General features: G+C 51.2%; 2 protein-coding genes and 2 long non-coding RNA genes across 8 annotated transcripts in view; 2 read left to right on the top strand and 2 right to left on the bottom strand.

Annotated features, from left to right (window-relative positions):
• The first annotated feature begins 324 nt into the window (after nt 1–324).
• LOC121136177 lies at nt 325–14,542 on the top strand. Its single transcript, XR_005873294.1, has 4 exons — nt 325–404; nt 3,820–3,941; nt 10,171–10,253; nt 14,504–14,542. It is a non-coding gene; the product is annotated as an uncharacterized LOC121136177 (long non-coding RNA).
• A 20,165-nt stretch (nt 14,543–34,707) lies between these two features.
• Nucleotides 34,708–38,245, bottom strand: Znf503 (zinc finger protein 503). The gene is made up of 2 exons (XM_005083520.4): nt 37,921–38,245; nt 34,708–37,213 (listed from the first exon to the last, which is right to left on the bottom strand). The coding sequence occupies exons 1-2, from the start codon at nt 38,233–38,235 to the stop codon at nt 35,585–35,587; spliced, it is 1,944 nt and encodes a 647-aa protein (XP_005083577.1). The 5' UTR covers nt 38,236–38,245; the 3' UTR covers nt 34,708–35,584.
• A 5,718-nt stretch (nt 38,246–43,963) lies between these two features.
• Nucleotides 43,964–46,415, bottom strand: LOC121136168. Its single transcript, XR_005873289.1, has 2 exons — nt 46,189–46,415; nt 43,964–44,599 (listed from the first exon to the last, which is right to left on the bottom strand). It is a non-coding gene; the product is annotated as an uncharacterized LOC121136168 (long non-coding RNA).
• A 19,898-nt stretch (nt 46,416–66,313) lies between these two features.
• The window catches only part of Lrmda (leucine rich melanocyte differentiation associated), a 990,353-nt gene continuing 986,494 nt past the window's right edge, over nt 66,314–70,172 (top strand). The window contains exon 1 of one of the 5 annotated variants that reach the window (XM_021234947.2): nt 66,314–66,556. In XM_021234947.2, coding sequence (XP_021090606.1) covers nt 66,527–66,556 — 30 coding nt within the window. In that variant the 5' untranslated portion in view covers nt 66,314–66,526. The remainder of the gene's footprint in view (nt 66,557–70,172) is intronic. The other 4 variants (XM_021234945.2, XM_040735878.1, XM_021234948.2 and 1 more) reach the window with 4 other exon arrangements.

Raw genomic sequence — 70,172 nt, forward strand, 5'->3', positions numbered from 1 at the left:
CCAGTGTTCATGCCCGTGAGACTATCCCAACCGAGGAACAAGCCAGCACCTTTTAGAAGTCAGTCTGCAGCCGAGATGATGTCTAGACATGTAATTGGTAGGAGCTGCTGAGATTAGGGCACGGTTCTTCACCAGGCTTGAGGAGCCCTCACCTTTCACACCCACGAAGACGCAGGGGTTCAGAAGTGAGGCTTCCCACTCTGTACCAAGAGAAGTGCTCTGCGTCTTGCCTATACTCGTGGCTCAGCGCCTCCCGGAAGTCAGGTGCCTCCATTCTCCCTGCCGCTGCTCGGGGAGGGGGGGCGCACTTTGCGTCACTAACGGTGACGGTGGAATGCAGTAGAAAGATCCCGGCTTCGGGTGTGGACAATTTCTAGTTCCACCGTCTGGCCGTGTGGCCTTGAGTAAGTTGCTTTGCCTTTCTGGGCCTCTGACTCTTCATCTATGGACTAGGGAAACCATTATGCGCCCCCTGATTGTGAGCTCTCGGGAGGACTCACATAACAGGACATGTGCAGTGCTCTTGGGGCCACAAAGTGAGCACTGCGTAAGTCTTGACTTTTGTCCCCCGTCCCCTGTCTAAACTATCACTGAGTGTATGAGCGTCCACCTGTTGGTGTTCCTGAGAGAAAACATGATGTCGTTTTCTCCTTCGGCACTATCTCCATCCCTCCCAAGTCTTGGCAGAGAGTTGGTAAATTTTTTGGATCCCAAGAAGAAAGAGGAGGCTGTTTCAGGGGCAAGGCTCCATCTTTATCCAGGTCCTAGGGTGTTACCTAGCAACAGGCAGGGAGATGAAGTGGGAGTTCATGGTCCGACAGGAGCAAGAGTGCCTAAACCTGGGAGTCTTCCATTTTAGCCTCGGGGATTAAGTCTGTTCGAGGCATGTGGCCAGCGTCCTCTCAGTGTTCAGCCTGATAGGGGATACTCAGTATTCATTCCAAAGGAAGTTTCTAGACACACTCACATCTTGGAATGCTTCCTGTCCAGTAGTGAGGACGTCTGCTCAGCTCAGTGAGGGTTTCCTTTGGTGTGACCCTCATTTCCTTATATCTCTATGCACATGGTCTATCGGGCTCTGAGCCAGGTCAATGGGTACTCACTGGTGACACCTCATGTCCCAGCTTGTGGCTGCACATCTGGGTGGGTCCCATTCTTAAGGGCTTTACAGAAAAGGGCGGCGTCCTCTGCAGCTCAGAGGCTCAGGAAGGCTAGTCTAGGAAAGAGAGTGGAGGGTGTCCTCAGGGACCGGGAAGAGGAGGCTGGTGGTGCTGGTGATGGTGGTGATGGTAGTGGTGCTGGTGCTGGTGGTGATGGTAGTGGTGGTGGTGGTGGTGATGGTGGTGATAATGGTGATAGTGCTGATGGTGGTGATGCTGGTGGTGATGGTGCTGCTGCTGGTGGTGGTGGTGATGGTGGTGGTGATGGTGGTGGTGGTGATGGTGGTGGTGATGGTGGTGCTGGTGATGGTGGTGATGGTGGTGGTGGTGCTGCTGCTGGTGGTGGTGGTGATGGTGATGGTGATGGTGCTGCTGGTGGTGGTGGTGGTGATGGTGGTGGTGGTGGTGATGGTAGTGGTGGTGGTGATGGTGGTGATGGTGGTGATGGTGGTGGTGATGGTGGTGGTGGTGGTGATGGTGGTGGTGGTGGTGATGGTAGTGATGATGGTGATGGTGCTGGTGGTGGTGATGGTGGTGGTGGTGATGGTGGTGGTGGTGGTGGTGATGGTGGTGCTGGTGGTGGTGATGGTGGTGGTGGTGATGGTGATGGTGCTGCTGCTGCTGGTGGTGGTGGTGGTGATGGTGGTGGTGGTGGTGATGGTAGTGATGATGGTGATGGTGCTGGTGGTGATGGTGCTGGTGGTGGTGATGGTGGTGGTGGTGGTGATGGTGGTGATGGTGACGGTGATGGTGGTGATGGTTTGGTGGTGGTGGTGGTGGTGATGGTGGTGGTGGTGGTGATGGTGGTGGTGGTGGTGGTGATGGTGGTGATGTTGATGGTGGTGATGGTGGTGATGGTAGTGGTGGTGGTGGTGATGGTGGTGGTGATGGTGCTGCTGCTGGTGGTGGTGGTGATGGTGGTGGTGATGGTGGTGATAATGGTGATGGTGCTGATGGTGGTGATGCTGGTGGTGATGGTGCTGCTGCTGGTGGTGGTGGTGATGGTGGTGGTGATGTGGTGGTGGTGGTGGTGGTGGTTTGGTGGTGGTGGTGGTGATGGTGATGGTGGTGGTGGTGATGGTGGTGATGGTGATGGTGGTGATGGTAGTGGTGGTGGTGGTGGTGGTGATGGTGGTGATGGTGCTGCTGCTGGTGGTGGTGGTGGTGATGGTAGTGGTGGTGGTGATGCTGGTGGTGATGGTGCTGCTGCTGGTGGTGGTGGTGGTGGTGATGGTGGTGGTGATGGCGGTGATAATGGTGATGGTGCTGATGGTGGTGATGCTGGTGGTGATGGTGCTGCTGCTGGTGGTGGTGGTGATGGTGGTGGTGCTGATGGTGGTGATGCTGGTGGTGATGGTGCTGCTGCTGGTGGTGATGGTGCTGCTGGTGGTGGTGATGGTGGTGGTGGTGATGGTGGTAGTTGTGGTATTGGTGGTGGTGTGTGCGTTGTTCAGCCCCACGTTGAGGACCTGGCCCTACGTGCCCTCCACGCTGTTCTAGAAGGCTCAGAGGAGCACCTAACAAGTCTGCCCCTAGGGAGCTACGGGCTGAGGGTGTGAGAGAGGACACGTCTGACTCTGAGCTGACAGGCAAGTCAAAACTGCTGGTTAAATGGCTTTAAAGTGGTGGCCATTTATAAGTTAATGAAAGAGAAAATAGGCACATTATACACACAGATTTGTCCTTAATGAGGGGAAAAGGCATTGTTTACTGATGCTCTGTTCTAATTATCTGTGCATACGGCCAGCTTGTTCCTGAACTGCACGCACTCTCTTCTACCATATTTTCCTTCCTCCTTTTAACCCCTCTGTGTCCACATGGGCACCAGCTCCTCTCCCCTTAAGCCTCAGGTCCCAGGCGTGCCTGAAGATTCCCCTCCTGTCTCAAGTCTTCTGGGACCTTGATGCTCACACACAGTCTGGCCGGCACGTGCATCTTCTGCTGTCCCCCGTGTTTATGAGCTCTGTGGGTCAGGAGTCCAGATAGGACATTGCGGTCTGCTTCTCCCTATGCTCTGTGTGCTAGGAGCTAGAAGGCTCTAAAGCTGCGAGATAGCTGAAGTCATCTGAAGCTCATTCAGTTAAATGGCTGACATAATGTGCTGCTGGCTGAAGTTTTGGCTAAATATCTGAATGTGGGTCCCATATAGCTTTGTCCTCCTTACAATATGACATCTGAAAAAAAAAACCAAAAAAACAAAAACCAACCCACCAGGTGGTGGTGGCGCACGCCTGTAATCTCAGCACTCTGGAGGCAGAGGCAGGTGGATCTCTGTGAGTTTGAGGCCAGCCTGGTCTACAGAGTGAGTTCCAGGACAGCCTCCAAAACAATACAGAGAAACCCTGTCTTGAAAAAACAAAACAACACCCACAAAACAAAACAAAACAAGGAACAAACAAACAACCCTCCCCCCAAAATATGGCATCTGGCTTCTCAGGGGAAGGCTGGATTGCCTTGTGTGATTTGGCTGTGAAGGTTATATGGGATCATGTGATACACTGCACTCGTGAGGAAGCTACCAGACCCTGTCCAGTGTCACGGGGAGGCATAATAGATGTTGCTTCTTGATGGGGGAATGTCAAGGTTCTAGGAAAGTCGGAGGCGGGGCCTGGCAATGCTACAGGGCTACTTTTAGGGTGTGCTTCTTGTCCTTTCCCAGAGGGAGATTTCAACGAGGCAGCCTGAGAGGTGTCCAGGATGTCACAGCATTGCTGCTGCTGCAAGGGACTTCTAATTCTGGCCCAAGTTCTCTGCTTCCTGTCTGCCACCGTGCTATGACAGGTGTGTGCTTTCTGCCTGCCGACATGCTGTGACAGTTGTCTCTGCTTCCTGACCGCGGCTGTGATGTTGTCTCATGCTCCTCTCACATTGAAGGGAGAAACCCAGCCCCTCGGGGGTATTTCGTTGAGCTGAGGTTTTCTATTCTCACACGCATGCGTGTGTGTGCGTGTGTGTGCGTGTGTGTGTGTGCGTGTGTGTGTGTGTGTGTGTGTGTGTGTAGGCACACGAGTGAAGACCAGAGGTCAACTTCCAACGTCTTCCTTCCTTGCTTCTCTGCCTTATTTTATTGGGAAAGTCTCTCACTGGACCGAATCCACCACGTCAGTCAGGCTGGCTAGCCATTAAGTCCCAGGGATCCTGTCTTCCACCCTTCCCTAGAGTTGGGGTTATAGGCATGTACCACCTCCCCTTAATTTGCTTAAGGATTTGAACTCAGGGCCTTATGGTTGCATGTGAAACACTTTGTTGACTGATCTGTTGTCCCAACCCTTTGTATTTCCATTTCCTAAGGAGTGTGTACCGTGAACAGGGTCTTAGTTACATCTGAATTGCTGTGGCAAAACCCCACGACCAAGATGAGTTATAAAAGAAGGTGTTTAATTGGGTTTATAGATCCAGAGGGCTAGAGTCCAGATGGGAGAGCAAAGGCAGAAACAGCTGAGAGCTCATACCTTGATTCACAAGCAGGAAGCAGAGAGCATGCCAGCACTGGCGTGAGTCTTTTGCAACCTCAAAGCCCACCCCTAATAACACACCCTTTCCAACAAGGCCTCCTAATCCTTCCTAAACAGGTCCACCAACTAGGGACCAAACACTCAAGCACAGCAGCATATGGGGGCCGTTCTCATTCAAGCCTCCACAAACTGTCCTCTTAATAATAATGATGTTTGAGTAGGGCGGATGAAGGAAGGCACTTCTCTAAGGTTCAGAGAGGTTAAGCCATTTGCCTAAAGGCATCCAGCTGGGAAGTGGTGGCTGTGAGATTTGAGTCCTAGGTGCATGTTCTCTGGAGTCTGCTCTATCCACGGGGTGTGCAGATGGCAGCCTGGTAGCTTCAGAGGAGAGTCTAGAATCAGACAGGAGCCACGCAGACCTTAGGGCTCCATCTCCTTTGCATAAGCACCAAAGGTTCATTTTGTTTTCCCAGTCTTGTCACCTGCAAATGGGGACAATAGGTGTCTGAGTGAGCACGGTGCTCCAGACACTGTAGGTGCTCAGTGCTTTTGGAGAATCGTTTCCCCTTTGTTCCTCGTTGTCTTTTCCCCAGAGACCTCTTCCTAAAGGGCTCTCCTGGAGCCAGCAAGGAAGGTCCTGAGGTCTGCGGCCATGCTCCGACACCTAGGTCCTGGGGTTCCCCGCCCCGGGTTTCAGGGTCCCAAGCCTTCAGTGCTGTGCTTTTCACTGGAAGGGCTTTAAATGATTTTTATAAAAACTGCAAATGTACAAGGTAATTGAGTCTTCTGTTTTATTACCCTGAGCTGCCTGGACCTTGCCTGGCCCTGTCCTCCTCACTCACGGAGCCGCCAGAATAAAGTTGGAAGTGTTTGTGTGGGTAATATACAGGACTTAATTAACCTGGCCTTTTATAGCATTTCCAATGGGGGCTTGGAACCAACTTGGAGGAAGCTGGAGAACAGGGCAGGGGGGCCTGGCGTGGGGGTGTGTACAGCGTTGATGTTGTTTTCCCTCCCTGTTCTCTCCTCCGGTACTTTAATCAGCATTTAATGACCCAGTTGAAAATTCATCATTCAGACCCGAGTGCTGGTGGGAAGGCCGGGGGGTGGTGGTAGGCTGCCCACCTCCTCCTCTCCCTCCCTCCTCCTCATGCCCTGTAGTAGCTGGCGAGTCCCTGCTGCTGTAGCCACATTTCCAGGAACTTCCAGGAGAGGTTAGTTCCTCTTACATTAGATAGGAGCTAACAAATTGACATCCACAGATGGCCCCCACGCTGGCTAATGCCACGCTCCATGCAGTGCGAACCCACCTGAGAGGGTTCCGATGGGCCATGCCCCTGCTCTCTGGACTCAAGGCAGAGCCAATGACTTGTCCAGGCCATTCTTCACCCTCTATGCTCTGACATTCCTCTCCTTTCCTCTCTCAGCACCGGGCCGACCCTGAACGGGGTACCCGTCTCTTCTGGCCCAGGAAAAAGTGACTCAATCAGATCCACCCTGGGCGAAGCGGGATGGTTTGGCTGCCAAGTTGCCTTCATGTCTTACAAGCATTATTTTCAGGAGTTGTCCAAGAGAGGGCAGTTAGGGTAAGTGCCTCTCACCAGCTGCCTGCTCAGACCCTGCTCCACAGCCCCTGCCTCGTAAATCCTGGCCCAGCCCTGCCGAGTGGTTACGTCACCCCAAACCTCATGCGACAGTTCGATTTGGACATAAAAAGGCAGGTGTTAATGGACTCACTGCTCGTGCCTCTTTGCGGTGCCCATGACCCTTGATAGCTTTTAACCTCACAGTTAATAAAAATTTGGGGGCCAGCCCCAGCACAGGTCTGCATTCATTCTTTCCTAGCATCAGCAATTTCTTCCCGAGTGAGGATCAAGCGTGCGCCTTCTCAGAGGAGACTGGGGGACAAGGATGAGCAAAAAGAATCTTAGCAAGGCCTGCAGAAGATGCCCACAAATCAGGGAGACTCAGGGTAGATGCTTTAGGGCCTGTCCTAGTCAGGGTTCCTATTGCTGCCATGAAGCACCATGACCAAAGCAACCCGGGCAAGAAAAGGTTTGCTTGGCCTTCACAGTTCATCATCATCAGACAGGACAGGAACTCAAACAGGATCTGAGGCAGAGCCCATGAGGAGTACTACACACTGCCATGCTCCTCATGGCTTGCTCAGCCTGCTTCCTTACAGAACCCAGGATCATCTGTCCAGGGGTGGTCCCACCACAGTGGGCAGGACCATCTCCCATCAATCACTAATTAGGAAAATGCCCTACAGGCTTGCCTATAGCCCAATCTTACAAAGGCATTTTCTCAATTGCGGTTCTCTCCTCTCCAGTGATTCTAGCTATTTTCAAGTTGACTTAAACTAGCCAGCTGCAGGCTATAGGGAAGGCTGAGTACAGCCTCTCTAGGGACCTCTGTTGTCCAGATGGCTCACCCAGCAAACATCACTCCTCCAAGAATACCCAGAGTCTCCTTTGAGGACCTCAGACCTCTCATTAAATCTGCTTCATTCTAAACGGGGCTGAGCTGGGATCCCCAGGGTCAGCAATCACGGGACAGGGCTAGTTCTGGTAGCAGGGAGTGGCCCAGCCATGGGCTTAGAGCTGGAGCTGATTCCATGACAGCTGCTACTATAAAAGTCCAGAAAAAGATGCTGTCTTCCTACTGGGTTTCCCAGAATGAGGGCTGCCCAGAAGGGGGCCCACTGCTCCCGGTGGCCTTCCTGTCCCCAGTTGAGTCATAGAATGATGCCACTTCTTCATTCTTTCCATGGTTTCAGGACCACAGTCTCCCACGTCACAGTGAGCAGCAGATTCCCGTTCTCTCTGTCTTCTGCTTTAAGCTAGTCTGTGCCCAGGAAGCACGTAGGGAAAACAGACCTTAGCAATAGAAAGAAAAAGAAATGGCTGAGCGTGTAGGTCACCCCTGAACTTTTTTTCAGAGGAATCCAGCCAACTACTGGGATTAATCTGTGGCTTGCATTTTGTATGGATCCATTTCTTTGAACTTCTGTAGCCTCTCTAGCTCTTGACTTACAAGTTTTCTAGATGCAAGGATCAGTTGAAAGTCATCTTGTCCCTCCCCAATTCAAGGTACTCAAAGAAGTTATGGGCTACTTCTTACTTCCCCATTTGTGACAGAGTCAGGGAGTTTTTAGTGTCAAGGCCTGGCCAAGAGAGGTGCCCAGCAACATATTAGTGGGTGGGCCATCTGGATAACAGATTGACAACCCGAGGAAGTTTTTTTTTGTCTCACAGTTTGAATCCATCATGACGTAGATGGCATGGTGCAGGAGCGTGAGGAGCTGGTCATAGTGTGTCAGCAGTCGGCCAGCAGAGAACGGTGAATGCCTGGGTTCAGTTTACCTTTTCCTTGCTTCCCATTTATACAGTCTGTTTCCTAGCTCACAGGATGGTTCTGTCTCTGTTCAGTGCAGATTTTCCTTCCTTAATTCTCTGGAAGCTTCTCTGGAAGCCCTAGGTGTATCTCCTAGGTGACTTCAAATCTAATGAAGTAGACAATGAAAATGAACCACCCCAAAGGGATGTTCCTTTTTAAGGCTACATCTGTAAGACTCTGAGAGCAAGTGCCCCCTTAAGTGTTGTACCTCAGGCTCCTCTTGCTTCTTCCTTGACTTGGCCAGTCCTGTCAGGTTGCTGGGGTCCAGCCCTGTCTGTCTCCAGGCCAGCCTGAAGAATACATAATTGATTGCTGGTATTTCCCCATTCTTCTTAATGTGCCATACTTTGGACTCTAGAAGACTATGTCTTACAGAGACCTCGTGGGGGTTTTAACAAGCCAATTAGAGTAGAGAGCCTGATGCAACTCATTCCAGCCAAAGTATGCTTCAAGGGCAGTGGGCTCAAATTCGAGACAGGATTTCTTTATGTGGCCATGGTTTTCCTGGAAATTGTTCTGTAGACCAGGTTGCCCTCAAATTCAGAGATCTGCCTGCTGCCTCTGCTAGGATTAAAGCAATGTACCACCACACTCGGCTTTCTGAAGACTCTTTTTGGTAAAACTGAGCATACAGAAACCAAACCAGCAGAGAAGCTTCACAGAGAAGTGGTACAGGATCCATCTGTACTGTAATCCGCTTGTATTCATCCATGATGGGACTCACCTTCGGATGCAAGTATATGCTTAGGCACGGGACTGGTACTTGGTTTTGGGGATGCCATTTCTAGGGTGTCTTAGTTTTGGTTTTTATATTGCTGTGAAGAGACACCATGACCATGGCAACTCTTGTAAAGAAAACATTTAATTGGGGCTGGCTTACAGTTTCAAAGGTTCAGCTCATTATCATCGTGATGGGGAGCATCGCAGCGTGCAGGCAGATGTGGTTCTGGGATAACAGCAGAGAGTCCTACATCCTCCAGGCAACAGGAAGTCAACTCTGAGGGAAGCTTGAGCAAAAGAGACCTCAAAGCCCACCCCCTCAATGATGCACTTCCTCCAACAAGGCCACACCTCCTAATGGTGCCACTGCCTTTGGGGGCCGTTTTCTTTCAAACCACCACTTAGGGTGATACATAAAGACCCAGTTCTGTTTGCTGGGGTGCAGGGTATAGTCAAGGCCTAAGTTCATGTCCTTCAAGTGTAACCTACTCTTCTCTTGTCAACTAGATCTGGAGAGGCAGACAGTAGGAAGGGCTCTATAGGCAGAGAGGCTCATTACGGTCCAGTCTCTAACTGCAAGGGTGAGTCCCACTTGGAGACATTTTTCCCAATAGGAATCATAAAATACTTCCTGGTAGGGCCCCTGAAGAGAGAAGGCAAGGTTCTCAGCACAGGGCTTGTCATAAATTCTCAATGAATAATTAGTGTAATTGTTTTCATTGTTCTGTCTGAAAAGAGGGTCTATCAGATCACAACTACTGTCAGGCAGTTAGAGATCCAGCCAGTCCTCTGAGAACCACTGTGGTCAGGACGTTAAAACAACAACAACAACAACAAGCCCAATGGTGTGAACACTTACTACAGGCTCTCTTGGGGAAGAGCCAAATCTTGTGTCTTTAGTTTTAAAGGGGTCTTCAAAACCCAGCCCACAACAACCTCTCCATCAAGATTCCTCTGCTGACATTTTCATCTCCTTCCTCTTCCTCAGTGAGTGCATTTCCCACAAATTCTGCAAAGAAACTTTTGCCCATTGGGTAACCCACTTGGGTGGCATCTACGCCTTGTTCACGCGTGTGTGTGTGTGTGTGTGTGTGTGTGTGTGTGTGTGGCAGATAGAGATTGATGGTGGATGTCTTCCTCAATCACCTTCCACCTTACTTATTATTACTATTATTATTATATGTGAGGTAAGGTCTCTCACTGAACCTGAAACTTCCTGAGATGGCTTCACTGCCTGGCCAGCGAGCCCCAGGGATCCCTCTGTCTCTATCCTCCCACCCCAGTGTTGAGACTACAGATAAATACCTCTGTGTAGCTTTGTATATGAACTCTTGGGATCGAACTTGGGTCCTCATGCTTGCAAGGAAAACACTTTACTGACTGAACAATCTTTAAGCCCCTAATTTCTAATTTCTTTTCCTTTAATTGGAACATAGGTCCCTTGAAGACAACGGTAGCTTGGGCTTGGTCCCCTCAATGTCCCCATTCATCTAACTGTGGAACATGTCTGAGCATCCAGGTTAGTTCCCAGAGGCTGATGGCCACACTCTCAGCTAGATACTATGTGCTTGGACTAAAGGGGGACATTCTTGGGGATGAAGAGGCCTGTGGCCACTGCAGGGAGCTCAGGCTTTCTGGATAATTAGAATCATCCACAAATTCTATCTGCAGCAGCTTTAACAGTCAGACAGACCTGGGGCATTTAGTTACCCTTTTCAGGGCAGTCACAGCCTGGGGCAACCAGTCCAGTCTCTCCCCTAGCCCCCAGGGCTGCAACTGAACTATGTTGGTTGCTTAATAAAAATAGCACCAATGCCAAGCCCTTACTCCAGTGGAGAAATAGCCCCATGCCCCTCAATCCCATTAACATCTCACACCTTAATGCAGCCATATTTTTGGAAAGCCAATATGTGCTGAATAGCTTATTGGTATGCAGCTCTGGCTGGGGGTGGGGGCTCTTGGGAGGGGACCACTCTGCAAAGGGGATGTAATTAAGTCTCAGAATGTTCGATGTATGTCCCAAAAGGCAGTCAGTCAGGGGTATGGGAACAAGAACGATGGATTATCTAGAAGCAGCTGTGTGCAGGGAAAGCTTGACCATGGGCCACCTTGGCCTTTGCCCACCCCAGGCCCCCAGACAAGAACAGGGCCACCCACCCATCCTTTGGGTCTCAAACATCACATTTCCCAAGCAGGCCCTATTGGCAGCTCCTCTCAGATAAAATACATCATCATTTGCTCCATTAGAAAATAAATGTATGGCTATATTATGGGATTTGCATTCCATTACCTTGGTTTGCATGCCATAAAACATTTATTACACCCTTGGGCTAAAGTCTTAATAATGACTGGGTGCACGGCACTAATGCGGCGCTGGTCTTGCTCGGGAACCAGAGATTAATGCTTTTTGATGTCACCCAGCTAATAGTTGCGCTCACCAATTTGTCCCATCAGAAGACATTAGAATCAGGCCTTGTGTGAAGGTGGGGGGATCACTCTTCAGCTTCAGCAAGGGAGTCAGGGCTCCCCCTTTCTGCTTCCCTACCTGATATTAATCAAAGTGAAATCTCAGAGTCAGCCTCTTCAATCCTGGTTAGCTGCTGCCCTCCACCCCTAGCCTTGGGCAAGTCTCCACTCTGGTGTGAAAGCTACAATCAGACCTTTAAACGCCTGTGTTGGGCTAGCCAGCAGTGGCAGCTGCTGTAACAGCAGTGTGTGTGTGTGTGTGTGTGTGCGTGCGTGCGTGCGCGCGCGTGTACACACATGCTCACAAGCAGAATGCAGATACAGACCCATTGCTCCACCAGACTCTCACTGAAGCCTATCAGCCCAGAATAGGAACAGGGAGACCACCTTCATCCACAGCCAGGTCTAAGGGCAGCGTCTGTGAGGAGACAGGGTTGGGATGAGAGCTGAACTGGACTATTGGGTGTTACATCACAGGTCCTTTGTGAGCCACTTTGGTTGAAACAGTCCCTGAGGGAATGCCTTGGGGAATGTTAGGGTATTGGGTGGTAATGATTCTCTGTAGGGTCCTGTCTTATAGCCCTTTTGTTCAAGGCTATGGCCAAAGTCACTTACACTTAACATCTATGGTGTGTGTGTGTGTGTGTGTGTGTGTGTGTCCCCTTACCCAGGTTCTCCACCTACCCTACAGTGGCACATTTGCTTTAGTGACGGAGTAGATAGCTGTGTGTGGGGCAGCTTGTGGAATGGTCAGAGGCTCTATGTAGTCTATACAGCTTGTGGAATGGTCAGAGGCTCTATACAGTCTATACAGCTTGTGGAATGGTCAGAGGCTCTATGTAGTCTATACAGCTTGTGGAATGGTCAGAGGCTCTATGTAGTCTATACAGCTTGTGGAATGGTCAGAGGCTCTATGTAGTCTATACAGCTTGTGGAATGGTCAGAGGCTTTATGTAGTCTTGGCAATGAGTCCAGTGGGAAAAAAAACTGTTTTTGGTGACCCTACCGTGAACCAAGCTCTATTTTGCATGCAGGCACAATGAATATTTGCATGACTGCAAGAGAGATCCTGAATTTCCCAGAGAAGGACCCCCTGGGAAGTGTGTGTGTGTGTGTATGTGTGTGTGTGTGTGTGTGTGTGTGGTGGGGGTAGGAGCATTGCCCTCTCTCAGGCCCAGAGCCTGACCTACATGCTATCTGCAGCATGTAGCCCTGTGGAAGGCCGTGTGTCACTGACAACTGTCCCCTGGAGTGGTCGTAGATGTATGTGTGGCACTCTACTGCCTCATCGTGTTTGAGCATTTACATATCAGAGTATATATTATCCCATTAGACCTCGCTTTCCTTTGATTTCTCCTTTATATTACAGTGGGGTCAATATATCGATTTTTAAAAAATTATGTGGATAAGTTGGTTATATTATCTCTGCTTTCCATTCTGAGATGGTAAATGGGGTGTGACAGGACCTGGCAGTAAAAGGAGCTGGGGACCACAGCTGGAATTCTACCAGCGTAGAAGTCTGGGCCTTGGCCGCGTCCTCTGTGTCAGCCTCTCCATCACTTGTAACTAAATATGTGACAGGAGCAACTTGAGGGAGGAGAGGCTGCTTGTGGCTCTCGGTGAAGGGATTTTGTGATGAGGGGGAGGCACACTGGGGCTCACGGTAGCAGCTTGCCTCTGAGACTCCATGGATCTCACGGGATAGGACATTGGGCTATGACCGTCAAGCCCCTGGAGAGCTGGAGAGAGGCTCAGCACTTGAGAACACGGGCTGCTCTTGCAGAGGACCTGTTTGGTTCTCAGCGCCCACAATGGTGGCTCTTAGCTTTTCTGGACTCCATGAATACTCACATATACATGGCTAGTACATACACCTCTCTCTCAAAATAATAGACGTGGGTGTTGGGGGCAGAGAGAAAGTCCAGGGGTTAAGAGCACGTTACTCTCTCGGAGAAGCTCAGTTCCCAGCATTTACCATATTGAGTGGCTCACAGTCACCTGTCACTCCAGCTCTGGAGGATCCCGCACCTCTCCGGACTGTGTGGTACTGGAGCCCACACGGGCCAATTTCAGTACATTCTAAAAACCTTTAAAAGACCCTCCCCAACATTTCCTTCAGCTAGACCCCACCTCACAAAACTCGACTTCCCCAAACAGCACCACCAGCGGGGGACCAGATGCTCAAACACATGATTTTATACAGGGGACTTTCACGTTTCCATGGCGATTTTACTCAGAAAGGTTCTTCCAGGGTCTTCAGCCCACACCCACCGGAGTCTGCCTCACTCCCTCACAGCAATGGAAGCACCCTGCCGTCTCAAGGGTAATCATGCCACTTGTGTCCCAATACACGGATAAGCTCCCTCAGGACGGCTCTCACAGTCCTGACCAGGCCCATTGGAAAGGACACCGATGACACAGCTGGCCGGCCCTAGACTTGTCCTGTGACACAGTCCCTGTGTGCAAACATGAGGGAAGGGCCTGGACTGCCGAGGAACCCTGCTGGAAGCCTCTGCCCTCAGCTTGAGGGAGTTGGGTCGCATGGGCACCCCAGACCAGAGGAGGATTTTCCTGACAGGCTCAGAAAAGCCAAGGCTGGTTAGAAACGATTAAAAATGTGTGTGTGTTTGTGTGTGTGTGTGTGTGTGTGTGTGTATCAACAGGAAAAATGAGCCTAGGGCTATTTTAAAATTTATTAGAAGTCCATTGCCTATAGAGATGGCTATGAAGTTAAGAGCACTGGCTACTCTTCCAGAAGACCCAGGTTCAAGCCCCAGCACCTATGTGGTGGCTCGCAACCAACTCTGACTAGATTGTAAGAGATGAGATGCCCCGTGGATGCCAGGTACACAGACATGCACACAGGCTAAACACTCATACACACAAGATAACAACTTTAAAGAGATGATGTGTTGAAGGAAACCACCTTGTGTAGTGAAATGGTGACTTTGGGCCTCCTTCCATAGCCAAGAAGCACTTTTATATAGAGGAAGTTTGATCCCAGAGAGCAGGGATTTGGCACATCCACGGAGGACAGCACTGCCAAAGGTGATTAAGGGGAAGTCAGCTCCTCTCAGGAGATGTGCCCGTGATACATGGTCATGAGTCACTCTCACCCAACCTGGGCTGGATAGCGGGAAGTGATGGTAGGCCTCTATATCTCTATGTTTTTTTCTTTTTCCAAATGGGGGAAGTTATCTATTCAAGCTTTTGTTTTTGAGGCAAGGTCTTAGGTAATGGTGGCTGGACTTAGAATCACTAGATAGCTGGCCTTGAACTCCTGATCTTTCTGTTTCAACCCAGGAGGAATGTGCCACCACACTTCTCTAAGTCAGGACCTGGAAAGATGGTTCAGTGATTAAATGTGAGTACTCCTCTTTCAGGGGACCAGAGATCAGTTAGTTCCCAGCACTCTGGTTTGGCAGCTCACAAGCTCACAAATACCTGGAACTCTGGCTCCTGGGGATCTACTGCCCTCTTCTGGTTTCCTCATGTAACTGCACACACACACACACACACACACACACACACACATACACACACACACAGAGAGACAGAGACAGAGAGAGAGAGACAAAGAGACACAGAGAGAGAAATAAATAATAATTTTTACCCCCGCCACCTGCGACAGGTGACGGAGCTGACTCTCCCCCTTATCATCTGCAGCCCTTGGGATAGCAGGCCCTGCACCTCGAGTGGGCAGCATAGTTGATGGGGCTGCGGGGAAAGGTGGGAGTGAGGGGTTATGGGTAGACTGGCCCCGAGAATGTGTGCTTGGAGACCTGGCTCTGCCCCTTATCTGCCGTGTGGTGGTGTGTGTAAAGGAGAGATGTCCTCCTCCCCGTCACCGCCTTCTGCAGCAGTTGGAAGACGGCCCTGAGGTCATAAGATCTGGAGAGCTGTCCCTGCCCATCACTGGCCGCAGCACTTGGGAATGTGGCCGCTGCACCTCACCTGGGCAACACAGTAGAGCTGGCCCTGATGGTGTAGGAGTGGGTGAGCAGACCCTGAGGGCCTGCAAGCAGGTGGACCGGCCCAGCCCCTTGCTCATTGTTTCAAGGGATGAATTTAGCCAGGGCAATGCTGGAGAGCTCACCCTGGTGGTGAGGCTAGGGAAGAACTGATGGGCTGACCAACCCAGCAACTACCCAGGCCTAGGAATCTACTACCCTCTACTGGTTTCTTCATGTAACTGCACACACACACACACACACACACACACACACGCACGCACGCACGCACACACGCACGCACACATGCACGTACGCAGGCACCCACGCACATGCTGTTGGCCCACCCCAGCATCTGCCCCATCTGTGATGTGCTGGAGCACCTGAAGGCGCACATCCTGTAGACCCAAAGCTGTAGGATCTCCAAAACACAGGGCGACAGCAGGGTATCCAAGAGGAGTCCCTGTGAGGGTCCCCCATTGAGAATGCAGCAGAAACTAGAGACTTTGAACAAGACAACGACTCTTTGCAATGAACACTTGCAAGTAAAGATGTATGGATAAAAGGGCTTACTGCGTGACTGTGTCATGCTACAGCTTCCACACGAGATTTTTCTTTTTTCCTTTCTCTTAAATTTTATTTTTTAAAAAATTTTTGGGGGGTTGCAAGGGCAGAGGACAGATACGATGGATAGACGGAGAGATGAATGGGATTGAGGCACGTGATGTCAAAGACAAAGAATAAATAAAGAGTTAAAAATAATTGTAAGTGTTTCGGGCAGATGGGGATGGGACAGGAGTGGGTCAGGTATTCTGGCACTCGGGAGCCACAGAATACTGAGTGTTACACAGCTCAGATGGAAAGGTATCCTGGAGGTCGGGAGCCAAGGACCACCACAGGTTGCAGTAAGCTTAGCAGCTTACAGCCCAGCCTCAGGGAAAGGCTTCCTCAGTGTGTCGGCTCTGCTCTGGCAGGACAGGGTCTTCCAGCTGGGGATGTTCGCCCAGTGTAGCAGTTTTGCTCCGGCAGGAGGTTTCTCAGGCGAAGTTGCAACAGTTTAGCTCTGCTCACCTCTGCTCTGCCAAGGGAAGGTTTCCTGGGCAAGTGTTACAGCGCTGCTCGCTCTCTGCTCCGCACTCATCGAAGGGGTTTATTGGAAGGCAGCTGGACCAGCCAAGCTGACCTTACACAGGGTTTATATAGGGATTCTTGGGGGCGGGGAAGCTTTTCCAGGGTAGGGATTGGTCCAATTTCAGTGCTGAGCTCAGATTGGCTAGAGCTCTGTTGGAGGATTGGTTAGTTTTCTGCACAGGATTAGGGTCAGATTTGGCTCTGGTTTCAGGGCCAAAGTGTGTTTCTTTCTCTGGTCCTTTTTAGCCTTTTGACTCCAATTTTAGGGCCAGCGTGCATTTCTTTCACTGACTCAAATTCCAGGGACAAAGTGTGTTCCTTTGGCACTGGTTTCAGGGTCAGGGTACATTTCTTTAGTTCTGGTTGCAGGGCCAAAGTGTGTTTCTTTGGCTCTGCTCAGGGTGTGTTTCTTTAACTGGACCTTTTCCCTACAATAATGATTTTTAAAAATAAGAGTGATTCATTTGATATTTACATTTTATTAATAAAATCTGTTTATTCTATATGTTCTTCACATCATTATCTTGACCCCAATCATTCCCTGTCCCTTCGTATGTTGCTCCTGCACCTGCCCCCCAATAAAACAAAATTCAAAAGAAAAAATGAAGAAGATAAAATGAGAATATTTTTAAACGGGAAGGAATTAAATATCTCATCATGGGAGCTGTAGTGTGACCCAACAAGTCACAAGACGCCTTTGTCCTCACATCGCTATGTGTGCGTGTACATTCTCTACCTGCACGTGACGTGCACGTGTGCATTGAAAAGGGCCACTGGTCTGCTTCAAGGCCCCTAGTCTCCAGCACACGCTCCATGCTGGGCCTCCACTAGACTCTTCCTGATGTCTCACCGGGGCCCTGTGTTGTGAGACCCTGCAACTTTGGGTCTGAGGGTCAGGTCCCTTCACATGCCCCAGCAGATCACAGATGCGGTGGGCGTTGGGGCGGCCCAGTCGCAACCCTGGTTCCGGGATTGGACAGCTGTAGGGTCGGTTCACTAGATGGGGAATGGGAACCGCTGTCCCATGCTCACAATTTCAAGGGTGGTTCACCCCCGCCTCCACTAACAGGATTGGTTCTGTTGTGCTGCCCTGGCGATGCAGGGCCTGCTCTCCAGAGTGTTGCAGCTGGTGGGGGGTGGGGACAGCTCTCCCGCCGGCACCAGGCATTGATGGGAGGGGTGGGGTGGGGCCATGGAGGAGAGTATCTCTCCAGTCCATATCTCTACAGGACAGATTGGGAGCTCTCCCATGCTCCCAGTTTGGGGGCTGGCTCACACGCACCTGATTTGCTGCATTTTTAGTTGTGCTCAAGTGTGTGCATGTGTGTGTGCATATGTGTGCGTGAGTGTGTGCGTGTGCACGCGTGTGCGTGTGCACGTGCATGTATGCATGCGTGTGTATGTGTACACACACGCGCGCCTGCATATGTGTGTGTGCGTGAGTGTGTGTGTGTGTTTTAGTTCAAGGGAAGTATGAATAAAACCCAGTGGAAATGTAGGTGTCCAGTTTTTAGGGTCAGTGTCTTTGTCATTGGGATTTCTGTGAACTTAGGCTACCCAGGTCCTTACCCTAGCCCCACCAACCGAGTATCTAGGTAACAAAAGACAAGTTCCTTAATTTCTCTGTGCACGGCTCCCTTCCATTTCCTGCTCACTTCCTCACTCCTGGGGTCACTTCCCAAATAAACCACCCAACCACCTCCTCATCTTAGGAGCTGCTTCTGCCAAATGAAGGAAAACTAATTGTGTGACCAAAGTGAGATCATTTTCCACAGTTGCCTGCCATGCTGTGCATAATAAGTATCCACCTAGCAAGGCCTGCGCATGGCCCAGATTGTACCAGAACAATTGCTTCATTAGGAATCAGCTCTCCCCTCCGGCTCAGGAGATGATGGACCTCTACCCCCCACACGGAAGGTCTTGTAGGTGAGAGCTTGGTGACACGACCTCCTTCTGGCTTCTCTCACCCGCCGTCTGTTCCTAATAACCCCACCCATGCACCAGAGCGGCTCTGACTTGATATTGCAGGACGCTGTCACTTGAAATTAATTGCAACTAATTAAAAATGATCCGGTTAGGACAATTGCACAATGGCGCTCCGGAGACCGCTTCATTCCCAGAGGTTTGGTGGCGTTTGTGGCGGTTGCAGCCTGGGTCTGCCGGATGGGGCCATATATCATCGTGTCATTTTACATTGTTATTTCTCTGAAAGCCACAATTTAAAAGAGTCTCAGATGAACCATGAGCAACTTTGTGCTAAAAAGAAAAATGTTACTGTCCAAGATCTGAAAAATATAACTTATAGGCTCAAAGCAGTCTCTTGACATGAAAAGCAGTCTTAAGTTGGTGCTCTGATTTGCATATAATATATAATGTTGTAGTTAAAGGACCCACAAAGCAGGCCGTGGCTTTGGAGCATTGATCCTCTGCTCCTTTGTTCAAACTGGGTCACCTACGGTTCCTGTTCACTATGTTATCACAGCCATTCCTCACATAAATGATGGGTTGGTGCCTAACCCACTGGATTCTAGAGACTACTCCAAGTTCCAGGAGGACCTAGGGTCCCTTCCCTCTGGTTTGGAAGACATATTCCATTTGGCCTAACTGATCCCAGAAGCAGTGACCGTCAGGGACAGGTCCACTTACCAGGCATGGCAGGGGCTAGCCAGAACTGGGGCATGAGCTGGGCTAAGCTGTGTAGCAGCCACACCCCTCCGTGGGAGGGAGGGCAGGCAGTTGGAGTGGATTTTGGCACTGTGGTTTTGAGATAATAGGTCACTGACTTCCCATCTAGCTTCTTGTGTCACCTACAAACCTCTCCTCACAGGGCAGAATAGAAGCAGGAGTTTTATTATTGTTTTTTAGGTTCATCTATGCATGTATTTTACGTGAATGGGCGTTTTGTCTGCATGTACATCTGCACACCAGAAGAGGGCATCGGATATCGGATCCCATGGGACTACAATTATAGATGGTTGTGAACTGCCACGTGGGTTCTGGGAACTGAACCTGGGTCCTCTGGAAGAGCAGCCAGTGCTCTTAACTACTGAGCCATCTCTCCAGCCCGGAAGCAGGCCTTTGCCTTCCCTAGAGATGATCATTTGGGCACCAGAATCCCTCCCTCCCTCCCTTCCTTACTGCCTCTGTGTAGGCATCATGGCTGCACGGCAGCCCTCCATCCATCCTGGTCACTCAGAGGCCTCCGAAAGCATGCCTGTCAATATAACGCACGGCCTGTTGAGAGGAAGTGACATTTTGAGTAGTGGACACTTTCCAGGGAGCATTCATCCTAGGTCAGCCTCATGATAAGTAAATACATTTGGCCTCTGAAGTCAGGAGCCACGCTACACAGACTGAAGCCTTATGCACATACCGTGGGCTGTGGTGACATGGTGGAGCAGGAAGGGAGAGACTGGGGAGAGAGAAGGCCCTGGGGCCAGATTTGGGGGTACACTTATTCCCTCTCTTCCTGACATCTCTAGGGAAGGCAGGAAACGGAAGGAGGGTGTCCCCCCCATACCCGAACCACAAAGGGTCCCTACTTCCTATAAGTCCTCCTGACTCTCACCTGTTCCTGTGCCCCTCCCACACCCCAGTACCCGTCTTAATTACCCATAACAGTGCCCTATACAAAGTATTTATAAGGCTTACTACGTTTGTCTTCCCGCTCCTATTAATAAAGTCTGGGAATGTAGGGAAGAAATATGGGCGGGTGACAGGGTTTTTAATGGTGCCTCACCTTAAATGCATTTTAAAATATGTAAATCAATAAAAAAATTATTTGTAATAGCAGCCTAAGAGTGCTGGTTAGCCTGGCGCAGAGTGAAATGCATGCTACAAGCCCTATTACCATACATCCTGGGAGCTGTAGTTAGGATTAATCTGTCAAAGGGGATGGTTTAGTGTTGATGAATATGACATGTGACCATTAACGATGTTGATTTTATCTCCCGAGATTAGCATGATTTACTTCGGATGGATAATAATGTCATTTGCTTGATGCAGTAGATCTGTTTACGAGCTGATTAAATTGTAAGGCCTTGCCTCATTTCATGCTATTTGGTTTACAGCTTCATTACCACAATCACAAAAGCTGGGGAAATGTCCCACACTCCATGTCACAATAAATCACTGCTTCACGTTGCCGGGATAGATTTGAGCAGTTCTGCCCAGCATGGACCATTCCTGGCTCCCCACTAATCTGTGATCCAGAATACATTAGGGGGATCTTTGGGAACATGAGAGCAGGTGGGGCAGGGATCTGGGTGGATCTTTTTCCCTGAGACGAAGGAAACCCTCAAGTAATTAGTGTAACAGATTACCTTATTATTTAGACAGTGAAGTGGTTTTGTTGCAAGGGATGATCACCATAAATAGACAAAAAGAGTGTCACTCGAGGAACCAGAGGAGAGCGTGGAGACAAATGTCACCATTGGCCCATGGTCCTTTGTTCTGCGTGAGGAACTGTCTGCAGCCAAGGTGTACAAGGTGCTGTGCCTTGCACTTGGCCCTGCCATCCGGGGGTCGAGAGAGGTGAGTGTAGGCTGTCACTCTAGGTGCCTCTGGTGGACACTGGCCGACGGAGAGGCTGCAGCAGTGATCTTTTACTTCACCACCCCCAGGTGGTGGTCATTGTCCAGTCTGTGTGGAGACAGGAAGGAGGCTTGTGAGGTGGAAGACAGGGCCGCGTGTCTCCTTCCAAGCTGCAGATTAGGAAACACCGAACTCAAGTGACTGTCCGCATGTCTAGAATATACCCAGGTTTTTGTGCTCCTGACACCTGCCGGGTCTTGCTCTTACTCCACAAGGTTGGGGCCATTGCTGTCATCTTAGATTTTAGATGGGGAAACTGAGGCTTGGGGGCCATGTGGTCAAGGTCACAGAGCTGGAATTGGTACCCAGGAAGTGGGCTCTAGCATTCCAGCTGTGCCTGTCTGATGTAGATGAGACCTTGCTGATGGCTTCAAGAGGAGGACACAGCCTCAGGGTTCCAGTTTCTGGCTCTGGGACTGAAGCCTGTGGCCCAGAATGGGCCCAAGTACCGGTACCAACTCTCCAGGGGGAGCCTCAGCAGAATCAAGGAGGCTGCAATGTAGCATCTTCAAGGTGGGCTCTTTAGGAAGAGAAAGCAGTAGTCTCAGGGTGAAGGCAATTCTTTCACTGAGCTTAGAATCTCCCTAAGATAGCAATGGGTCATGGAGAGAAAACACAACCTTCTGAAAACCCTGCAGAAGAGACAGTGCCATTCCAAAGGTCTATTACTTCTGAGCTTGAGGGTTGACTCTCAAGCGTGTGCATCAGGCAGTCTGAACCCAGAACTCATCATTGTCCCCTTAGGACAGAGGTCAGCCACTTGGATCCATGTTGACAGCCACTATCTCTGCAGCTCAGACCGCAGTGATTCCTGAACTCTTGTCACACCTTGTCACACACCTTCCCAGGCAATCTCAGTCACTTTGTTCCATAGCTACTCAGTTTCCCAACCTCTTGGTCACTTATTTGGCTCTTTGGTCACTAACTGAACAGCCACACACAAGCCTGGATTTTTGGCCAGACATTCGGCTACTTAATCACCCTGTGTCTTGACAGCCCTGCTCATCCATCAGCTATTCCTGGAACATGCGCTCTGTGCCCCCTGGGCTCAGTGTTGCCGGGATAAAGATCTTGGAGGTACAGCCCCATCTTCAGTCTATTGGCTGCTTAATTGATCTGCCAGCCAATCTACAGGCTCGCTGTTTGACAGGCAGCCTCCCTCTCACCCTGGCTGCTCTTGTCCTAACTCTGAACTAGTCTTCAGAGGGTTTGGGAGGTGCTAAAGATTCCAGGAGGGGGCGCCTTTGAGCTATGAGCGAAGGCTGTAGCTTAGGATTCCTGTTTCATCTCCAGGCTTGTTCCAAAGAGGCCTCTTGTTCAGGACTTCAGAGATGTTGGGTGGAGACATGGCGTGTGCTCCCAAGAACACCCAGGTCCCTGTGTTTAGACTTTCTACCCCCTTCTGATGATAGTGAAGGCATATTGCCAACTCACAAATAATCACACACACCACGCACATGCACACAGTGTTACTTGGGTCTGTCCCAAGGCAAGCTCCATACCCAGACACATATGCTGTTGCCACACTCACACAAAGTCACAGGGATTCCAGAACATGGTTTTCTTTGACACCTTCCCTCCTACTCAATGCCCACCCCACCCCCACCCCATACTCCAGCAACCCAGTAATGCTTTGACTCATTACATAACCCGCATAGCTCCCCATAGCTTCTGCAGAGTCGGGTACATTCTCCAAGCCATGGGAAACTTGAATCTGGGCACTTTCATCTCCATTTCTGGTCCCCCCCCCCCGTTGTCATCACTCTGCCTTTCTAAATCTGACATGTGTTCCGTGCTCCTCACACAGCATCTTGAATGAAAGCCAAGTGTGCTTCTAGAAGCACAGAGACTTTGGTGAAGTCTTTGGTGGCCAGAAGTCCCAACCCCTGCCTCCTGACTGGCCCTCTTGGCTCCTGGGGATGGAGATAGATGCCTAAAATTAGTGGGGGCCATCCAGGTACCCCAAGGTGGCTCTAGGCAGTGAGGTGGAGCTTCTGGAGGGAGGATGAGAAGGAGGAAGGCAGGGTAAGAGTCTACGGTGGGCAGGGTAGCCCAGGGTAGCCCTTCTCTGTGGGTTGGAATGGTTTCTTGAGTGAGGAATGAGATTCTGGTCTCTGTCAGTTATCTGTTGCTGCAGGTAAAGGCCCTCTTGAATGGCTTTAAAACACAGCATTCATCTTGTTCTTTAATTTCCAGTTTGATATGGTGTGGTAGGGAAGGCTTGGCTCCCCCTCGGCTCTCCTCGGAATCAGGAGGCGTGGCCACAGCGGAGGGCAGGAAATGGTGGGACCTTCTTGGCAGCAAGTGGGGCCTTGACCGGGGTGGGTGGCTGTCTGCCCCCACATGTGTGCTGGGTGTTGTCACAGCGTGATGCCTGGGGTGAGGCGGGTGCACTGTGGGATACATGGATGGTGCCTGTGGGTTAGAGTACGAGCAGAGAGAGGTCTTTCTGCTCCACGCCCGCCTTCTCTCTGTCTCACCCAGCATCAGCTCTCTCTTCCCCACTGGGGTTCTCAGTTTTAGGCCTCCAGTTTCGACCTCACACAAGCATCAGAAACTCAGCCCGTCCACACCAAGCATAGGGGCGCATTGCATGCCTGGAAGGAATCTCAATGGGAGAGCGGTCAAGGCAGGAGGATTTCAATGAGTTTAAGGCCAGCTTGGGCTACAGAGTGAGAGACCCTGTCTCGAAGTGTCCTTGCCAGGGCTGGAGAGATGGCCCCGGCAGATGAAAGCGCTTCCTGCTTCTGCAGAGGTCCAGTGCTCTGCACCCACACTGGCAGCTCACACGCACTCATGACAACCGCCCCACAGGGATACATGAGTAGCTGTGTCTGGGGGTGGGGAGCCGTCTCTTGATTCCTAGGGCAACTTGGCCTTCGCTTTCTCCCAGCTACCGACTGCTCTCAGCTTCCTCACTTTCTTCCAGAACCATCCTTTCTTTGCTTGCCCTGTGGTTTCTGAGTGACCAGCTCCCATCTTCTCTCTGAGCCACTGGAACTCCAAGTTGGTGCCCGTCTCCACCTCCTACTGTATTACCCCATCTTGTCGTTCCTCCCATCAGGGACTGTGGACAGCTCCCTAGTGCCTACTGAAGAGCGGGACGCCATCTGTCCTGCCTCCTTGGCTTAGATATCCCTGGTCCTTTCTCCTTGATCCCCATAGCCTGATTTTCTGCCCACCAAATGCCTGTTCATCATGGAAGCTGCCACCTCTCTGATGCTTCCCACATCTTCCTGCTGGGTGGACGCTGGGCTTGTCACACCCTTTTCATAGCCTGCCTAAGGCAGTAGCTGTTTCTGAGGCCACAGCACTGGACAGTGAGCTATTTGAGGACTGAGACCATGTCGTGGTCATTTTCCCACCGCCTCCATCCCACAGACAAGGCTGTGAATACAGCAGGCGCTCACCACAAGATTTCCAGAGGACACTGGCTGTCCAGGGAGGAGACTCAGCACTCTTCGCTCTAGCCTTCCCACAGGCAAGCAAGCGGTCTTTCTTCTTGCCTCATGGACGTCCCAGGGAGGTGCCCTCCCCACTCTCTGCGTCATCTGGAGCAGCATCTCCTGACGCATGGAATCTGTCAGTGGAAGAATAGGCAGTAACATATATTTATCTTTATTTTTGCCTGCATGTATCTCTGTGTGAGGGCATCAGATCAGAGTTGCAGACAGTTGTAATCTGCCATGTGGTTGCTGGGAATTGAACCTAGGTCCTCTGGATGAGCTCTTAACCACTGGGCCATCTCTCCAGCTCCCAGAACAGGCTTTAGAGAAAGGGCTTTGGGGTAAGGCTCAATTGCTTTTCATCTTAGCCCTAACATTTATCAGTGTGTGACTTCAGGGATGTTACTTAACCTTTCTGTGCCTCAGTTTCTCTCTAAATACAATGTGCATCTTCTAGGGAGCTTGTGGGAGTCAGGAAGATAATGTGTTAAAAGCATTTAGTATCATGTTTAATGTGAAGAAACACGAAATGGCAATAACCATTGTAATCTTCCCAGAGCGTGTGGTAGGAAGACCGTAGGGCAGGTGGTGTTCTAGCGCTGGGGGCAGAGGCACAGAGTCAGAGCCGTGTGTCGTCACACTGCTCCTTCCTCCACCTTCCCTAAGCAGTTGCAGAAGACGATGCTGGAAGGGAGAGAGGGGCTGGGTTAAATTAGATCTGGACAGTCCATCTCAGTAGCCAAGGGCCCAGTGTCGGGGGTACAGAACAGACTGCGGGACTTCCACGTAGACCAGGGCTGCCCATGTGAGCTGGGCTGCCAGGATCTCCCTGCCGTCAGTGGCCTGTCTGCTGTAGTGGGAAGAATCCAGAACAGGCTGGGAGAATGGGTACCACAGTAGGCTTAGAGAAGGAGGCTGCACACTCCCTAAGTGGTTACTCACGGAGCTCCCGGAAGCAGACTTGTGTCTTCCTTACTCGCTGGGAGACGACTTTTGCTTCCACAGTATCTGGGGCAAGCTGGCAAAACATCCAGAAAACTGTTCTCTGGGAAGCAAATGCTTTTGTTTTGCGTTGCAGCTTTTGCCAGTTGCCTCAGTACAAACACTCCTAGCCCCATCAAGCTACCTGTATAACAAGACTGGGTGAGGAATGGGGAACGATGTGCCCAGTTTGTGCTCGGGCCAGCACAGCCGATCGTGGCACACGACTGGGTGGGGTTGACTTCCGGGTTTAGGGGGACACTGGTGTGTGGCTTCCACACGGGGAGCGGTAAGGGCCAGTATGCTGCACAGTGAAGCTCAGGACAAAGACCTCAAAATGAACCCTGGCTCTTCCTTCTCTTGGCCGTGTGACCTTGAACGAGCCACTCCACCTCTGCCATGCCTCAGTTTCCCCATCTGAGAGGTGGGGCTAATGGCAGTTCTGAGGGTCAGGTGATGGTGAATAATAGCCTGTTGGTTGACCTATACATTACTTATTCCTGTTAACCACACAGAAGATTTGGAATGTCCTCATGATCATAATTTAGAAAGAAAGCCTAGGATTCCTCAGGGGGACTGTCTAAGATTGCTTTTTTAAAATAGAAATATTGAATTTTCTTCAAGATTGAGGCTATGCATTTGTTTATTTGTTTATGTTTTCAGTGCTGGAGATTGAACCCATGTCATTAAACATACTAAATGTTCTATGACAGAATCTCTAATCCAGAATTTAAAATCTTCGGGCTCAGGAAAAGGGTCCATGGCACATCTGAGGTTCTTTAAAAATGGCTGCAGTTTTTCAAACTACACTTAATATCCTCAAAGGCTTCATAACCTCTGAAGTGGAGAGTTCCCACCCCACAGGAACCACTGAGAGATTCTGCAAGGAAGAAGGGATTGGAAAGTCTAAGAGCAAAAAACGTTGGGGCATCGACAGCAGTGGAGAGTCCAACGTGCCCCTCCCTTCTTGACGCCGGAGGTTGAAGAATTCTTCCAGCAAGAAGACAATGGAGGCTTCCTTCCCCCTGTCGCCTCGGACCCACGGTAGCCTGTCCCGGCCTTCTCCTCATCCTTATACGCCTCAGTTTGTGCGGTCCTCCCTTTGCCTCACTGGGGGGCCCTGAAGATGGGGATCGCTGTTGGGTGGGTGGTTTACCCACCTCCCGCCATGAGCACTGCTGCCATTTATCTCCTGAGCTGTGTCCAAAGACGAGTCCTGGCAGACCTCTATGATGAGTGGGAGGCTGTTTTCGGGTTCTTATCAATACTGTGAAGGAAGGAGGCAAGCGTTTACAACTTGGCTTTCTTTTCACCAATCCAGCTCTTTGGTTTTATTTACTTATTTTTGTGAGGCTGTGGATCAGCTCTAGGGCCTCAACAATACCCAACAAACGCTTCACCACAGAATTTTGCCCTTATCCCCTTTAATTTATATTTTAAGTTGTTTATATATAAAATTTATATTTTGCCCAAGTTGGTCGTGAACTCATGACCCACCCCATCTCAGTCTGTTCAGTAGCTAGGATTATAGGCATGTGCTCCTATTGCTGGCCTTCCTTTTCTTTATAACCGCTGTGTGTGTGTGTTGTTCATATGCTGTGTGTATATGAGCACAGGTGCGCGTCCCATGACGGGCGCGTCCCATGACGGGCGTGTGGCGGTGAGAGGACAGCCTTCCAACTTGTTTAAAACAAGGTCTCTGGCTCACTTTGTATATGCCAGGCTAACTGGCCCATGAGCTGTTGTGGAGTCTCCCAGACTGCCTCACAGTAGGAGCACTGGGTGAAGCATCTAGCTTTACGTGGTTTCTGGAGACTTGCACTCAGGTCCTTACATTCGGGCCACAAGTGTTTCATCTATGGGGCTGTCTCCCAATACTAAGATCCTTTGTGTGTGTATCTCCTTCTTGTGTGTGTGTGTGTGTGTGTGTGTGTATGTGTGTTGCACGTTTGTGCTTTGGAGGACCAAGTTTGATGCCAGGATCTTCCTTCTCCATTGTCTTCACTTAAGCGGGGTCGCAGTTCTACCTAGAACTCACCAATTTTGCTAGTCTGGCTAACCAGGTTCTCTATGGTTGTGTTCCTTTGTGTCCCTCAATCCCTTTGAAAGCAAAATTTCCCCTAAGAGGACCAATTCCTTGCATTTTTTTAAAACACTGACTTGAGTGTGCATGCGCTACACGTGTGTAGGTGCGTGCGCCAGCGTGTGTACAAAGGACGTTGGGTGTGCTGGGCTGCCACTCTTCTGCCGTTTTCCCTTGAGACGGAGTCTCTCACTCAACCTGGAGCTCTGAACTCAGGTCCTCACTTACGCACGAGGCACTCTTACCTAGCCCTGTTTTTTTTCTATCTGCTTTCTCCTTTATCCCTCCTTTCCTATAACTTGTTATGTTCTATGTACTATGCTAGCTGAGGAGACGCAGCTCTTCCCATGAACTCAGCCTCCAGACTTGGTGGACAATGTAAAGAATGGCTGAGGCTGGGGGTTACAGCTCAGTAGGTAGTTCATTCCTAGCATGGGCTGGGTTGGATCTCCAATACTGCATAAACCAGGTGTGGTAGTGTCACCACGAGTCTCAAGAAGCAGAGGATGGAGGGGACCAGAATTGAATGTCACCCTTGCCACCATAGGGAGTCTAAGGCCAGTCTGGGTACATAGGACCCTATCTTACAAAAAGGTTCCTAAAAGATATGAGATGTTTCAGACACAGGACCCAGAGGATCCTACCTGTTCTGACCTGAAGGCCTCCCTGAGGACTAACTTTCATGGTACCAGAAGGTACCATGCAAGCTTCCAATGGAGGGAAGAAACCGATTGACCTAACCATCTATTGTTGGGGAAGTCCTGTGTATTTGTCAATAAAACACTGTTGGCCAATAGGGAACCAAGATAGGTGGGACTAGGAGTCCAGGAGGACTCTGGGAAGGAGAAACACAGGGAGTCAAGATGTAACACCATGGGGTAGGAAGCCCGGAAACTTCTCCAGTAAGAGAAATACTTAGATTAACAATTATGGGGTAAATTACTTAAGTCAGAGCTAGCCAGTAAGAAACAAGCAAGGCCAACAGCTTCATAATTAATATAGCCTCCTGTGTGTTTATTTGGGACTGATGCGGCTCTGGAACCAGGCTGGCGGGAAGGTTTCCCTTTACAATCTATGATGCCTATGACCTAAAAACAGTGACCAGCATGTCATGATATACCATTGTGGGATACCGTCACCCCATCCCAATAATGGCATGCACACATTGGCAGTAATCAGTAGCTCTCTAGTTGGGCCTAAGGGAAATCATGCTTGGTACTGGAAACCAAGCCAATGACAAGAGGCTAGTGAGGTCATGGATCTTGGAGGAGAACCTATAACCAGCACTTCACTAAAGCAGCATCACCCCTAACTACACTAAATATTTGTTCGTCTACCCACAGACAAGCATAGTTCTCATCCCTCATCAAGGGAACTTCTCTTTGCAACAGGTAGACACAATGACAGAAAACCACAGCCAATCAAAATGCAGAGAACAAATGACCATGTGGTGCCCAGACCGGTTAATGCATCTACGACACAATTCCTGCACTAAGGCTCCGGGGTCATAGCAGTAAAGGAGACAGAAAAAATGTAAGAGTCAGAGGGACAGGGACTTTGTGGTGAGATTGTGCTTCCTCAAAATGTCAGAGAAACCATGAAGTCCCATCAACATGGCTGCTTAAACAAAATCTGGACAAGGATTCCAGTAGACACGCTAACATGGGTGGGGGAACGCTTACAAGGCCTCGAGTCTAGACAAAGAACTGTAGGCAGTTAAGGAATACTGAGAGTGGACGAAACAGCCATCCCCAGTGAAAAGCATACCAACTGATCTCCCCATGCCAAGTGGTCATCCCTGAACTCATATCCATATGACTATATATATTATACTCTATATATAACATCATACAAACGTGTGTGTGTGTGTGTGTGTAACAACTAAATAAAAAATAGCCATGGAGAGTAAGGGGTGCATGGAAGGATTGGAGGGAGGAAATAGGAGAGGGAACATGATATAAGAATATTTTAATTTTAAAAATTATATACATATATATCAGAAAGAAAACAGTATTTGGCAGTGGTCAGGCTGGAGCTACAGGAGGCAAGGGGGAGAACACTGACTATATAAGGACCCTGGGAACTTTCAGAAGGAGGTCAAAAGCAGGAGAGCTGGGTTAGCATGAGCACCCAGGTTCCACGGCTGTGCTATGTACGTGTCTTGACTTGCCTTCTGCTCCTCACTTGTGAAAAGGAAGAGGTAACTGAGATACGGATAAAGCAGCATATGGAAAATCATGGATGCCATACTTCCAGGAGCATTGGTGTTTGGACCAGTGTGCCATCCACCTGTGCATACACAGCCCTGGGTCACTTTTGGAGAGGAATGTCACCATTACATGTCTTTTCTCTGACCATACAACTGTGGGGAAATCCCAGTCCAGGTTGGCATCCGTATCCCTGGTCTAGTGTTCTGTATTCCTCTACCCTTTGTGCTCCGGGCTGAGGAAAGGGAAGAGTAGGTGGGTGCAGAAACCCGGAGGCGTGGTATGGAACTCACTGTGTAGACGAGGCTGACCTTGAACTCTCAGAGCTTGCCTGTCTCTGCCTCCTGAGTGTGGAGATTAAGGGCGTGGCCGCTAGGCCCGACCTAATATTGAGAGACTTTTGAGGGGTGGTATACCAGTCACTTTTCTTGTTGTTATGATAAAATACCTACCAGGAGCAACTTGGGGAGGAAAGGGCTCGTTTTGGCCCACAGTTTTCGGGGCAGTCGTCACGGCAGGAAGACAAGGCAGCTAGGTTTTCCACAGTGGCAGAGGGATCTGCTCACATCTGAGCAGTCAGAGCGCAGAGAAAGGTCAGAGGGTGGGGGAGGCTGTAACCCTCAAGGCCATTGCAGTACCTGGCCTCCTCCAGCCAGGCCCCGCCTCCTGAGAAGGCCCACATCCTGCCTAGACAGCAGCAGCAGCAGCGGGGTAGTATGTCTAAACCTAGTCTGCAAGGGCAGAGAGGGAGGAAAGCTTTCCAGAGGGGCACTGTGTAATTGGTACAACTGAGCAGGTGTTTGGGGTCCAGCTAGCAAGCAGAGTGTTTGAACTGTGAGGAACAGTGAGGGACACAAAATAGGACAGACCGGAGGATGAACCGTGCCTATAGGCCCCTGGAGAAGCCAATGGCTCAGAGGGAGCCATGGACGACTCTCCAGTCTTTAGAGAGAGCCACAGTGGGCCAGGTAGGAACTTGGACACTTCACATTTTTATTATTGCTGCTCCCCCCCGCCCATGGTGAGAATCAAACTCAGGCCGTGCATGTCCTAGGCTCTACCAACCAGCCCTCAAGTTTGTTATTTTATTTGAGGCTCCTAATCACCCCTGGTAGGTTGGCATCTGTGCCCATTTTATTGATGAGAACACGGAGGACAAGAGGCAGTGAATCCTAGAATAAGCTGATGTGGAGCTGAGAGCCTGGCTCCTTCAGCCCTGGAACTGCCTTCTCTACTGCAGCGTGTGGCTTTAAGCTGTTCTCGCTTTGGGAATGTTTCCTCCTGCGAAGCCAGGCCAGGCTCCCAGGCATCTCTCAGACCCCACCCACCCACCCACTCGCCATCCCACCCCAGGCACACTCTGGGGTCAGCGCCTCTTGGACTTTTGGACATCTCACGCCGGGGGTGGAGTGCCAGGCCTGTGGTCTGGTAGAAACGAATTCTCATATTCCGCCCCACAGATGCCAGCCCAGGAACAGGTTGAAGCCCGGAAGTGAGGAGATACGGTTGCAGGATGTCTGTAGCCATGTCAGTGTGTGCGGGTGGGGGCTGGGGAGGACTGGAGAGGGGAGAGGAGATCAGACTGCTCACGAGTTGACAGTTGCTGAGGTTGGATGTGGGAGCCCATTACACTGCTCCTTCTAACTGCTATATTTGGAAAATCTTCACAATAAAAACTAAGATAACTCAGAGGGCACCCCCAACACCCCACCCTATTCCAGATAAGTCAGTTTGTGGTTTCAGGCTTTGCCCTAGTTTAAAGTCTCCTCCTGTAGGGGCAGAATCCTGCACTCTATCCTCAGCAGCTCTAAAACTTCAAGGTGGAGTCCTATCCAGCCTGTTTCCTCATATGGAAAATGGGGTAAAGATTCTAACAACCCCATGGTGGTGGTGTAAAGGTTAGACAGGATGAAAGGTAACTTGTCGGCTGTAGTCCGTAACAAACGTGAGGCCACCACCCATAACAAGGGCACCATTTGACACCTCCACCAGAGGGACATGTGCTGAATGGATTTGAATAGAGAGGGCGGCCCCGGCTTTGCCCTGTGGCCTTACTGTTGGCTTCCTGGACTTTGCCTCAGTTTCTCTATGAAGATCAAAGACAAGTAGAGGCTCCGGTGGAAGCTGGGTGGCGGTGCACGCCTTAAATCCTAGCGCTCAGGAGGCAGAGGCAGATGGATCTGTGTGAGTTTGAGGCCAGCCTGGGCTAAAAAACTCATTCCAGGACAGCCAGGAGAAACCCTGTCTCAGAAAAAAGGAAAAAAGGAAAGAAAGAAAAAAAAAAAAGGCTCCCATTTGGGCTGTCTCCAGGCCTGTGAAACAGTTTCCCCAAGGACCCTGGGTCTGTCTCTGTGTCTAGGCTGCCTACTTCAGGCAGGAGATGCTTGCAAAGGGAAGAGCGAGCTGGACAAGAGGGACCTGCGGAAGCCTTAAGAGAGGCAGTGGGAGCTTTTCAAGAACAGGAGACATACAGACACACAGACGACACACACACACACACACAGATCCACACAGACACACAGACACACACAGACACACAGACACACAGACACACAGACACACAGACGACACACACACACAGATCCACACAGACACACACACACACACACACACAGACACAGACACAGACACAGACACACACACACACACACACACACACACACACACACACACACACACACACACACACACACACCTCTCGCCGAGCTAAACACCTGAAAGCAGGAGAGGCCAAGGCGGCTTGGGTCTTGGGATGACCACCCAGCCTGAGGCCTTTGGACTGGCCTGGGTTCCGGGTATTTTCCGGGCTGTTGAGATCCGCAGTGCCGCCTGGTGGACGCACGGGCGGTGCAGGCTCCCGAGGCTGACTGCTGCCGCCCGGCTCTCCCCAGCGGCAGGGAGAGGGCAGACTCGCAGAGGAGGGGAGGGACAGCTCCAGGATGCCGCCGCCAGGAGGGGTGTGTGTCTCCTGGGAGGCTGGAGGACTCGGCCCAACCCGCGACACATACTGACACCCTGCACCCTCTAATGCGCAGGAGTGACCTGGCTACATCCCACGTGTCGGGGAGTCCTTCCTGCCCTTAACCCCCAGCCCCGAGGCCCGGGAATTTTGCTGCCTCTGCCTAACTTCTCCCGGAAGAGGGTCTCATTAAAGTTTTTAAGAGGTTTTATTTTGGTTAATAAACTGTCAAGAAGAGGCATGGAGGCCCGAACGTCCCAGTTGTCTTTCTAAGGTCCCAGGCTTGAATTCCAGGCCTGAGGAATGTTTACACCTTCCCTGTCTGAACCGGTCCTGGCAGGAGAAGGTAGTGGCCCAAGGACCTCCGCCCTAACGTGCAAGGCCATGGTGGGCGAAGCTTGTGAGTAGCAGTGTCAGCGGCCTGGCTTTCAGATCCCATCCACCGGCCCTGGGGTGTGTGCTCTGGTGGCATCGTCTCCTCCCCAAACTGGTGGTGGTGGGGTTTGTCCAAACACCTGGGGATGGTGAGCCTTCCCGTGCTTGCTCAAGGGAGAAGCCCAGACCAGCCCAATGTCTCTCCTCGGACCAGAGCCCAGACCAGCCCAATGTCTCTCCTCGGACCAGAGCGGCCGTAGGGTCGCATTGTTCCTTCTCCCAGCGCCAGCTCCGGTGCCAGGGTCTCGAGGCCGCCAGGCTGCACCCTCCAGGAAAGCAGCAGAATCTTCACTGTCTGCCCCTGCGGCTTTCTGGAGGTGGCCGGGTTCGCTCTGCGTGCCACCCGGGAAAAGGTCCCGCAGCCAATTAGACTGGTGCTAAGGAGGATGGAAAAAAATCTCAAAAGCCACCAAGTCCCGTGCAAATGGCACCCGGGCCCCGGTGGTTGTTCCACGCAAGGCCTAAAATGGAGCGTAGACTCTGTGTGTGCCCCAGGGGCGACAGAGAGGGCTGGTGCGGAGGGAAGTCAGAAGCAGCTCTGGGAACCCCGAAAGGCCTTAGTCCAGGAGGACGCGCTATGGGGTGCGTGCCCCGGGCGACGACTCTCTGGTCCCAGGATCCCACTGAGCGAAGGGCGTCCTGGGCCCAGCGCTCCCAGAGGTTTTTAGAATTGCGGTTCCCGCTAGGTCCGGCTGCGACCGGGGGGATTCCCTATGCCCGCGCTTCTGGCTGCCGGGTGGCGAAGCTCAAGTTGGGGAGAAGAAGGTAGCGCTCCGCCGCGGGGATCCACAGCCGGATCCTGCCTGCACCGATGCCCTCCAAACAGCACAGGTTTGCTGCGGCGGGGCAGAGCAGGACCGCTAAAACCCTCACACCGCCGAGTTTAAAAGGGGCCTCCGGGTTCCCAGCCCCGGAACGCACTCTTGCAACCCGGGCTGGGCTACGCACCCACCCACTGCGGAGGGGCCCGGGCAGGGAAAAGCGGCCTAGGCGCAGGCCTGTCACCCGCCCCGACTCCGGCAGGAGGAAGGAGCCAGGTGGGGGCGGAGTGAGCAGGGTGTGAAGGGGTAAGGGGTCTGGGGTAATTCAAGGTCAAAAAAGAAAAAAAAAAAAAGAAAGAAAGAAAGAAAAGAAAAAACAATTCACAATTCACTTTGTTCCTGAGGGACAAGTAGGTCCTGCGTGCTCTCTCCAGGCTAGCAAATGCCTCCCTATCCCCCGCTAGTTTATCTGGGCCGCCTGCCCCAGGCCGGGGATGCTTGCTTTATGAAGAGGGGAACGGACAGGCAGTCGCGCGTCCCCCGGGGCTCCGGCCCGCCCGGCGAGTCTCAGCCTGCTCAGCTCTCTGCACAAAACGAAACTCAAATCCCCCCCTAAAAAAAAAAACAACCTTAAAAGAGGAATTTAACAAAAACCAAAGCCTCTATTTTCCCTGCTTTCACTTTTCACAAACCAGCTTCCGAGAGATTTAAATAAAAACGAAATGAGCAATTAGCCAAGGAAGGATACTATCTTTCCACACTGTGGAGTCTCTCTTCAAAAACATTTTCCCCCAAGGACAACCATTCAGATGGTCAGGCCTTCGGAAGCTCTAGCTATTCAAGAAAATCACAACAAAGCAGTAGGAAATTCAGCCAGGATCCTGGACAGAAGGTAGCAGGGAGGTCCCGGGAACCCGTAGCGGCCGAAACCGCTTTAATAAAAGTATAAAATTAAAAAGGATAATAAGTAAAACCTTTTAATACATCAAATATACGGAATTTTAATCTTTAAAGCGATACATTGTCTATTATTTTAGCACATGACGTAAACCTTGTCCCCTTCTCAGCGGGTGGACTTAAAAATTAAAAATAGTTGTGTTCCTTTGAAGAACAAAATAAGGCAAATGAGGTTTTGGAATAGAATTATTTTCCTTTTTTTTGTTTTCTTCCAGAATACATACAAAAAAATACCCATTCTCTTTCGATGGTATACACCTTAAAAATAATTGCAATTGGAAATCAGAGTTGACAAATTGTGACTTGTTTCGTCTTTTTCCTTTTTGTAACAAACATGCATGTAAATTTGAGTTTCAATCAGACATTAAATAAGAACGCACAATACAATCATAGCAATTTTAAAGTAACATTAAAGAGAAGACCCTAGATCTGTAGCGGTTTTGTTTTTTATTTATACTCTACAAGGGATGGGAGGGTTTGTTTTCCACATATTTACCCTCGAGTTTTAATTTTTTCCCCTCCTCCTTTTAACCTACGGAGCTCAAACTAAATAATGCACTTTTGAACCACGGGTCCGCTTGGAGCTAACATAAATAAATACCAATGTTCACTGGCGAAGTCCTCAGATGAACACTTTCTCAATTATTTTTCCTTCTTTTTCTATAAAAAGTCAAATGATTTTTTTCAACTTTTATAAAGTTTGGGTGGGGGAGCTAGGGGTGGAGGCGAGGGGTTCCCATCCAGGCTCACTCTGGCTGTTGTTGGCGGATAGGTAAGATTTAGGCTTTCTTTTCCCTTCCGTAGCCGGGCTCCTGCCCCTCCCTCGACTCCTCCCCTCCCCCCAGCTCCTCGCTCTCCCTCCAAATTCCTCCGAACTGCCCTCACTGATAACCCAGCGCCGAGGCAGTGGTCAGTCTTTGTCCGTAGAGGGCGTAGGGGGAGTAGTAGGGTCCGGTGGCTGCGGGCACCGGCACTGGGGCACCGGGCGTGGGGAGCGGGCTCTTGGAATACGGGTGGTAACGGCTGCTGAGTCCCAGTGCATGGTGGGGGCTGCGCAGCGCCAGGGTCCCAGGGCTGCCTGGTGCGCCCGACGTGGGGATGTGCATGTGACAAGCCATGGCCGCGGCGGCGGCGCTGGCGAGAGACGAAGAACTGGGGTAGCCCGACAGCAGTTTGTCTGTCCCAGGAAAGGCCGTGTGGGTCCGCAAGTGGCTCAGCAGCTCTTCGGACGTGGCGAAGCGCTTGTCGCACGGCCCGTTAGCTGACACCCAGTTGCAGATGTGGGGGAGCGGGTCGTTAGGGAGCATGAAACCATAGGGGTAGAGGGGGTGGCCAGCCAGGGAGGGTGGTGTGGCGCCCGCAGCGGCGGCAGCGGTCAGCGAGGAGTGCACACCGTGCAGTGGGTGTGTGGGGTACACCAGCGGGTATCCCGACTTGAGCGCGGCTGCTGCAGCTGCCGGGTCGTGCGCGCACGAGGCGCTGGCGGCGGCAGCTCCCGCCAGGTGGCTGGCGCAATGGTAGCTGAGGCAGTATGGGTCCCGGCACAAACTGGCTGTCATCACGGACGGCGGCGACGCCCCGGCCAGGGGACTCGAACCGGCTGGCTTACTGCAGCCAAGAGAGCCGGCCGCGGCCGCCGCCAGCTGAGCCCCTACCAGGCTGCCAGGCTTGGTGGGGTCGAGAGCCACGCCGTGTGGCAAGAACTGGGGCGGGTAGCCAGCATAGGCCCCAGCCAGGCTGCCTGGGTAGGTCATGCCCGCGGGGGGGAGAGGGAACACTGTCTGGCCGGGTTTGTAGGGTGACACGGGAGCCACCAGCCCAGAGCCCAACACCGACGACGAGGTGGGCGCGCTGGGGCCTGAACCGGAGCTGGAGCCGGAAGAGCTGCCGCAGTCCGAACCTAGAGCCTTGCCCCCTGGACCCCCGTCCGAGTGCTGGTTCACATCCACGTTAATTCCGCCGCCGCAGCTAATGCGCCCGTGTGCCAGCCCCGCAGGTACCCCGTCCGCCGAGGAGCCCCCGGCGCCCTTGCTGCTGCCACCGCCGCCAGCTTCCGGATCTTTCTTGTCGTCCTTGCCCTCCGGGCCGCCCCCGGCGGAGGGCAGCATGCCTCCCGGCGAACAGGCCGAGGCGCTGGAGCTGGGACTGCCTGTCCTGGGCGTAAATGGCTGGCAGGTGGCGCTCGGTACCCGGAATCCCGACTTCTCCGCAGAAACACCCCCGCCGCCGCCGCCACCCCCGCCGCCTCCACCGCCGCCTCCCGGCTCCTTCTTATCGGAACCAGGCTTGGAGTAAGGCTTGAAACTCGACTTGTCTTCCACGCCGATGTCGCTCAGTTTCAGGGGGCCCGACTTGGCGTCCTTGTCGCCCCCGGCTCCGCTGCCTGCACCACCCGCGCCGCCCCCGTTGGAGGCGACCGAAGAGAGTTTGGAAGAGGGTGACGGGTCGGGCTTCCCTATCTGCGAGCATGTCTGCGCCAGCAGCGCCAGTGGGCTCTTCTTGGCGTCCAGCTGCGGAGTCAGACCGGGGAGGAGGTCACACAGAGAAAGAAGGGGAAACCCTTTAGAATCCTGGCTTCAGGGTTCTAACGCTTGCCCTCATAGCCCGCGAAAGGCATCTCAACTTCGAGGCTCAATTCTTAGTGGCACCCCACTCCACATCCACCCGCAAAGATTCTCGTCCTTGAGAAAGATGCCAGACCCCCGACCCCTCTAGGGTCCCTTCCTGCATTCTTTCAGCACCACTTAGATTTGGGAACAATCTCAAGCAAATGTTTTGGTTTTCATCTCCTTAGACCCAGAACTGTACCCCCTTCCCGGCACACACTCCTTGATTCTAAAGAGTAAGGGCTTGAGCAGTTGGCGCCTCCGAGGCTGAGTAAATACACTAGCTTCTGGAGAGCCGGAGGAAGGAAGGCGACTTTGGAACAGTATCCAGGCCCTTGTCTGCCTAGGGGCCGATGGGGGAGGGCTAGGTACATAGGGGCTTTAATACAAAAAGGACAAGTTTGGGTGGCTTTGCCCCTTAGAATTTACACCCCATTCCATCTCGTTGTCCTTTCCGACTGAGGAAGCGCTATCCTTTTCTTCCATCCTGGAGCTGAATCACTCCGACCGCCCCCCCCACCCCCGCGCGCCCCATATCCCTGGGGAAAGAAACCCCACTGGAAGGCCGTCCCGGTAGGGGTTCCAGCTTGACCCTGAGAGAAGGTCCTTACCTCGATGGGGCTGACGGGCGTGGAAGGCAGGGGCTGCAAATACTCTGGGTGCAAAATGTGGCCAGTCCGTGCCGTCAGCATCTTCAGCACCTTGATGGGCAGGCGGTTAGCCTGGCGCAGGGGGTCAGAAGGGGGCACGGCGTGCACAAAAGGCTTGGTGCTGCCGGCCGGGGACGAGCCTGGGCCGTGGCCGGAGCAATTTCCAGAGAGCGCGCTGGTCCAGGCAGGGTCCGCACTGCCACTACTGCCGCCGCCGCCGCCGCCGCCGCTGTGCTTACTGCTTCTTAGGGCAGAAAGCGAGGGCGCTGTGCTCATGACCCACCCGCGCGCATGGGAGCAGCGGGGGGAGGGCTCCGGGACGCGCGGGGCGGGCTCGGGGCTGCGCGCTCGCCCGGGGAGCGGGAGCAGTTGGAGGAGGAGCTGGCTCGGCGGACGCGGGTGCCCCGCACGCCTTCTCGGAGCCTGGAACCAGAAGCAAATAATCCTGGGTGGCCGGCAGAGGAGCCGCGGCGAGGCTGGAGGAGCCGGGTGGACTGCGGGGTGCTCCGCGGTGCGCGGTGTCCGCCTCGGGCTGCGCCCTGCGCTACGCTCTCCCGGCCCCGAGCCGGCGCTGCGCTCTGCGATGTGAGCCGCTGCTTGTCCAGCCGGGGCTCTGGCGAGGAAACTCACTTCAAAAGCAGCTGCACCAAGGGGGAGATTAAAGCCTTTGCCGCCTTCCAATCAAATGGGAGCCCGAGGTGATTGGAGGGTCAAGGGGATGTGACGCGTCCCGCGCCGCCGTCGCCGCCGCCGCCAGGACTCTCAGAGCTGGTTTTAATGGGCAGCTCCCTCTTTGCCGCCCCTCGGCTTGTCCCCTCCCTCTATTTCGCTACCCGGACGAGGTGGACATTTATTCTACGTTTGCCATCTACCGCCTTCCTTCTTTTCCTCGTCGTCGTTCTTGGTTTTCCCAGCAGGAAAACAAACTGAAACCTTTTGGAGGGAGGGAGTGTGTATGCGTTAACTGACTTCGGCGGGTGTTGAGACGAAGCGCCGGCGGGAGTGTGAACACCAGCTGAACGGCCAACTCCAGGGATGCGTGGGGGCCTGCACTCCAATTTTTTTTTCAGAAATTGAGATCTCGCGTGGCGCGGCCACCCGGGCAAGGAAAGGTGGAGAACCGATGTCGGAGGAAGTCTGCCCGCCCGCTTGTGTTTCCTGAAGATCCGCAGCAGAGAAACCAGAAGCTGGAAGGGCAACGGAGGCGGCGGCTGCTCGTCCGGGCGACGTGAAACGGGGTTCTCCGCCTTTCTAGGTCACGTGACACCCGAGGACGCTCAGATTGGGGCAGGAGCGGGGGTCACATGTTTCCCGTGTTTCACACTCGGTCCCCCCCATTCTTGCTTTCCTCCGCTATCCTCTCACCCCCCCCCCCGCGTTTCTCTGGGCATCTCCACCCCTCCATCAATTGTCAATGTGCCTCGACCGCAATCAATCAGTTATTTGTCAGCTCTTGTCAATCTGCCCGTGATTTATGTCAGCTTTTGTTGCTGATTACAAGGCGGGTGAGACTTGAAGGGAAAAAGAGAGACCGAGAGTGAGACAGAGGAAGGAAGAGACCTAGAAGGAACTGAAGGAGGGGGATAGAGGAGCAGCCTCCTGGTGTGTGTGTGTGTGTGTGTGTGTGTGTGTGTGTGTGTGCAGGGGGTGTAAAAAAAGAATGAAAGGGGGGGAGAGGCGCCCACCGTCAGGAAAATAAAATAATGAGAGCAAAGCGCGCAGGTGCACCAGGACGCCGTGTCGGGCGCGCCGGCCTGGGGTGTGCGCCTTCCTCCTCGTGCTGGAGAGACAGACACGTCCCCCACCGTGGGCCGCAGAATTCGGGATGCTTGGCGCCTAAGAACGGCGGTGGAGACGTCTAACGCGGGAGGTTTCCCGCCTCACTGGGATAATCCCTCCCGGGCATGTAACTTGAGGATGTCCGGCCGCCGCCCTCGGTAGTGTCCCGACCCCCAACTCGGAAACTTCTTTCCAAAGAGCCACACCGCCACTGTAGCCCGCGTCCTGGAGGTTGCTGGGGGGCTGACCCTCTTTAATTCTGTGACCCGGGTTCGTAGCGAGGGTTGAAAAGCTCCAGAGAAGAGGCCTGGCCTGGCCGCGTGCACAGGCAAACAGGTTTCAGGTTCGCTCTGTTCCTCTCCCGGGCCCTTCGCCACCACCCCGACAGTCCTGGGAGCCGGGACCACCCGGGGCTGCTCGACCGAATAAAGGGGACCGTCCCGACAGGACTGACCTGTGCCGGGAGAGGAGAGGGAAGGAACGCGAGAGGGAGGGGCAGCTGCCTGTGGGAACCGGTTCTTCCAGGGAAGCGGAGCAGGACTGCTGCGTTCCCCTCGACTTGCGCCGGCCGGCACTCGGGCTGTTTGGAAAGAAGAGGGAGGCGCTGTGCGTGCCGCCTAGTACCTGGATCTGGGTGCTTAGTGTGTGTGCACTCCTGGGCAGCTGGGCGAATTCTCTGGACTTCCGGAGCCAGTTCGAGGGTCACCTCCAGAAACTCGTAGAAAGTGGAAGGGGGTGAGAGGAGGACACACCCCCTCCCTCGGAGGGACTAGGGAGACTTTGAACCCACACCCCCTTTCTGCAGAGCTCTTCTTTTGTTGTCAAGTCCTTTTGATAAATGGTGGGGCTAGGAGCTCCGGGAGCCGGGAGCGGATCTGTGCCCTGCCCTGCGCAGGGGCGGGGGCCGAGCCTGAAGACCATTTTCCGCCCATCGCGCACCCTGATCTGAACCGGGTAGTTGCAAGGGTCTGGTTGGGGACTTTCCTTCGGCTTGCTAGCCCATTCCTTTCCCACCACCCCAGTCTCTCTTTCCCTTCTGTTATTTTATTTTATTTTTGTCTCCCACTCCACACGGGTAACGAGAACTTTCTGGGGTAGGGATGAGTTTTACAATTTTCGCATAGGTATTCTTTCACGCCGTTTTGATTTCATTCCTTGATTCCTTAGGTTGGCATAGTTAATGAGCTGGTAACTCGATTAATGTTAATTTGGAGAGGGGAAGTGGTTTGTGCTTGGGACTGTGTGTGTGTGTGTGTGTGTGTGTGTGTGTGTGTGTTAAGAACACCTGCATTCAGGAAGGTTTGTGGTGTCCCGCGACAACTGAGGACGGTAAGTCTGTGAGACCGTGGCAAGCTCACACGTAGGGATGTGACGGTTGCCTGAATAATCTCTGGGACAAGAGTCCCAGAGTACAATTTGCCAGGCTGGCATTCCCAAACTCTCTGTCCAGCAATGTGTCTGAAGCCTTCTGTAACCTGAGGGGGTTAGTGCCTGACCCTGTCACCGATTGTAAGGCTGTGAAGATGTCACCTCTGGCCAACTCCTATGGTCCCAGCGTAGCAAGCTGGGCCATGGACCGTCTGCCATTTTGGCCTCTCCAATAGGCCTGGACATGGAAAGCTGGCGCTGTGGACAGAAGTAAGGGTAGCTGGAGCGCAGGCCTGGGGCGACCTCCGTGTGTCCCTTTCCTCCAAATCCAGCAGATTTCTCATTGTACTGGGCAGTTCACCGGAGGCCGCTCCAGCGCTTCAAGTCTGGAGGAACCGTGCAATGGCTCTCGCTCCAGAATGATTACATGCGCTCATGGGCGCGCGGTGTTCCGTGAGCTCTGGCCGTTGGCAGCCTGCTTTTACTGGACTCAAAACTCAACCCGCAGGTCGGAGCGCACGGGGGCGCCTAGGGGGGCTGTGTTCCATCGGCTTTGGGGAGGCACCAGTATCTGAGCCCTTGCACCTCTCGAGGGAGGCCAAACCCATGAAGGCTGTGCAAGCTATGTAGGTGGGGGGTTATTAATTACTCCAGGCTAGGCCCAATACCTCCAACCCTCTGAGGTGGTAGGCATGGATGTCCTGCGGAGTTTATTTGCACACAATGGACCTGATTTGTCTTCTCTTAAAAAAGAAGGCGTGGGCATGGTAGATATTTGAGGAGGTGGAGGAGAGAAGGCGGAAGGGAAGAGAGCTGTGGAAAAAAGTTTGAAAATGCCTTGAACTATTCACTGTCGAGATGGCTAATCAGTATTGAGGCCGGAGGGCAGGCGGGGCGCCTTTCACCGCCGCTTCCCTTTCATCTCTGGCTCGGCGGAGGCGCTCAATTAAAAGCCTATCAGTTTGTAAGTAAATCAACGCCTATCAGAGTTGTCACATCAAACAAAACGATTATTATTGCAGCCCGCCTCCCCTATTAATCTCCCTCGAAGATAATCCGCCTGACAGGTCAGGTCCGGCGAGCTGGAAAGCCTGGCCCAGAGCGCCCAAAGAGTCCGGGACTGGCACATGCCCCCAGGGGTCTCTGCACCCGGGGTCTGTAGCACCCAGCAATTCCCGGCCCCTGAGGGGTGAGGCAAAGAGCAAACTGAAGCCGCTGGACCCAGACCCTCCCCACCACACTACAATTAGGCCTGAGATTCTGGGAGCCACTAAAATGATGGTCACGCCCCAGACTAACAGCTTTTCATACCAGCAAGGCTTAGGGAGGGACGGGGCATGTGGCCTCCTCTCCTGCCACCTCTCCATGGCCTGTACTCTTCCAGGTTTACCTCTTTGACTCTGCTTATTTTAAAATTTCCACTCTCTCTTCCCCTTTTTGTTTCCAGTACAGTTTTTATTACTCAACCTGAACCCTTCATTTCCCCCTCTCCTTTCCTTTCTCCGATTTGTCAGGGAATATTTCTTATTGCCGACCCCCCCCCCATGTATACACCTCTACGTAGTAGTCATATTCTCTGGAGTAGGGCATTCTCAGGGCCCGGGTTGTTTCTCCCGTGGCAGGAGCGCGTGCAAGTCTCAGCATTTCCTGCTTAAATTCTGGTTTCTTCCCCAAGTAGGGACTTTTAGAGGCTCTTCACCCTCTTAAGGATTTTGTACATTTGGGGACAAGGAAGTAATTCAGCCAGTACAGGATAGTTAAATGTCCGGACTGTTAGGAGCTGCTGTTTTGGAATTAATAGTTTGCTTCAGATTTTCACGGTTCCAGCCTTCTTGACCTGGCCAACAGCCTCTCAGGGCTTTGCAACTGTCTTAGGTCCCACAGGGCATTGGGATTTCAGCACTTAGTGTGTGAAGGAGAGCCCACGATTTCTTAAGCAAATATTCCCAGGTGACTGCTTCCATGGCCTCAAACTAGAGCCCCAAGGACTGGGTGGGGTTTTGGCTTCTGGACTCTTCCTGGTGTCTCTGGCTTCCCACTCTGGCAATGCCTTGGAATGGAACACCACCCACCCTTCTCTGTTTTATGCTCTTGTCCAAACTCAGACCCAAATGGCCACTGCCAGAGGCGTTCTAAACCAGGACTGAGAGCTGACGAAGTATCTGAGGGGAAAGGGTTCTTGGAGGGACCCCAGGTCCTCTAGTTTAAATGGCAGCTCCTTTCTAAGACACTGTCTGATGTCTACATCCACAAGAACCCCAAAAGTACTCCGCAGCTGAACATTCAGACTGAGTCTTTCGAAGCAGCAGCAATTATGGGATTGAATGATGTGGCTATCCAATAAAACCTACTTCAGATTGCTTGGTGCGCTGGGCTACAGAACCCATGTAAGGTTCCCCAAGCGCTTCAATTTGTCCTCACTCTCCAGTCTTATGAGAATTATTTATAAACTAGAAATACAGTATATTCATATATGTGCATATGCATGACGAACTGTGGCTCAGTTAGCTGCTGGCCTGCTTTTCTTATGCATTTGTTTATGTCTCTTTCAGTACACTGCACTTATTTAAAGAGCTATAGACAGGGCACTCCCCAACTCTGGCTGGAGGAAATTTTCACTGGGTGGTTATTGAGACATAAGTTCTATCTTGGGTTCCGATGACATCCAAGCAAGAGAAGTAAAAAAAAAAAAATCACATGTTAAAAACAACAAATCCTGCTTTGTAATTTCCCCAACTTAATTATATGTGCACACATTTAGAATTTAAGATTATTTTTATCCTGTAGATTTCAGTTTCCAGAAGCGTTATGTTATGTGGCCTTGAAGCCAGAAGCGATTAGTGGTGTTTCTGAGCGCTGAGATGTTTGTGCAATTTTATTCTTACATGGATAAAACTTACACATGACTATTAATATATTCAATCTTGTCAGTTTTAGAACCGATAGGATTTCTCTGGTAGTCGTTGGTGCTACACTAAACCGAGTAAGTCCAACCAGTAGGCATCCATCTGGAAATGGCTCCCGGCTGGCATGTACCGGTGAGCCTATGCCCAGTCACAGGCTTGAGATGGCTCCCCATGCCCAGGAGGCAGTGGGTCCAGCCCCACAGTTAGAGGCAGAGCCCTCAGGCTTTGTGGTCTCTCGCTGCCGTTCTAGGCCTGGTAGCCCCCACATCTGCTCAAGCTTCAGAAACTCACAGGGTTTCTACAGGGCAGAGTCCGCCCCCAGCGAAAACTGAAAGCAAATTCCGCCGCCGAGTCTGAACTTCGCTTCCCGAAAGTATTCTCCAGGGAATCAGGGGCGGCTTTGGGAGGACAGCGTTAGTGTGAACACACGAGGGATGGACCGGGTGGCCTCGCTAGGCTTGAGGCGAAGAGGAGGCACCCTTTCTTCCTTATTTCTGTTACTCCTTGGTGCCCACCTCCCGCCCCCGCCAGACGATTTCCAAACTGCGCAGACGTCCAGCATGGTCTTCTATAGTTCGAACCAGGAGCTGCAGGAGAAGAAGCTTTGAAAGAGCTGTACAAAGCGTAACCCAGGATCCTCCGCCTGAACCGTCTTGAGAAAATGAGACCAGATCACCTTCTCTGGACAATGCTTAGAAGTCATTCTGAGCAGTCTCTTGCCCAGCTCTCTGCCCTAACTTCGAACCAGAGTTTAAATAACCCGGGGCCACCTGCGCTGCAAACTTTCATCTCTGCGGCTCTGTCGTCGGATGAGGGCATATGCAGCACTACACATGGATCACCTTGGCCTCAAGCCGTGAGAAAAGCTTGCTTCGAGAGGACGGGATTCCCGTCACACGTGGTTGCTCAGACCCTTCTAGCAAGGCTATCCTCTAACTCGAGGCGCTTCCCTTTGAGACCCGTGGATTTGGGGTCCAGCAAAGGTGCAAACAGCGCGCTTGCTTGGACTCTGGAGGGGGTGACTGCCAGTCTCTCCACGGGGCCTGTCCCCGGGCCGGCCACAGTGGGTGAGTGATGAGGGCAGAGAAGGGCGCCCATAAATCGCGAGTGTCAGGGCGAAAAACTCTCTTTATTGTCTGCATGATGGATGGGCCCGGGGACGAGACACCAAATACTTCGTATCGCCTTTAAATGGGAACACATTTTCCGTGGCCATAATTCATGTTTTTTAAATAGAAAGTTTGAAATGTTGCCTATATTTCACCGGCACTGACATATTTATGAATCGCTCCTTGCATGCAAATATCATTATTTAAAGCGACCGGGAGACCGCGGGGGGGGGGGGAAGGGAGGTGGAGCCCCCGGGGGGGCATGGGAGTGGTAAATCGGGGACCTATAAATGGAGGGGGTCAAACTCCCTAAAGGGCAGATGATGGGGCCCGGGGAGGGCGGGGAGGGGAGCTGTGTCTGGAAGCTGAGCACGCTCTGGGGTTTCACTCCCTCTGACAGCGTTGCTAGGCCTCCAGGGGAAGTCTGCTCGGATTGGGACTGAGGGCAAGTTTCTTAGTCTCCTGCGGAGGAACCAGAAAATAATTTGTGTCTCTCTTTGAGACTGGGTAAAAGCTGAAGCCACATGTTCCATTTTCCAAGAAGGAAGTAAAAAAAAAGTTTAACAAACACAAGTAAATAATAATAACAACAACCCAACATGTTTCGTGTTCTTTGCCACTGTATTGATTTTATTGATTTTCACTCTGCAAACCTGGGACTGTGCGCTCCCGGGCGGGGCGTATGTCGGTACCCAGTCACCGCGCAGAGTGGGTGGGGGACAATCCTTGGGTGTCACCCCCCCCCCATTCAGCTCGACAACTCCCAGGCGTAACGGAGACTGCACACGACACGGGGTACACAGATGACCCGGCCCCGGAGCTGGAGGGCTTCAGTCCCGCCCCTTCTATCTGCCCAGCCCCGGCACCCCTCGGGGTTCCGCATTCCCTTCCCACCACTGTCGGATCAATAGTCTCTTCCTCTCTCCTTTCTTCCCTCTCTCTCAGTTGACAGAGTGCCTGCCTGGCATACATGAAACAGGAGGCCTGAGCTCAGCCCCCAGCACTGCCCCCAGCCAGGCTTGCCCGGGAGGCGCCCACACCTGCGCCCTTCCTGGCGGACACTTTACCTGTGCTGTTCTCAGAGGTGCCTCCCAGAGATGCCAGCGGCCGCGCGCGCGGATAACCGAGAAAGGGTGGGGAGGGCGGGAAAGTGGGAGGGGCAGGGAGCAGCCTGTAGCGCCGACCCAGCATCGTCTCTCCTGACCTGAAGCAGGGACGCGGGTTTAAGTGGCTCTCGGAGCCGAATTGCGCTGTAGAGATCAGGCCCAAGGATGGGCGAGCATGAACCGGCCTGCTGAAGGAGGGGCGGGCCCAGCAGCACTTCCGCTGGGGTAGGGCTGCGGGCGGACGCGAGGCTCCGCCCCCTGTCGCGTCGACCCGCCCCTTATTCCAGCTTGGGTCCTCAACTCACTGAGTTTTTCTGTCCCAGCCCAAGGCTGGGCCCAACTCCTAACAACACAGGGGTGCAGTGAAAGCTCCCCCTTTCCCACCTGCGTTCACTTTCGCTTTAAATCGTGAAAACAGAAGAGCCTAGGCCCCTTTGGAGGACTTACCTGGTCCAGAAGCCTTAAAGCTTAGTCTGGGATTCAACCACATGTCCCTTGGAATAGGTGGGCCTCTCTCTCACCTTTCAGCAGGAACAACGCTTCTTTTTCCACGCTATTTTTACTCAAATGAATGTCATTTAGTAAACCCACATCTCATTTAAAAGAAGTGAATCTTCATGTGTAATCATTTAGCCAAATTACCTAAGGGTAAATAGTAGCTGGGGTATGCTGTGGATGGGGAAACATGCCTAAGACGGAAAACACCGAACAACACGCTAACACTTTCTGATAGATGGCTTTGTGCCAGAGCTAGACAAGAGTGTTTGTGAGAATGAAGCCCCCAGAGCAACTCTCTAGACAGGTGCTGTGGACATCCTGTCCTACAGGTACATTGGAGCACCGCCTTCATCACGAGGCATCCTTCTCTTCCAAGCCTGGGTACTCCAGCTGCCCCAGGCAAGTGTTCTGAGGTCTGGGATGTGTGTCCTCTTAGCTGTACCCATTTGGACTTGAGTGCTGAGCCAGATGAATGGTACAGAGGAGAGGAGAGGTGTTGGAGGGGAGGTCTCAGCTACCAGTCGCCTGGAAAAGCTGACCTTTGAGCACCCTGATTTCTCCCCCATGTCCTAGGGAGGGCCAGAGAGCGCTTTCTGTGACAGGGGTTGTGTGTGTGTGTGTGTGTGTGTGTGTGTGTGTGAGCAGCAGACCAGGGGCTGGGGACACACACTTGGCAGAGAGATACTAGCTTGGCATGCATGGAACAGAAGGCAGCCCTGCCCCCGGCACTGCCCACATAAAGTAGGCGCAGTGGTCTATTCCTGTAATCACTGTACATGGAGGCGGGGGTAGCCTGCTCTGACAGCCAGTTCCAGGTTAGCCTGAATGAGACTATAAAGGACAACAAAGTAAGCAACAATATAAAAACCCAAATAGCAACAGCAGCAACACCCCAAAACAACAACAACAACAGCAACAACATTATGTCTGGAAGTTGAGCACACTCTGGGGCTTGCTTCTCTTTTGCTTAAAAAATGTGTGTGTAAGGTTTATTTGGCTAGGTGTTAGTGGCACATGCCTTTAATCTCAGCACTCCGGAGGCAGAGGCAGGTGAATCTCTGTGAGTTCGAGGCCAGCCTGGCCTACAAAGTAAGCTCCAGACAGCCAAGGCTACATAGAGAAACTGTCTCCAAACACAAAGCAAACAAAAACAAACAAAAAATGTGTGGGTGTTGGCCAGGCAATAGGCAGAGGCTATTCAGATCACTGAGTCGAGGCCAGCCTAGTCTATGGACCGGGTTCCAGGACAGGCTCCAAAGCTACACAGAAAAATCCTGTCTCAAGAAACCACACACATGCCGGGCGTTGGTGCACACCTTTAATCCCAGCACTCGGGAGGCAGAGGCAGGTGGATCTCTGTGAGTTCGAGGACAGCCTGGTCTACAGAGTTCCAGGACAGCCTCCAAAACAATACAGAGAAACCCTGTCTCAAAAAACCAAGAAAAAAAAAAAAAAAAAGGAAACCACACACACACAAAGTGTGTGTTCCAGCTGTTGTTAACAGCACATCAGTCTGCACCCTCGGCTGGTCTGTCTTTCCCAGCCTTTGCCTCTTCCTTTTGATTGCTCAGATAGGCTGGGCTACTTCCCACCTCAAACGTTTTTGACTCCCTTTGTCCTGTCCATCTGACTCTCCCTTCTTTTCCCTTAGATCTTCCAGTGCACACGGCTCTTTGGGCACACCCCCACCTCCTGTAACCCTCAGCGCTTGCAGGATGTCCTGCTGAGACGTCTTCTTCCCGCTGCCATGGTAAACTCCAACCGGCAGAGCCTGGAGCTGTTTCTCCCGAGGAATGAATGAAGATAAATAAAAACATAATCAACTGTGCTGAATGAATGGACAATGACATCTTAGGTTCGCTGCACTTTGTGAGGGGCACCAATAAGCATTCTCAGATCCCGAGATGTTCTTGGTTTACAGAACAAGCCTCATGGAAAATATGACTGTGTTGAGTCCTTATATTGTGAACGCCAGTTAAGAGGATGCTGGGAGAGTTGGACAAGAGTCATATCTTGGGCGTGTCAAGTGGAAACCGTGCGGATTGACGGGAGGAAGAGGCGTGCCTGTGCCTTGACCACTCCTCTAGGGGTCCCGCATATATTCACATCAAGGTTCTAAAACGGCAGAGAAGCTGCCCCCAGCCTAGCCTGGTGGCCTCCTTTCTTTTGGCGTCTTCCCAGATTATGGCAGTCTCTGTTCAGCCCCCTTCCATCTTCAGACGGAGCTGCCACAATAGCCAGTCCTCACACGCTCTAATCCGTCTGTCACACCTGCCTGGTTAATTTTCCTGATTACATCATTCCCTTGCTCAGAAACCTTCAGGGGCTCTCCATCATCCACGTATAACACTTAACTATTCAAAAAATATGGTTTCGGACCACATATAGAAAGCTTTAAGCTGCAGACCAAAGTTATGCATGTTCACATCAGTCAGAAAAATACTCAAATATATAAAAAGAAAAAAAATGATCCCTCTTTAGTTCCCGTTCAGTCTCCTGAGGTACCCAGTGTGACCTGGTTTTGAGTACACCTTTCCCCCTGCCAGGTTCTGGGGATTATTCTCAAAGGCCTGGTGCTGTCTAAGTACTTTACTCCTATGCTGTAGCCTCAGCCACTAAAATTAAAAAAAAATGTGTGTGTGTGTGTGTGTGTGTGTGTGTGTGTGGTGTGCTGTGTGTGTATGTGCACGCATGCGTGCACATGCCATAGTACCTATATGGAGGTCAGAGGACAACTTTCAATAATAAATTCTTTCTTCCTATCATATGAATTCTGGTGATTGAGCCCAGGTGTCCAGGCAGCAAGAGCTTAACCCACCGATCCCCACTCCTCACCACTTTCTTTGAGACATGGTTTCCCTGTGTGACTCAGACTGGCTTTCAGCTCATGATCCTTTGATTCTGTCTCCCAAGAGCTGCATTTGAGGCCACACCTGCAACTTCTATCTTTTCTGCTATGCTCACCCATATCAATGGGGTTGTTATCTCATTGCTTATACACAAAGATATCTCTAGGGGGTGTCTCTGCAATTTTCCCATTCTTTCATGACAATAAATAAGCTATAGATATACAGCTAACTTGTTTTTTTAACCTTTGAAAATTTAATTACTTATTTTTATTACATATACAGTGTTCTGTATCCATATATGTCTGCACACCAGAAGAGGGCACCAGATCTCATGATAGATGGTTATGAGCCACCATGTGGTTGCTGGGAATTGAATTCAGGACCTCTGGAAAAGCAGGAATTGCTCTTAACCTCTAAGCCATTTCTCCGGCCCTAGCCAACTTATTTTTAATATATATATACATATATAATGCTTATTCAATATTCAACTATTAGTGGGTAAGTCAGTTGCTACCATGCTTCTTTAATTAATAAAATTATGTGCCTATGTTTTTGCAATCAGTGATTTATTTCTATAGGATAGATTAACAAATTACAATAGTCTACAAAATAGCCAAATTGAATTTCTCTGTCCTCTCTACACGCCCTGTGTTTTTCTTTTCCTCCCTCCCTTTCTTCCTTCCTTTTTTAAATTTGAGACAAGGTTTCTTTGTGTAGTACTGGTGTCCCGAAACGCTGTCTGTAAACCAGGGTGGCCTCTAATTCAGAGATCCGCCTGTCTCTGCCTCCCGAGTGCTGGGACTAAAGGTGTGCGCCACCATAGCCTAGCCCCTGTATTTTTCTCCTTCTGTCTCCTCTTCCTGAAAAAGCCCTTGTTCCCATGTTCAACCAACTTCTAGCCCTGCAAGGACCAAATCTGACACTAGCTATGCTGTCCCTCCCTCTTTCCCTCTCACCCCAACACTACAAGGTACCAGGCACAGGAAGTGGTTTAAGGTCAGCAGAGACCAATCGTAACTATCTTCTCTTCTTTCCCAACCGCCCTGGGGATGCTATGAGACCAGCTTGTGGTAAATGGGGATCAGGGGTGGCCAAGCGGGACAGGAATGCTGGGAAAGATTCCTGAGTCATCATCACAGGGCATGTTGCAAATGGTTTGACTCTTCCCACTCTTCCTGTTCCCTCTTCTCCATGGACTTGAATTGAACATCTAGAGCTGTAGCCACTGGCTTATGACCAGAAGGAAAGGTCTAAGTGTACTGCAAAGAGAGCCTCGATCTTGCTGTCACTGGAACATGGAACCATCTTCAGCATTTCCCCCTTTCCAACATCTTTCTTGTGTGTGTGTGTGTGTGTGTGGATAGTCTTTATTTAGTCAGTAAAATAACGCTTTTCACATTTCAGCCAAGTATCTGTTAACCTTCCCATCCAGCAAGCCTTTCCAGTGGTGTTCTGCCCTGAGGGCTGCAGCACAGTGATCAAAACAGACATTTGAAACCTATTTTAGAGACGTTCCTTCGTTGGTGCGGTGATGGTTTAGATGAGAAATATCTCCCATAGTTCCCAGCATTTGAATACTTGGTCTCCAGTTGGTGCTATTTGAGGAGGCCAAAGGAGGTGTGGCCTTGCTGGAGGAAGTGTCACTGAAGGCAGGCTTTGGGAGTTTGAAGATTCAAGACATATTCAGTTTGCTCTCTCTGCTTTGTGCTTTTCGTTCAAGATGTGAGCTCTCACATCTGCTGCACCCCCACCATGACAGATTTGTATCCCTCTGGAACCATAAGCCCCAAATCAACCATTCCTTCTATAAATTGTCCTGGTCATGGTGTTTATTACAGCAATAGAAAAATAACTAATACAGATGGATTTTGAAATAGCCTCAGAAGCAGGCAAACATTCCTATGAGATGACTTTGGTATTTTAGAATAGTAGTTGAGTGCGGGAAAAATCTTTAATCCAAGGTATTACAGTAACCTAGCTAGTTCATTATGGGCGTTGTTTCTCTCTCTCCTTTCACTTCCAAGTGACTGCAACTCTTTCTTCTTCGGTGGAAAGCAAGGTCTGCTTCTAACTCCTGATGCTGATGGCTGCATCTTTCTCCTTCCTGTCCTAGCAGCCGAGGCTCCACCAATGAGATCCGCACTGGGTCTCTGCTTCCCGAGTGGGGGGCAGAGGATGAAGAATCATTTGGAAACCCTGTCGGAAGCACTGAGCCTACAACATGGGGAGGCAGAGAGGAGAGGACAGTTACTGCCATCCATGTAATAACGGTGGTTGCTCAGCAATGTCCTCACTGGTCTTGTACACTAGCATGGCCAGCTTCCTCTCCAGTCACATCACCGCCAGCACCGCCCAGGACTTTCTGATATCATGACAGTTCTCCTTCTTCTTCTTCTTCTTCTTCTTCTTCTTCTTCTTCTTCTTCTTCTTCTTCTTCTTCTTCTTCTTCTTCTTCTTCTTCTTCTTCTTCTTCTTCTTCTTCTTCTCCTTCTCCTTCTCCTTCTCCTTCTCCTTCTCCTTCTCCTTCTCCTCCTCCTCCTCCTCCTCCTCCTCCTCCTCCTCCTCCTCCTTCTTCTTCTCCTTCCCCTTCTCCTTCTCCTTCTCCTCCTTCTTCTTCTCCTTCTCCTTCTCCTCCTCCTCCTCCTCCTCCTCCTCCTCCTCCTTCTCCTCCTCCTCCTCCTTCTTCTTCTTCTTCTTCTTCTTCTTCTTCTTCTTCTTCTTCTTCTTCCTCTTCCTCCTCCTCCTCTTCTTCTTTCTCCTCCTCCTCCTCCTCTTCTTCCTCCTCCTCCTCCTGATTCGTTACAGTCTGGCTCACTGGGTGCTTTTTTTCTGTGATTTTTTTATCTTTATTTTTTCCTTAATATCTGTTTTTATTTAAATTAGAAACATGAATGCTTCATATGTCAATCCCAGCTCCCTCTCCCACCTCTCCTCCCTTGTCCCTCCACCAGTTCCCCAGCCCCCCACCCAATCCCCAGGGAGGGTGAGGCCCTCCTTGAGGGGATCTCCAAAGTCTGTCATTTCACCCAGGGCAGGACCTAGGCCCTTCCCCATGTGTCCAGGCTGAGAGAGCATCCCTCTATATGGAAAGGGCTCCCAAAGATCATTCATACACCATGGTAAACACTGATCTACTACCCAAGGCCCCTCACTGGGTGCTTTTAAAACATGCCTGATGGTGATTATTTCTAGATTGTGCTGTGGGCTCTTTCAAATGGTTTTTATTGCATTTGAAGGTATCTCAGGCACTACACAGGGTAGCTTCAGGTCGCTGCCCTGTCTACATCTTACCAAAACCATGCATGGAGAGAATCCTTATCCCCACTGTCTTCGCAAATATACAGCCTGTCTCTCCCTCACTCCAACCTCTCCCTGGATGGCACACAATGTATCTGATTACAGTTTCTAAGCATCAAAAGACACTGCCAAGGCCAACCACCTTAGGTGACAATCAACTCTGATTGTTCCCAGCAAAGTTTAAGAGCTTAAGTACCTCAGGGTGCACACGAGGTGTTGGTTGAATGTTCCCTCCTGTAGACCCTGCTCTGGGCCCAGCACCCCTCCCTGCCTCCAGCCTGTGACAAACACTGGGTCCCACTGCTTGGATCCAAAAGATAGTACCGTTAGGACTTACTAGGTGTGTGGGCAGGTGAGGGTTTTGACCTTTGAACTTTCCATTTCCTCCTCTGCAAAATGGAAGTAGTAATGGTCCCCACTGTATACAGCCAGTGAGGAAATTAGAAAGAGAGCTGCACCTGGCCTTCTGGCATGTGCTCATGGCAGCCATTACTATGGGCATCTGCCTGCTCTTTCTGACCTTTGAACCCTTGGCGTCCTGTCTGTGCTTCTCGTCTGACTCTTAAATCTCTACTAATGATGGTAACTTTTACTAGCTACTTAAATTCTCTTTGGTTTAGCTTTGGGCTTGTGTGTGTGTGTTCAGCGTCCCAATTAGATCTTGAACTCCTCTAGGCTTGAGCCAGACGCGCTCTTTACATTTTCAAAGCTGACTAGCAGCAGGCTAGTGGAAAGCAGGCAGTAATTAAAGAACACTTATCAAGATGAGTCATAAAATATCCAACAGCCCAGGCCTTTCACAGCCAGTGTCTCCCTTAATCCCTTAATCCTCACCGCAATCCTTTTAGGCACACACTGTTACACCCACTTTGCAGATAAGGAAACTGAGGTTTCCGGGGTAAAATCACTTGCCCTGTATAGTCTCCAAACAACGCCCTTTCAGGAATTCTCAAACGGCTCCCTTCTTGAACTCTGTGCACTTTCTGTTCTAGGCCAGTCGGCCCAGCCAGCTCTGATCTTTGTCCATGGGTCTACGGGGAGCGACGATGGTGATCGCGTATTCAGTTTGAACGCTGGTTCTGAAGGAGCGAGGGCACACACGTAGTACCTGCCACCTCTACAGCAGGCTGGCAGAGCGTCTGTGGGACCACCGGTCCTCTCTGGGACAGGGGTGTGTCTGACTCTAACATTCTTCTTGCTCACCTACAGTTTCTGCTACAAACATGCATTGTCTCTGAGAACAGGGAGCTAAAGATGTGATGTTGGCCCATTTACTTATTTAAAAGAATTGAAGACAGAGACCAAGTTGCATCTCGATGGAAAATATATGGCCTGCCCACCCTACTGGAAACAAGTCTTTTCCTTCCCTCCTCTCTTTCAGCCAGGTGGGAAGAGCCCTTCCATGGAACTTATTAGTCACAGGTTTGAAATGCTGGGGTGGGTTGGAGAGGGAGAAGTGATGGGTGTGGGGTGGGAATTTGGGGAGTCTTTTATTCCCTGCATCTCAAAGGCTGTCAGGCTGTTGAGGGGTGGAAATGACTGGTAATTAGTGAACCTTCCCTGCTGCACACACTGAAGACTTCACAGTCTCTGTGACCTCTGCGCCTGGTGAGGCTTTGTTATGTAGATATTCTTAATTGGGTGAATCACGCACTGCAAACAGCCTAGGCAAGAGCATTGTGGGCTGTGCTGCTGTGAGGCTCTAACCTGGGCCCCAGCAAACACATGGAGGTGGGCAGGGCGGGAGAGCCTTTGGTGTTGGCATCCAAGGTCCCTGTAGCTTAGCATGCCAGGCGTCTTTAGTGTGGAGAATGGCATCCTGCGGCCTCCTCTGTTCTCTCTTTACCTTCTTCCCAGTTTGTTGGTCACCTGTTCTGGGCAAGTGATCAACAGATTTCAGAAGGACTCCCTACATTCAAGGGCTCACCACCTCATTGGGAAGCCAAGAACAGACACGGATGGGCAGACCGCCACAGAGCAGCAGCATCAGCAGGGAATGTCGGACCCTGGGTGCATCACTGATGGTTGGTCTGCAGCTGACCTGTTCCCGGGGTGAGGAGGACTTGGTGAGTCCCAGAACACAGAGGCATCCTCGGGTCACCGCACACCTAGAGTTGACCTTGGCTTACTTCTCAGAGGAGCACAGTGCGGTGCGGGAGGGAGGGCTCACAGGGTGCCACCTGCTGCTTCTCTCAGAGGAGGGCCCACTCACCTTGTCCCAGCCAGGACTCATCACTCCACCCCGTCTGGTGCTTTGGTAAGTGACACCAGGGTGGCTCCTCCAACCTGTGTCCCTGAAGGTCAAACAGCAGGCTACCATGTTTGCAGACATCTCCTTTAATCCCCTGTAATCACTTTCTCCCTTCAGCCCTGTCCCTCTTCACCAGGGAGTGCTCTGAGAGCCTGTGAGGCCGGTTCCTCGAGCCCCCCTCTCCCGTATAAACATCTACAAACTGAAGCACAGACGTCGTCATTCTTCGAGGCCCACACAGCTCTCTCCATCAGGCCCTGCCAACCTCTTCTGCTGTCCATATTGTCAAGGCCAACAGTGACTCCCATGTTATCATCCCTGTTAGCTCTCAGTCCTGACTTCTCTTGACCTTCAGTGACCCAGACACAGCTGGTCACTCCTTTCTCCTTCCTTAGTCATGAAAACAACAAATAAGATAGTGGAAACACCTATGTCTGCCCAGTCACCAGTTGCCACTGCCGTGTTCTCTGTCATCTTTTGCTCTGAAGTAAACTTTGGTTTTGTTTTCTGAGACAGGGTTTCTCTGTGTTGCCTTGCCTGTCCTGAGACTCACTCTGGAGACCAGGCTGGCCTCGAACTCACAGCCATCCACCTGCCTCTGCCTCCTAAGTGTTAGGACTAAAGGCATGTACCACCACTGCTCACTCTGAGCTATCTTTTCTTTTAATTTTAAAATTTTTCTTCTTTTTTTTAAAATTTAAGTTAGAAACAAGCTTGTTTCACATGTCAATCCCAGGTCCCTCTCCCTCCCCTCCTCCCCCGCTCTCCCCACCAGGCCCCCCAGTCTCCCACCCAATCTCCATTCCGATCCCCAGGGAGGGTGAGGCCCTCCATGGTGGATCTCCAGTGACTGTCATTTCATCCAGAGCAGGGTCTAGGCCCTCCCACAAAAGTCCAGGCTGAGAGAGCAACCCTCAGGGTGGGATGGACACTCGAAGTCTATTTGTATGACAGGGATAAATACTACCCAAGGCCCCATAGATTACTGAGGCCTCCTCACTGATGCCCACATTCAGGGGGTCTGGGTTAGTCCCATGCTGTCCACACAGCTATCAATCTGGGGTCCAAGCGTTCCCCCTTGTTCAGGTCAGCTGTTTTCATCACTCCGAACTATGTTAAAGTTCCATGTATTTTGTTGTTTATCCCTAATTTCTTCATCTTGTATCTTCCAGGTCAATGGTAGTTTCTTATAAAAACCATGGTATAATTTGCACAAGTAAGGAAAAAAAGTGTTATTTCAGTATCATCAATCATATCTTCAAACAGTTCAGATCTAAATGTTCCCAGTTGTCTCTGAAATGCTCTTGAAAGTTCTTTTTTTCTCCAGTTCCAGTGTCCAGTCACGGATCAGGCATTGTGCTTGGTCGTTCCTCTCTCCAGGGTCTCATAGCCCTGGCTGAAATGGAACTCACTGTGTAGCCTAGGCTATCCTCAACTTACGCTATTGCAGGTCCAGCCTCCTAAGCGCTGGCGTTGTCAGTGTGAGCCACTATGCCTGGTAATGAGTCTCTTTAGCTCATTGTACCTCCCAGATTCTTCTATCCCGTCCCACCTCATTCACATTCTGGACGGCCTAGCTCAGATATGTTGTGAAATATTCTACTTTCTGTTTTTGCTTTTCCAGTTAAGCATTTTGGCAGGAACAGCATGTGAGGACTGTATGTAAATACTGCCCATGTGATCACACCAGCATCCACGATTCCAGGCCTTTGGAGATGCTGCCTGTTCATTGGAGTAGTGACTGAGAAACCTCTCCACTGCCAAGCTGCCCCTTCCCTTGTAACTTATAATTAGTCACCTGTCAGGTGATCCTCAAGCCTGTGTGAAAACCACATTCATACGGTGTTTCTGCTCATCCCCCATGGCTTATGGCTCTACTGGCCATGGCATAAAGCGTCTTCTCCTTTTTGGTCCTTTATTGATGTAGAATTCTCAACTTGCTTTGGCCTTCCCTTATCTCAGGCTCTGTGGGGTTCCTCTAATCCTCCAGCTTCTGGTGTGTACTAGGGCCCAGGCTTCCCATTTCCATGCTCCTCCTTTTGGGCTTTGTATGCCAAATAAAGCTGAGGCCACGCAGACTTCTAGCTCTAGTACACATCTGTCTCCCAAGCCCTGTGACCATCTCCAACCTCCAGTTTTGCCTCAAGTCTCAAAGTCATCTCAAATATGTCACGTCCAGAAATAATGTTATGACTCCCCTCTCCCTGCCCAACAGTGTTCCTCCAGCTCAATGGACCGTTCCTCCTCCCAGTTGCGTAGTCCCAAGTCTTGAAGTCACACTTAACGCCTGCGTTTCTTATACTCTCCCGTCCAGGCCATCAGCAAACTCAGTTGATGCCGTCTTTAAAGGTTTCCTGGTGATGTGCACTGTCCACAGGGTTCCTGAGATAACCTCCTGCTTGGTCCCTTTGCTTCTGTCCTCCGCTCCATGGTCACTGTTAGCACAGCAGCCAAAGCAATCTTCAGAAAATGGGAGTGAGTCAGATCATATATATACGTATATATATATATATTATATAACATATAAATATGAAAAAGAAATACTTATTTTTTAAATATTTGAAAGAAAATGTGTGTGTGAATGTGCTTGGGAGTGTGTGTGTGAGTATGTGTGTGTGTGTGTGTGTGTGTGTGTGTGTGTGTGTGTGTGTGTGAGACATTCTCATTCAACCTAGACTAGCTGAGGCTGGTCCTGAGCCTTTGACTCTCATACCTTCACCTCCCTGCTTCCAATTTTGTTATTATTTTTCATTGTCTTTTGAAGTGCTACCCAGGCTCGCCTTAAACTGCTGTTCTTAAATCATCAGTCTCACGAATTACGGGGTCCACACGCAACTGAGTCTGGCTATTAAGTGTTTTGAATGAATGGGTTGGTTGGCTCTTCAATGCCTCACCATAAACTACAAACATTCCTGGTTCTAATTAAGTAGTGTCACTCTAACGTGTCCACATTCTGTACGGGTGATGCTAGCAGCCAGCGCAGTCAGAGGGACAACCTTGGTGTGTTTGGGACTGGAGCTGAGGGTTGAGAGTGTACCCGCTGGATAGAAAACAGGGACTTGAGGCTAGTGTGGCTCGTGACCCTTGCCCTTTCACGTATGCCTGTCCTGAGGTGTGCTTGCGACAGCCTGCAGCGCCTCCTGACCATGAACACGCTGAGACTAGCCGCCTCTCATCCCTGCCACCCCGCCTTCCCTGCGGTGACGGGCTGGCCTCTCTAAGGGCGAGCCAGGATACAGCTCTGCTTACTTGACTTGCTTTGGTCAGGGATTCTGTCACGGCAACAAGACAGGTGACTAACGCACCCCCACCCCTGGGCATAAGTGTGACAACAAGAAGTCAGGCAAACTTTGGGCTTGCCAGGCCCTCCGGCTGGAAGGCCTTTCTTCTAGGTCTTTCTGTGGCAGGGCCCATGTCAAGGTTCTGATTCCAGCTGAAGTTTTTCTCCCTTGGGAGCCTTTCCTGGGACATCCCACAGCTGTCAGGGCAGCGATGTTTGGATAAGACTGTCACAGACAGTGAGAGGAGCTCAAGTCCCAGCCAGCTGTCATGGGAGAAAGGCTGGCTATCAGCGCCATTGACACAGTGCTCCCCCACCTCCCAAACTGTCCACGGTACTTTCATCTTCATAGCCTGCATCAGGGTGTCTGGAAGGATGCACTTCACATGTTCAAAATCATATTCTGAGCCTGCTTGGTAGCTGTCTCTCCCTGCCGTAACCTAAGCCTCACGGGGGTTAGGGACGATGTCTAACTTGTTTCCACTTGACCCCAGGCCCCCACAAATAAATGCTTTCTTTATTTTGGAGAGATGTGTACAGTTGCATCTTTCTTCATGTTTGCCAGCTTTCCAATACTGTAACAAATTTCATAGACCATAACTTATAGAGTTAAAGGGTTTATTTTAGTACCTGGTTTTAGAGGCTTCAGTCCATAACCAATCAGCCTTTTTTGGCTTTTGCCTGTGTGGTGATACATCTCATCATGGCTGGAGAACTTCCCATTAGGTTTCACCTCTTCATCATGGCTGGAGAACTTCCCATTAGGTTTCACCTCTTAATGGTTCTACCATCTCCCAATTGCAGGCAGGCCTCGCAGGGCACCCTGGAGCCAAAAGGTAGCATGGTCTTCTTGATCAAGAGATCCAGGGCTAGGGTGTGGCTCAGCTAGAGTGCTTATCTGGCATGCATGAAGCCCTGAGCTGGCTCCCATACTAAACACCAGAGTGCTCTTTCATTCTGTTACTCCCAGGAGGATTGGGAGTTCAAGGTCATCCTCAGCCACACAATCAAGTTGGAGACCAGCTACCTTGTCCAAAAGATACCAAACCAACCCGGCCCCCAACCCCCACACCCACACACTGTCATAAGGTCTGTTTGCACTTGAGGGAAGTTCAGCTGTATCCTTATCATAGTTCCCAGCCAGTTAGTGACAAAGGTGGACTTCACACCCAGACCAGATGCGTATTTGACCCCAGCCTCTCGAGCTGGTGGTTTCTGGTGGATTAGGTTGCTGCTTCTGCCCACAGCCTCATAGTCTGGAAAAGTAGGAGGAGACTTGGAATTAATATCAGAAAATCCTTCCAGAGCTCTTGTGTGGGAATTCTTATTATTGCCCTCCACATATTCCAAACTAATCCTTGTAAATAATTATAAGAATAAATCTCAGGGACAATTATTTGATTTCCAGGAATACATTTATTCACCATCATCTCTTTAGAGGCAGGGTAAATCGGAGCTCTGGGTAGTGAGCACAATTTGCAACTAGGCAAGATAAGTAGAGAGAAAATGAATATGTATCCCTCCGAGCTCAAAAGGAGAGGAAGGGCATTAATAGCCATTTCCTTGCAGATAGAACTTTGAAAATGTTATTTCTGATCCATCAGCATGGGGCTCTGGGTGAGGAAAATGGCTTCAACGTGACAAGAAGCGATTAGATGTGAAATGGCACCTTCAAGTCCTCCTCCCGGCCTCCTCAGCCTGTTGTCAGTGCCATGCAGGACTCCTGTTTCTTAGTCATGGTGGGATTAGCTGCTCATTTGCTGCTAATGCAGGGCAAGTCTCTCCTATTCTCCAGGCTTTGGTTCCTCAATGAGCAGCTGAAGTAGAAGATTTATATCTTCTTCCCCTCCCTCCCTCCATCCCTCCTTCTGTCCCTCTGTCCCTCCCTCCTTCTCTCTGTCCCTCCCTCCCTCTGTCCCTCCCTCCTTCCCTCTGTCTCTCCCTCCCTCTGTCCCTCCCTCCCTCCCTCTGTCCCTCCCTTCTTCTCTCTGTCCCTCCCTCCTTCCCTCTGTCCCTCCCTCCTTCCCTCTGTCCCTCCCTCCTTCCCTCTGTCCCTCCCTCCTTCCCTCTGTCTCTCCCTCCCTCTGTCCCTCCCTCTCTCCATCCCTCCTTCCATCCCTTCTTCCGTCCCTCCCTCCCTCCCCAATTTCCTTTTTTCCTTTCACATTCCTTTCTATGATGCTCTTACACTCTGGCTTGGAATTCACTATGTAGCCCAGGGTAGCCTTGGAATCATGATGATCCTCCTGACTCAGACTCCCAAGTTGAATGCTGTGATTACAAATGTGAGCCGCGAGGCACCACTTTGGAGCAGCCAATTTCCAAAGCAGCAAGTTTTGGACTTTCTCAAATCCCAGTTACTGGAGGGAAGGGGGAGCTGCTGGTTGAAGTAACCCCAAGCTCTGTGAATGTAACTGAGAGTCCCAGCGTCCCCTCAACTTCTGAACTATAGATCCTCTGTAAGTGAAGTTGGGTTCTGGAAAGACACCCGCCCCCTGGAAATAGACACTTGGGCTGGGTTTTCTTGTCTTTGTTCTCCTTTCCTTGCCTAAGTCTAGCAGGAGCCTCTTTCTTCCGAGGTGCTGATGACTCACCTCCTAAACCAGTGGAGGCTTGGAGTAACCTGCAAGTTCCAGGCAACGGGCCTGAGATGTGATTCTCAGCGCTGTCCTCAGGATCCTTGAAATGATGCTGAAAGAAAGGCAGATGAACAGCCATCAGAGGACAAGTCTCCTTTTTCCTGCCCCTTCCATTCCAATCTCCCTCTGTTATTTTATTTTGAGACTGGCGGGAGGGTATCTCACCATGTAGCCCTGGCTAGCCCAGGACTTACTATGTGAACTAGGCTAGCCTCAAACTCACAGAGATCTGCCTCCCTTTACCTCCTTACAGCTGAGGTTAAATGCATGTGCCACCATGTTCAGCTTTTTTTCTTATTTTTAACGGCAAAATTTGCCACAAATGTCACAGGAGAAAGGGCCTATGTCCCTTTTCACCTCACCTTCCCCAAACTCCCTTCCCTTCCCCCTGCTGTTTGCATTTCTATAGGAAACAACTACCTAACAGTTTTGGGTTTTGAGATGGGTTCTTACTATGCAGCCCTGGCTAGCCTTTGTGATCTCTCTGCTGCTACAGTCTTGGAGTGCCAAACTATAGACATGTTTTAAGTCTGGCTCCCACAAAACTTCCTATGGCCAGGGCTGAGGAGACAGTTCAGTGGGTAAATTGCCTGCTGAGCAAACTGAAGGTCTGAGTTTGGATTCTGGGCACCCACTTGTACTGGCTGGTTAATGTGTCACATTGACATGAACTAGAGTCATCAGAGAGGAAGGAGGCTATGTTGAGGAAATGCCGCCATGAATCCAGCCGTAAGGCATTTTCTTATTTAGTGATTATTGAGGGAGGGCCCAGGCCAGGGTGGGTGGTGCCGTCCCTGGGCTGCTGGTCCTGGGTTCTATCAGAAGGTGGGCTAAGTGGGCCAGGGGAAGCAAGCCAGTTAGCAGCTCCCCTCCCTCTGCATCAGCTCCTGCTTCCAGGGTCCTGCCCTGAGTTCCTGTCCTGACTCCTTCAGTGATGAACAGCAATGTTGAGGTGTAGGCCTGATAAGCCCTTTCCTCCCCAACTTGCTCCTCGGTCATGGTGCTTTGTCTAAGACACGTAAAAGCCAGTGTGGTCAGCCTATGGGTCTGCATCCCCGTGCTGGCACAAGGGGCACCCAAGCAGCTGGATCCCTGGAGCTCACTGGCCAGCCCGCCTGCCCTAGTCTTAATGCACTCCAGGTTCAGATGGAGATCCTGTCTCAGAGAGCAAGACAACTGAATGTCAGTCTGTGCCCAGTACATGCATGTACACGTGCACACATTCATATAGGTACATATATACTACACAGACACACACGCCAACGAGAACCTCAACAGCAGGAGCTCAAACCCTTGAAAATCTAAAGAGAAGGTGAGCAGAGGCTGGGAGGAAGAAGCCTAGTAAATGGAACAAGGAATAATAATGAACCAGCATTTGTAGAAGGTGGCCTCAAGCCGGATATTCTGATGGCACGCAATGTACATTTAAAAGACAGTCGTTGTTCTCCCTAGGGACACTGGAAGCCTTTGGGAGCTTCTGTCACCGTCTGTCTTCTGCTGTGGGTGCCCAGGCTCAGAGGAAGCAATGCAAACATCCTACTCTTGTCCCCAGGCCTGAAGGGGACAGATGCAGTACCAAGGAGCATTTCATAAGCACATGTCTAGTTGCTAGTTGTTCTTGTTTTCAAAGCTGAAATCTGAGTGTAGAGAGCCCGAGCCAGAGGCTGGAGCGTGCGTGACGAATGGCTGCCCCACTTCCTTGAGAGCAAGGCGGCCAGGCTGGAGACAACACTGGGGAGCTTCAGAACTGGTCCTGTCCTACTCTGCCCCTAAGCTGCAATCTGAAGAGTTAAGGAATGGTTCCTGTTTGGCTGGTCCTGGCTGACCCCAACATCAACTCCCTTGACTGGAAATAAACAGGGTCTTCCTTTGCGTCCCCAGGAAGGCAATGGAGGAAGATCTCCAAGGGGACAGGTCTCTTCTGCCAAGGAAAAACGATGAGGGCAAGTTCTGTACTGATACCTCTAGCCCTGTAAGAGATACTAAAGATCACATTATGTCTTGGACCATTAGGGATCGAATGGGAGGCACCGGAAGATTTGAGGTTTCGCAATGATCCCCTGGGATTCTGTGGAGGAGGGAACAGCAGTGAGGCAGTGTATGAAGAGGACAGGCCTTGTCCACTTCGGTGTTAGTGGTTGACAGTGTCTGCATAACAGTCTCGGCTCAGAAGGTGCAGCTGCATGTGGAGGGGGGACAGGACAGGGGTCCTTGTTTTTGCACAGACATCTGACTCACCTTCTGCTTAAGGTCCTTCTAGACGGGTTGAAATAAGAGGCAGCCGGGAAGGCAGACTCATGTAGACAATGGACCAGAGAGGCCGCACCCTGCGCTGGGTGAAGGACAGGGAGCTGTGCTCAGGAAGCCAGGCCTTGGGAGGCTCCCTTTCATCCCCTTCTCTCTGGAAAGCAGTTCTGGTTTTGCCTGTCAGTCGCAGCACTTCCAGGAACCTCCTAATGTAAATGCAGTCTGGCTGCATTTTCACCGCTCTGCTTGGCTCTGGCCACTCTTCCTATGGGATGCACGTGAAGGAGAGGGGTAGGCAGACAAGCCTTCAGGGGTCGGCGCTGTGTACCAGCAGGCTGCCATCCAGGGCCTGCCCACCTGGCAATATGTTAGGAACAGGGTAGTCTGACAGAGCAAAATGCTCTACCACAATCATAGCTGTCATCAGCAGTGATCTAGTCAGTGGTTTTTAAGTGTCACCTAGACACAGGGGACAATGACAACCAAAGTCCTGTGACGTGGTATGTCGGTGGCAGTCACAATTATCTGTAGGTCTGCTGATCTGTGGTACCTGTCCCGGGACTCAGTCTTCCCTTATCTAGTTGAATGATGTTGGCCTCCACCTCGGGGACACATCAGGACTCAGAAAGTGATGTTCCACAGTGTAGTGCTCCTGCAGGCTGAGCATTTTGAATCAGAGGGGAAGGGGTGGGGCAGGGAGGTGGTTCAGCTGGTAAAGGCGCCTACTGCCAAGCCTGACACCTGAGTTAGGTCTCCTGGACCCACATGGAAGAAGGAGAACCAACTTCTGAGAGCTATCCTCCAAGCTCTTCATGTGTGAACATGTATGTTATAATGGGTACACATGCACGTGTGTGCACATATACACATGCACACATGATGTAGGAATAATTTAAAAAATGAAGGAGAAGGGGAGGCCTCAGGGCAGCCCCAGAAGCAGTCTCTTCCTGCCCTCTTATCTCCTGTCCCTTTTCTCTCTAGAAATGAGTCATAGAAACCAAGATTCCTTTTCCCTGAGGCCTATCCTAGAAACCAAAGCCCCTCTCCCTCAGAGCAAGACTTACGTCCTCGACTTCGCACTTGAAGCCATCTTTCTGAGTGGGAGTGAGTCATAAAGAAATTCTCTGGGCTGCCTTCCACGAAAGGGTTAGATCCTGATTCCAGAGGAGCCCTGCCTCGCTCCCTGGAGGAGGCCACACTGCACGGCGGTTGTGGCAGCCTTGCCTGGCATTTCCCTTCAGTCTGTTACACTCAACATCACACCCTTTTGTCCATCACATTCCTGTTTAGCTGTACGCACACAGACACACACATACACACACACACAGACACAGACACACACAGACACACAGACACACACACATACACACACAGACACAGACACACAGACACACAGACACACAGACACACACACAGACACAGACACACAGAAACACAGACACAGACACACAGACACACACAGACACACACACACAGACACACACACACACAGACACAGACACACACACAGACACAGACACACACATATACACACACAGACACAGACACACAGACACACAGACACACAGACACACACACCCCATTCTCTTCTCTGAGATGGGGTCTTGCTGTGTAGCCCAGGCTGACCTTTAACTTCCAACCTGTCCAGTACTGGGATTACAGATTAATGTGTCTTCTGCTATAGGAGTACCAGTCTAGACCCTTATGATATGTAAGAACTGGTATCCTGAGGGTGGAGGTGCGAAGGCAAGAGAAGACAGGGAGAAGGTTCCAGAAGGAGATCAGGAGTGTAGGAGCTGTGTTGAATTTCCTGGTCAGGGCGTAGTGATGGTAAGCACTTCGGCTCAGATGGAAAGGCATTCTGGCACATGGAGCCACGGAACACCAAAGGTCACAGTAAGCGCGGTAGCTCACAGTCTCCTGCTCCAGGGAAAGGCTTCCCCAGTGCAACAGCTCTGCATTCTGTCGAAGGAAGTCTCACCCCAACCTCATACAAGAGATTCATTGGGAGGGAAGAATCCAGGAGAGTGGGCGTCTCTGCCATGATGGAATAAGACGGCAACAAACTGGACAGGCACAGAGTTTTTATATAGTTTCCCAGGGGCGGACTGTTTCTAGGGAGAAGATTTCCAGAGTGGGGATTGGTTAGATTTCAATCCCTGAGCTCAGACTGGCTAGATATCATGCTCAGGGATTGGTTGGTTTTCTTCTCAGGATCGGGGCAGATTTGGTGCTGGTTTCAGGGCCAAAGTGTGTTTCTTTCACTGGCTCTTTTTAGCTATTTGGGTCTAATTTTAGGGCCAGGACATATTTCTTTCACTGGCTGATTCTAGGGCCAAAGTGTGTTTCTTTGACTGACCCTTTCCCCTACAGGATGGCCACGTCTCCTATGGGGGAAGGTGGGGTAGGAGGCCAGCTTGTGCGCGCCACATACAGAGTGAGAATCCACAGCGCGGGTTCTCACAAGTGTCTTTTCCCTTGGAGGAGGAGAATCAGAGGACCCTGAAAATTTGAGACATTATCAGTTTTCCCCGCCCCTTACTGTCTCACTGTCAAAGGCTTGGGGGAGGGGGCATATGGAAAGAGTAGGGCTTGTTTGACCTGATGGCATTTTAGGGGGGAATTCAGCTCTCCCTCTTGCAAATGGAAACCTCATCCTGTCAGGAGCCCCCTCCTGCTTCCCCTACCACGTTCCCAGCCAAAGCTGTGGAGGGGACTTTGGGAGAAGAGGCCCCTCCTTCCAGCAATTGAGGGCAGTTATGTAACCGAGGTTGTGAAATTCTGGGAAGGCCCAGTTCCGAGCCGGGAACTAATGGCTCTGATGGCACACCCATGATGGAGACCCCCTTCACTGGAGCCTGAGTCTGATGAACGCATAAAGTTCTGGGCATTGAGTTCTAGTGGGGCACCTCTTGGGGCACAGGGGCCGGGGAGGGACCGGGCAGGGGAGAGGAGTAGTCGTAGGGTGTGTGTGTGTGTGTGTGTGTGTGTGTGTGTGTGTGTGTGTGTGTGTGTGTGTGTGTGAGGTCCCCACGTTAGGTGCGGCGCAGCGGGCCACCTGTGCCGAGCTGCCGCGGTTCACGTACACTGGGGTCGAGCCAAGCAAGAGACTGCAGCGCAGCTGCGCACAGTTCTCGGTGGCGGCCGGCGCCTAGGGCTTCCGCCGGTCAGCTGACCGCCCAGTGCCAGTGCGGAACTGCGCCGCCCGCTGTGCACAGTGCAGCCTGTCCCCGCCAGCATGGCTGGGCTCGTGGTCAGTGGAACTCAAGTAAGTCGGTCAGAGCGAGCCCCATCCAGTCCCCCGGAGTCCAGTCGGGGATGGGAGGGATAGCGGGGGCCCGGGTCTCCAAGGCTTAATTAACACGAGGGCCTCTTTCCTGGGAAGCGGTGTGTGCAGGTGATGAGTGCCCACACACTTGCTCTAGGTGGGAGAGGTCAGAGCCTGGCTGATCCCTGACCGTGTGGTAAGCAGCCCAGAGCCCTGCCTTCCGCCGTCCCTAGAGTCACACTGGTCAGTACTTGGGGACTAACTTCTCCATGAGACCCAGGACTGGTGGCTCATATTTTTCAGGTCCACCATAAGTGTTTCAGTTTCTTCTTTCACGATCCGGGTTTTAAAGAATTTTCGGTGTGCAAGAAAATGTTTCAATAGGCAACCGTTTAGTTGTTGATACTAGGACAACGCTACTGTAAAACAAATGGACTGATACATTTCCATGGAGGAAGGGGGCCCACGACGGCAGAGCCGCAATGGAAGCCACAATGTGTCGTCTGGCTGGCTCTGTCACCAGAGTGACCTTCTTTTTCACGACTGATGGAGGCCTGGGGCCCTCCGCAGTTTTTATTGGTCTGTGGTTTCTTGAAGAGGGTGACAACACCGGATGGTAGGCTGCTAGCCTTACCTGCTTCCAGCCTCGTGGTTAGGTCTCCAGTGTTTGGAGCCAACTCCATGAGGCCGGCGGAAGTGGGCCCTGTGTGTACTGAAAAGCGATGAGTTCTCTTTTGCCCCCCCCCCCCCCATGAAGCCTGTTCTCTCACTTTGCAAAGTTCTTTCTCTACCCTAGGGAAACAGTTGTGAGTTTTGAAAGTTCTCCTGTAGGTAGTATCAGGGATCAGGGAATGGTTTATCCTTAGAGGCCTAAGGATTTTACAAATCGGAAACACAAGGAATGCCAGCCACATGCATCCCACCAAACTAAACCTACTGCATTTCTTTTCCCAGGAGTCTGGTACCTCCCTGAACTGAATACATTAATTGAGTGACTGCTGTGTGCCAGGCAGGTGTTGACGGAAGGGAGCTGAGTTATGGGCTCTCTGCTGCCTCTACTGACAGTTTCCTCTCCCAGGATTGCTGGCTCTGCCTGGAGCCTCAGATGGGCACAAGTCCAGAGTTCAGGAGCTAGCTCAACTGCAGTCAGCCTGTGCTGGGTGGCTAAAAAAAAACGAGGGTCTTATTCTGAGCCAGGGAAAGGGCGCTTCTGGGAGTGGGTTTGACTGCTTAGAGAGAGAGAGAGAGAGAGAGAGAGAGAGAGAGTATCTGCCTGAGAAGCAGGGTCCCCTTATGCACACTGTGGTCTCTGCATTTCCAGCCCCAGCATTCTCTTGTGTGTGGTTTCTTCCAAGTTCCTGGAGAACTTGACAGTGAGGTTGAAACTTCCCCAGACTTCCTTTTTCTTATCTTGTCCTTCTTTTCAAGACTTGACGTTTCCTGCACCCCTAACAGAGCCTGCTGCACAGGGCTCCAGGCATCTGCTGACTTGTGGGTGAGAGTTTTGAGCCCCGCCCAGTATTTCAAGATAAACTGCAGGGAGGAGGTAGGAAGGCACAGGGTTACCCTGGGGTGTTACTGTCTCCTTTCGTACACCATTTGGAATGCAAGTGCTTGACTCTGGGGCTGGGGTATTTGCTAGCATCTGCTCCACACAATTTATAACATCACCCACTACGAGGCATGGCACCTCGAGTGTGCACAATCGTGGCAGGTTCTTCTTAAAACAAACCTGTTTAACAGGGTGCAGTATGATGTTTCAATACATGCATATAGTGTGTAAAGATCAGGAGAATGGGATCGATATGTCTGTAATAGCAAATACCAGTTAGTTGCTGCGCTAGGGACTTTCTGCTGGCTGTTTTGAAACACACAATGCATAGTGGTTATCACCCATTGCTTCAGTGTGTTATAGAATATTAGGTTCCTTTTAGCATCTCTGCCTTTTGCCAGTTAACACTCCAGTAAACTTTCTGTTCTCAGGCAGATCTTTTAATTAATTAATTACTAATTAATTAACTCTTTTAGGGGGGCTGCTGGGACTCGAACCCAGCACTTCTGCATGCTAGGCAAGCATGCTAGATTCTTCTTTTACTTGTGTGCCTATGGGTGCCCAAGAAAGCCAGAAGAGTGCATTGTATATTGTGTTGGTTAGGTTTTTGTCAACTTGACACAGCTAGAGTCATCTGAGAAGAGGGAACATCAACTGAGAAAACGTCCCCATCAGGCTGGCCTGTTGGCAAGTCATGGAGTACAAGTGAATGACAGTTGCTCGCGGTCTCTGCTTCAGCTCCGTACTGAATCTGCCGAGGAATTCCTCCCTCGAGTTCTTGCTTTGCCTTCCCTCAGTGGACTGTGAGTGGAACAGGCAATTCAAATAAACCCTTTTCCATGCGTTGCCTTTGGTTAGCACAGCAATATAAATCAGAATAAGACAGATTTCCTGGAGCTGGAGTTACAGACACTTGTGAGCTGCCAGTCGTGGGTGCTGGGAACAGAACTTGGGTCCTCTGGAAGAGCAGCAAGTACTTTTAACTGTTGAGCCACCCCATCCTGCTCCCTCTTAAAGGGGGGAAAACTTGAGAAGCCCAAGGGGTTGACTGTCCTTTTCAGATACTGTAACTGCAATAGCCACATATAAAACTGGATGCAACTGTTTCAGTAGCGAACTTACATCATAGATAAAGGGATGGTTTCGGTGCAGGGAAAGAGCTCAGGAAGAATGAAACGATTTATAGAGATGGCTGGTGACATTTGTTTGATGCTCTGTTGCTGGGGCCACCATGGGCCAGTGACTGACATGCAAGTGGGACAGTTGGTACTGTCCCATCATTTTTCTCTGGGAAGCCTTTTTATTCACCATGGGCCTGACCTTATTTGGCTTCTCTTGGCTTGAACGCTTCATTTATATTCAACATTACATTTTTCTTTTTCCATTCGTGCATGTCAGTTATAGTGTGGGGCATGGATGTAATTACAGACATAAATGCAAACTTAAAATTTGGGCACTGAAGTCCTAGGCTCAAGAGGTAATGGAAATAACCAGTCTTCTCCATGGGGATATTGATTGGGAGACCTCTCCACAATAGAGACCCTGCCTTTCATACGTTATTTTGTTCCTGTTACACAAGTACAATCATGACCATCGCCTGATCCTAAGGCTGTTCGTGAAGATGCAAAAGGTGCTGGCTACATGGCTGGATTTATTAAATGTTATTGTGCTGTCATAGCTGCTTTTGGTGGTAGTCAGTGACAGTACCTGCTAAGTTCAAAAAAGAGGAAGCAGGGGCTGAGGATCATTCAGCTGGTAGAATGCCTGCCTGCCTCGCATGCACAAGGCCCTGGGTTTGGTCCCCAGCATAAACCAGGCAGGAGGAGCAGAGGCTGAAGGGTATCCTTGGCTGTACAGTGAACTCCAGGCCAGCCTGGGCTACACAGAACTCTCTAAATGAAGAAAACCAAAGAGGAAACAGGTCCCAGAACATCGTGACTTACTTATCTAAGGAAACAGCTAGTGGATTGCAACACCGGTGCTCACAAGTGGACCCAAAGCTATGTTCCCTGGGTGGAGCTCTGGTGTTCCCTGGGTGGAGCTCTGGTGTTCCCTGGGTGGAGC

The sequence above is a fragment of the Mesocricetus auratus genome, unplaced genomic scaffold (genome assembly GCF_017639785.1).
Source record: "Mesocricetus auratus isolate SY011 unplaced genomic scaffold, BCM_Maur_2.0 Super-Scaffold_100053, whole genome shotgun sequence".
Classification (NCBI taxonomy): Eukaryota; Metazoa; Chordata; class Mammalia; order Rodentia; family Cricetidae; genus Mesocricetus; species Mesocricetus auratus.

Bases quoted from the DNA above. Each gene is read 5' to 3' on its own strand.
- Znf503 (XM_005083520.4), bottom strand. From the start codon at position 38,235: ATGAGCACAGCGCCCTCGCTTTCTGCCCTAAGAAGCAGTAAGCACAGC. The intron at 37,214-37,920 runs GTAAGGACCTTC...CTGACTCCGCAG, and splicing joins CGCCCGTCAGCCCCATCGAG to CTGGACGCCAAGAAGAGCCC.